At 37.9% G+C, this 72089-nt stretch overlaps 1 non-coding gene and 1 pseudogene across 1 annotated transcript; one reads left to right on the top strand and one right to left on the bottom strand.

The window, feature by feature from the left end:
* The first annotated feature begins 30532 nt into the window (after positions 1-30532).
* Positions 30533-56068, top strand: LOC120246289 (annotated as a pseudogene).
* LOC120246302 lies at positions 45489-45595 on the bottom strand. The gene has a single exon (XR_005532007.1). It is a non-coding gene; the product is annotated as a U6 spliceosomal RNA (small nuclear RNA).
* Positions 56069-72089: the final 16021 nt, after the last annotated feature.

Below are 72089 nucleotides of genomic sequence, written 5' to 3'. Positions count from 1 at the left end.
AAGGGGTTGGGGAATGGGTGAAATATGTGAAGGGAACTAAGAGGTACAAAGTTCTAATTATAAAATACGTAAGTCATGGGCAGGGCACATAAGTAGCTCAGTCATTTGAGCAACCAAGTCTTGATTTTGGCTGAGGTCATGATCTCATGGTTCATGGGTTTGAGCTACACATCAGGCTTTGTGCTGACAGTTCGGAGCCTACAGCCTGCTTCAGATTCTGTCACCCTCTCTCTCTCTGCCCTTTACTCATGCTCTCTCTCTCTCTCAAAAATAAATCAACATTAAAAAACTTTTAAATAAATGAATAAGCCATGGGGATATAATGTATAGCATAGGGAATATAGTCAATAATGCTGTAATAATTTTGTATGGTGACAAGACAGTAACCAGACTTATTCTGAGGATCCTCTCATAATGTATAAAAATACTGCATCAACTATAATCTACAACTGAAAGTAATAGGATATTGGAGGTCAATTATGCTCTAATAAAAAAAATGTGCAGTGTGTAGGGGCGCCTGGGTGGCTTAGTCGGTTAAGCATCCAACTTTCGCTCAGGTCATGATCTCGCGGTTCATGGGTTCGGGCCCCGCGTCGGGCTCTGTGCTGACTGACAGCTCAGAGCCTGGAGTCTGTTTCAGAGTCTGTATCTCCCTCTCTCTCTGACCCTCCCCTGCTCATGCTCTCTCTCTCTCCTAGAAATAAATTTAAAAAAAAAAAATTTTTTAAAATGTGCAGTGTGTACTAAATGTCAGTTATGTCTCAATAATGCTATTAACAGGATTGAGACACAAATTGATGAAAATTTTGAGCATGACAACCACTTAAGCTCAGGTCATGATCTCACAGTTCATGACTTCAAGCCCCACATAGGGCTCTGCGCTGACAGAGCCTGCTCAGAGTCTCTGTCTCCCTCTTGCTCTGCTCTTCCCCCAATTGCACTCTCTCTCAAAAATAAACATTCAAAGAATAAATAAAATAAAATAAATAAAAAGGAGGAAGAGGGAAAGAAACTGAGAGAGAAGCCTCTCATCTGGAGAAGAATGCCATATAAAAAATACAAAATAAGGGGTGCCTGGGTAGCTCCGTCGGTTAAGCGCTGACTTTGGCTCAGGTCATGATCTCATGGTTCGTGGGTTCGAGCCCCGCATCGGGCTCTGTGCTGACAGCCAGCTCAGAGCCTGGAGCCTATTTCAGATTCTGTATCTCCCTCTCTCTCTCTCTGACACTCCCCTGCTCATGCCGTCTCTCTCTCTCTCTCTCTCTCAGAAATGAATAAAACATTTTAAAAAAACTGCAAAATAAGTGTGATAATCAGAAAAATGATCATTTGCAACCCCAATAATATAATCAGGTAAAAATGGTAATTGATTCTAAAACATGGTTTGTACTCTTTTATACATTTTATATATTTCACCTCGTATTAAAACTACTAGCATTCTGGGGCGCCTGGGTGGCTTAGTCGGTTAAGCGTCCGACTTTCGCTTAGGTCATGGTCTCGCGGTTCGTGGGTTCGAGCCCCGCGTCGGGCTCTGTGCTGACTGCCAGCTCAGAGCCTGGAGCCAATTTCAGAGCCTGTATATCCCTCTCTCTCTGACCCTCCCCTGCTCATGCTGTCTCTCTCTCTCTCTCTCCTAGAAATAAATAAAAAAATATTTAAAAAAAAATAAAATAAAATAAAATAAAATAAACTACTAGCATTCTTAGTCTAATTCAGTCCAGTTTCTTTGCAAAACTCAACCTGGTGAACTCTTATAACAGGCAGCAGTTCTGATAAAAGTATGGTGAACTACAAAGTCATGGCCGCATTCTCTAGGGAAGACTTTGATACAACTGAGAAATTCTGGCAATCGTATAGAGGTTATTCACAAGTCGTGATCTAGTCTGGAAAATAGCTTACATCTCTGTTTCAAGTCATTTTCACAAACAATAGAGAAGCATATTTACAAGAATCAATAAAGATGCTTTTTTACAATATTTTCCAAGATTTTTGAGATAATGACAAGAATGCATATAATTTCTATACATTTTATGAGGTGAGACATAAGCAAAGAATCTTTGTTATATGTTTATCTTCCATTCTTCTTGCTATGTGTGAGAGCTGGTATTTCTCTTTACTATAGAAATAAAAATAAAATAGAAAAAGTATTTCAAATGTTACTGATATGTTTTTAGTAAAAAAAAAAAAAAGCATGCAATTTGAACATTTCACCTCTAGCAATTTCAGTATTATTTTATTTCAATTAGCTAGGGAACTACTGCTTTATACAGCTGCAGGTGTAAAAAGTAGTAAAATCCCTCCAGTGATTAAGGCTGCTGCCAGTATCCTAATAGGATTTTTAAGTATACATCTTCTGGATCTCTCCTCTTCCTCCTTCCTTTTAAGCATCAAAATACCTGGGGAAATTAAGCTAATTATGAACTATTCTGTTATACTTAAAATACATCCTTAGTTTAAAAATAATAATAAAGCTTTACACTACTAGAAAGTTGTATTAGTCATTATTAAAAGGCTGAAACAATCAGAGAAACAAAACCACAAAAAACAAAGATCATATTACATATTTCTGAACTTGAAAGCAGTGTGATAACTCTTAAGGAAATGAAATAGACTTCAATGACTTTTAAAAAAAGAAACTATAAAAAAGGAGCAAAATTATTTATATTTCTCTTTTCTTTCTTGTTCCTACTTTTACTAAAAATATATTTCTTAGTTCCTGCTTCCTATACCCAAGGCAACTGAAAATTTCCTCCCATTTTAATCTGGGAAAATTATTTACTCAGTGGTATACTATCTTGTTTCTACCTCAAATGGTCTAACACCAATTGGCTGTATTGCAATTCATTTATGACAACAATTTAGCAATAGGCTTTACAATTTAAGTTTTTCCACAAGCATGCTCTCACTTCAGAGGCCAGCTGCAAGTCTCAGAGGGTCACCCAGGCACCTGTACTTCTGGCTACCAATTTAGGAGGTCCCCATGATCCCCCTCAGGTTTAATAATTCACTAGAACAACTCAGAGAATTCAAGAAAGTGCTATACTTATGATTACCATTTTAATATTTTTAATGTTGGTTTATTCATTTAGAGAGAGAGTAAGAGTTCAAGCAGGGGAGGGGCAGAGAGAGAGGGAAAGAGAAAGAATCCCAACCAAGCTCTACACTGCCAGTGCAGAGCCTGACATGGGGCTCAAACTCACAAACTGTGAGATCATGAACTGAGCCAAAATCAAGAGTTGGACGCTTAACCAACTGAGCCTTTCAGGTGCCCCACCATATTATTATAAAGAATACACACATGAGGACCAGACAAATGAAGAGATTCATGGAGCAAGGTCTAGAAGGACATGCAGAGTTTCCATGCTATCCCTCGTGAGCCAGAGCACATCACCCTCCTGGTACCTCTATGTGTTCACCAACCAAGAAACTCCACTAGGATTCAATGTAGAGAGTTTTTATTGGGGTTTCTTTACACAAGTATGACAGATTAAACACTGGCCACATGACTGAATCTGAGCTTCAGCTATCTTTTCCTACCCTGAAGTCAGGTTAACCCAAAGTTACACCTTCTAATCAACTGGTTAATTTTTCTGGTTACCAGCCTCCATTCTGAAGCTATTTAGGGGGCCCACCATGGGTCACCTCAGTGTAATATAGTCCTATTACTCAGAAGACTCCAAGGATTTTTAGGAGCTCCATGCCAGGAACACAGGACAAAGACCAGACAATTATTTTTAAGGTATCACACGTGTCTAGCTGGTTCTGGTGCCTTTGAGTAGCCACACAAGCTATTCCCACACTTCCTGTTGTCTAGGGTTCAATGCCCTGAACTATCCCATCCTACCTACCTGTTCTGATTTTGAGGCTCACTCTATCTGCCCGACATCTTATGATTCATCAAATAGGCTGGTTCTTCCACCATCTCACCCTTACCTGCACCTCTCAGCTTGGCCTATATCTCCTCTTTTTCCAGATTACATCTTTATCCCTCTTGCCCATGAATTTTCTTCCATTTAGTAAATTAAATAATCTCCTTGGACTAATGAATTAATGCCTTAAGAGAACAAGCTGCCTACAACTAACATCTTAATAGGATCAAGAACTAAGACTGTGCATATGAACATGACTTTACTATTGCAAGAAATTCTTGTGCAGTAAGATAATGTTGCAGAAAATCCTGAAGAAAATCCATTTATCCAAAGAGCCAACTATTCAATTAGTCTTCTCTCAAAACAACAGATTGCTCATCAGAATAAATACCTCCTCCCGTGGTCAACACATAACTCAAAAGGACAAATTACTTGATTATTAAATAACCCTCTATGTATCAAAACTTAATTCAAAACCCTCACCTTGCTATGCTCACTAATCTTAAATTATTATATCATTAGGACTGTTCAAGCCCACTTAGCCAAATCACTGAAAGACCTCCAGACCCCAGATACAAATATCTGCCCTTAATCTCTCCTTTTCTGAGATACTACTAAGATTCTGTCTAGAAGGTGGCCCTCTTACTGGAGGATAGGAAACTTCACTTCAGTTAACCAACATATTACTTCAGTGCTCTTTTCAGAAAGCTGGTCATCAGTAATGGCCACTGAAACTTTTCTTCCTGTAAGATTCAGATAAGGGTAACCCTTCCCATCTAACCAGTTTGACCTAGTCTCAAATGATTCTGATATGGGGTGTTGATGATCCTCTGGCTATTGCTTTTTCTGTGAGTAATAATACTTTGACCCAGCTTCTGACAGCATCCACAAAACTATGATAGACTAACTTCTTATCTTGCAAGGAGGGTAAAATCTTAGGATTGTCACAGTTCTTGACAACCTATTATGTTAGAGAGTAGAAATAAAAGATTTCTAGATAACAACATGTGAATTTAAAAAAAAGAGGTGGCTCTTTTATATGGTAGAACAAAATAGAAGTGAAATTGATAAAAATCCATTAAATTTAACTTTTAGTGGAACTGGAGATTTGATTTTAAGCAGTCAACAGAATGTCAAATAGCTCCATAATTCAGAGTTTTTAAAATGAATTTAAACCATTTTGATATATGGCTATGATATTTAAAATGAACATAAATGATTCTGCTTTTCTAACAGGTATCTAGTATTAGTCAAAATAATATAATTTATTTGTTGTGTAGGTAGAAATGTTATAAATTTTCTTTTGACATAATTCTCAGGTTTTTAATTCCAATGAAAGCTACTGGTAAGAAATGTTACCATTCAAGAATATGAGTTGGCTGAGGGCAAAATTATTTTTATTATCTTTGTGTACCTTACACTACATACCAGTGTCCTACATATGATACATTCTCAATAAAGAAAAAAGAATGGGGGCACCTGGGTGGCTCAGCTGGCTGAGCATCCAACTCTTTATTTTAGCTCAGGTCATGATCCCAGGGTCATGGGATCAAGCCCCGCATTGGGCTCAAGTGCTGAACATGGAGCCTGCTTAAGATTCTCTCACTCTCTGCTCCTCCCGTGCTTGTGCATGCACTTGCATGTGTGCTCTCTCTCTAAAAAAAAAGAAAAAATAGGAAAAAAAGAATGGAAAAAAGAAAAGAAAATATGAAAAAATGAAAAAAAGATGATAAAAATGGAGCATAAATAAAGGTAAGCTTATGAAAAAGGAGAAAAGGGAGGTAGAAAAAGAAGAAAATCATGGAAAAGGGGAAGGTCATGAAGGAGAGGAAAAGAAACAAAATAAAAGAATTCTTTTTGTATCACACAACAGTAAAATGGCAAGAAATTCTCAAGATTTAGTAAAGTTTTGGCAGAAGCTATAGAGATTACAGAATTTGTATTTAAAACGTTAATAAAGTGAAGCAAGTCACATAAAGGGCAAAATCAGCTTTCCTTCATTTTTCTCATCTGTGGGTGATTGTCCTAGAAGTGTAGCCAGTTCACCGGCCACTGCAGGGTCCACAGTTGAGATTGGCGTCTGCATGCCTAACACCAAATGCACAGATGGCCAAGACTCTATCCAGTTACCTGGCACATGGCACTGGATGCAACAGCTCTCACAAAGGTGCTTTTGTCCATGGATGGACACCAAATTGTTTTTGTTGAGGGGAGAACATGATTAGAAACGTCTTATTCAGCCATGTTGCTGACATCCCTCTCAGAAATATACCACTTCTAAGTTGATGGTATATTGATACTGGGTGTTTGTTAAATATTTGTTGAGTGAATTAATTTAGGGTATAGTTCTGTTGAAGTACATTCATGTATTTGAGACTTCAGAATTCAAGACTTTGATAATTTGGCTTTGTTTTTGCACTTAAGCCAGTTCAATTAAAAATTTTCAGTCGTTTAAGCATCCAGCTTTGGCTCAGGTCATGATCTCAGTTTGTGAGTTCAAGTCCCGCATCAGTTTCTGTCCTGACCGCTCAGAGCCAGGAGCCTGCTTCAGATTCTGTGTCTCCCTCTCTCTACTCCCCTGCTCGCTCACTCACTCTCTCTCAAAAATAAATAAACATTAATTTTTTTTTAAATTTTTATATACTTAAGTACTTAAACTCTTACCATCTATCATGAAAAAAAATGCTTTTTGGTGGAATCCCAGCTTTGTCATGTAAATTCAACCAAGTAACTTTTATTTTACACATATAGTTTTGTTCCTCTAAAGTACATCTGTATTTAAAAAAAAAAAAAAAAGTACATCTCTCTTATAGAGCTGCGGTTTTTTTTCTCCATTACTGAACATCTGATTGGGAAATATAGGCATTGACTTTTGTTTTGAACTTATTGCCTTTTAAGTGGTAGATTGAGTCTAAACCTAGAATTTAAGAGAGAGAGAGAGAGAGAGAGATAAATGATCAACTTGGGAATAAAATAGAGAAAAGAATCAACAAATTAACACATCTCCTTCCTCCTTTTCGTGAAAGATGTAGCTGAGCAGATCAAGACAGTAACAAGCAGAGTCATTTAATGAATCAAAATAGTTCTCTTGTTTTGGCTTAGAATCATAATGTGTTAAATCTGACAAGTCATTCATACAGCTGTAAACTCTCAATGTACGAAAAATTAATTGTATGTAGTATGGAAGTCAGAAATAAAGGCTCCAACCTCCACTAAGTTCAGCTTGGCTAAAGCTGCACTAGATTATAATTGCTCAAAAAACTCAGGAAATTTCATTCAATTTTATATATGACACATAAATTTTCCACTGCTCAAAATTTGTCTTTCAAAATTCTTGCAATTTGACATTACAGATGAATAGTAAGATAGTACACAGGCTATTTCCATTGTTTTAACATTACAGAGAAAGTCTAAGGCTAAGTCAGAATTAGTCTGAACACTACAGATCCAAGTCCCAAAGAAAAAGCTCATTGTCACAGGGCCAGACCTGGTGAATGACTAGCTGACAGTGAAGCAGGCAGTCAGGGGTCTAGCAAGGTATTAAAGGCATGAGAGTTGTCACATCTGTTGGCCCTTTCTTAATCTACTGTTTGTACCCATTCATCTATGTGGGACCCAGTAGCAGGGCATCGAGGGGTTCAGAGACAGACATCAGCAATGATTAAAAGTCAGGTGAGCAGTCATTGCCAGATACTGTTCCATGTTAAGCAGGACCAGCCAGCATCCTATAAAAAGAGGTGAGAAAGACTGGCGTGGGGCAGAGACCCAAAAGATCTAAGTAAGTTCCTAGCCAATAGATCTGACATCAATTTAGATAGAGCTCTCACTGTAGAAGAGGCCAGGGGAATTACTGAATTATCTCTAATAGGATGTTTATATTAAAGAGGCTTGCTTATGTCAAGAGAGTCTTCCATTCTAGTAGATAATATTGTGTGCTGCCTAAATCTGACTCAAAGCACCCACCCACTCCCTTAGCTCCCAGAAGTGTTGACTGCAGACAGTTTGCACATGAGTCCCTCTCCAGGAACTGACCTTAGACAAAGGCACTACGTCATGCCCCCTCCTCAGTGGCAGCCTACAACCTATGAATGATGCAGTGGTATAAAGACCCAGACCTTTGACTCAACTAGAAATCCTTACATGTCCAGATCTCCACATAGAAGAGCTGAGATCTCTACTACAAATGCATCCCAGCTCAGCTTCTCCTTCTCCTAATCCTACTTCCTGCGCACCTCCACAGGGTCTTTGAAAGCACTCCTGTGGAATATCAAGTCACTCTGTGAGGAGGTTTACTATAGCACATTCATGTATTTTTCCCTTCCTTCCTACCTTCCTTTCTTTCTTCTAATTAGACAAATCCACAAAGGATTTGAGGCCACTGTAGTGTGTCTTATAGGAAACACAGTCGTTACCCGTGTGCTTCTTCCATCCTTACAACAGTGTTCACTTTAATTACTTATAATTTTATCCTGAGGAAAAATATACAAATTATATTTAGTTGGAATCATTCAAAACATTTTAATCTTTAATTGACATGGTCTACAGCAGCTGGACTCAGAATTTTGCTTTAAAAGTTTCTTGTTAGTTCAATAGCATCAAACTAATTCCTAAGGAAAATATGAATTTTCTTTTGGAATATAACTTCACCTCTATTTTATACGAAGATACACTGAAGTCTCTTATGATTTCAAATTCACTAAACTTTCTGAAGTGAATTTTAAAGAGTAAAATGTGGATCACTGCAACAAATCAACTACTGTTTATAGATAGGTTTATAGAAGAGATGGATGAATGGATAGATAAATTATAGATATAATACATACATGAAAAATAAATGATTGATTCAGAGAGTAAAAGCAACTAAACAAACAGACTCCTAGATTAAAGGTGAATCCTTTATAAAATAACGTAGCTGTTTGTGGTCTAAATAAATTGGATGCTAATAGCACAAAAGAAGCAAAGTGAAAATCATCCTAAGGGGCGCCTGGGTGGCTTAGTCGGTTAAGCGACCGACTTTCACTTAGGTCATGATCTTGCGGTTTGTGGGTTCGAGCCCCGCGTCAGGCTCTGTGCTGACTGCCAGCTCAGAGCCTGGAGCCTGTTTCAGTCTGTGACTCCCTCTCTCTCTGACCCTCCCCTGCTCACGCTGCCTCTCTCTCTCTCTCTCCTAGAAATAAATAAAACATTAAAAAAAAATTAAAAAAAAAAAAATCATCCTAACACCTCTGACCATAACTCTTCTTATTGTAAAAACCATGTAATTGAACACAACTTTTGAACTAGAAATGTCATAGTTTGTCATTCATCTTTCAAAATAAATTACTTAATGGCTGTTTATACGAAGATATGACACAAAAAAGAAATCTATTATCACTGTAGTTATAATTTGCATTTATTATAAAGACTATATAGACAAAATAATGTGTATGGCTGAGTAACTGACTGACTATGACAATAGGTAAAGTATTAGGTTTTTTTTTTAAGATTTCACTTAAACCTCACGCCATTCACTAAAGGCAATTTTACTTAAGTTATCTCAATAATCAGTTTTTCATTTTAAGTTTTCAGTTTTCAGATTAAATTAAGGCAAATACAACAAAGTTCCAAAATCACAATTAAGTTGTACTAGTATTAAAGAAAAAAAATTGTCAACTAGGTGTGTTTAAAGGTATGATCAATCCTCTTCAGTGATTTTGCTAACATTCCTGACTTTTTGATCAGTCCAAGTATTTTTTATCAATAGGTACCAATTGTTGACTCAAACACATGGGGGGGGGGGTTCATTGATCAGAAAACAATCAGCAAAACATGTAACAAAATATGGAGACAAATACAAGTCTATGCCAATGGCAATATATCCTGATAATACCAGAAGAGGGCACAGATTTGCCTTTTTAAAACTTTTCCTTTATTAGAGAGAATATTTAATGCAGTTTATAGCATACAACTGAAGTTGAGACATGGGTTCTATTTTTAAGCACAGCAGCGTAATAGGAGATTTGGACCTGTGTTAAATCCCTGCTGGGTGACTTATCTGCTGTATATTATTAAACAAGCTGTTAAACTGTCTGAGAATCTATTATCTCCTCTGTACAGTGATAAAATTAACATCTACCTTGAAGAGTTGTGAGAATTGGGGAAAATGTGTAGAAAATGCCTAGGACAACACCAGTTGCACAGCATGCACTCTATATTGATTTACTTCCCTCCCCCGGCCCCAGTCCTGTTATTAGTGCACCATGAGGTCTTCCGTAAGTTACTCTTTAGGTCTCAGTTTTAACCTCTGATAAAAGAATAGAGCTGAACTAGTGCAATAACTCACAACCCCAATGTCATGACATACTGTTATATCACAAGCAACTGGGCAATGTGTCACAGGCAGTTCAACCTAGTAATAGTTAAATTACCAAGATTTACAGATAATTTTCTTCTAAAAATGTATAGCTGTTCCAAAGTTGTCTCCATTATAACATCAAAATCAGTCATTGGTATTTCACTTGCTTTTAAGGTGGAGTAAATGAAGTAGTGTTTCAGACAACAAAGACGAAATTGCTCATAACACACAGGCTACTTTTTATCATAGAATAGCCTTTATTTACCCTTAAGAGTTGGAAGATTATGAATTATTATAATTCTCATAAATTATACTTTTCTAACTGAAAATTTCTTAGTGACTTTTTTATGTATGTTTTTATTTTTTTTTAGTGTTTTATTTATTTCTGAGAGAGAGAGAGAAAGACAGCGTGAGCAGGGGAGGGCCAGAGAGAGAGGGAGATATAGAATCTGAAACAGGCTCCAGGCTCTGAGCTGACTGTCATCAGAGAGCCCGAAGTGGGGCTCAAACCCATGAACCATGAGATCATGACCTGAGCCGAAGTCAGACGCTTAACCGACTGAGCCACCCAGGCGCCCCTATGTATATGTTTTTAAAAGAAAAAAAAAAAAAAAGTTAGTTGTGGTTTAAATAGTCTATAGTTCTATGTGCTTTATTTCCTGCAAAACTCTTTGACATTTCTCAAATCAGAATATGTGGATGACAGGGTTCTGAGTACGACATAATCATTCTTGATGTTTGTTCTAGGGGTAAAAATGCTGGGATCATTGGATTACATCATCTCTGTCTTCAATCACAACTCCTTAGTATCTTAAAATTCTTCTAATATGGAAAGAATAGGACTCCTGGTAAAATAAAGCAGTATTTTAATTCCATTCTCAACCTACTTGACACATCAACTCAAAAATATAATAGTATAGAAAACAAACAGATGGCCAACAGACACATACATGAAAAGGTGTTCAACATCACTCATCATCAGGGAAATATAAATCAAAACCACATAGAGACACTACCTCACATGTGCCAGAATGGCTAAAATCAAAAATACAAGAAAACAACAAGTGTTTGCCACAATGTGGAGCAAAAAAGAACCCTTACGCATTTGGTAGGAACGCAAACTAGTGCAGCCATTGTGGAAAACACTACAGAAGTTCCACAATAAATTAAAAATAGAACTACTCTATGATCCAGTAATGGCGCTACTGGGTATTTACCCAAAGAATACAAAACCACTAATTCAAAAGGACATATGCATCTCTATGTTTATTGCAGCATTGTTTACTGCCAAATTATGGAAGCAGCCCAAGTGTATATATCAACAGATGAATGAATAAAGAAAACGTGGTGTGCATATATATATGTGTGTGTGTATATATATACATATATACACAATGGAATATTATTCAGCCATAAAAGAGAGTGAAATTTTGCCATTTGTAACAAATGGAGCTAGAGAGTATTATACTAAGTGAAATGTCAGAAAAAGACAAATACCATATGATGTCACTTATACACAGAACTTAAGAAATAAAACTAATGAACAAAGGGAAAAAAAAAAGAGAAACAAGCCTAGATACAGACTCAACTGCAGAGAAGAAACTTATGGGTAAAATAGGTGATGGGGATTAAAGAGTACACTTAGGATGAGTACTAAGCAATTATAGAATTGTTGAATCATTATATTGCACACCTGAAACTAATACAACACTATATGTTAGCTATGCTGGAATTAAAATTTTTAAACTTTTTTTTTAGGGATGCCTGGGTGGCTCATTCAGTTGAGTGTCTGACTTCAGCTCAGGTCACTGTCTCACAGTTCATGGGTTCAAGGCCTACATCAGGCTCTGTGCTGACAGCTCAGAGCCTGGAACCAGCTAGGGATTCTGTGTCTCCCTCTCTCTCTGCCCCTCCTCCACTCACGCTCTGTGTGTGTCTCTCTCTCTCAGAAATAAATAAAACATTAAAAATAAATAAATAAAAATCTTTTCTTATTTTAAAGAGAAAGCACAAGTAGGGGAGGGGCAGAAAGAGAGAATCCCAAGCGGGCTCCGCACTGTCAGAGGGAGAGCCCAAAGCGGGCCTCAATCCCACAACCCTGAGATCATGACCTGAACCGAAATCAAGAGTCGGACACTCAACCAACTGAGCCACCCAGGTGCCCCAAAATAAAGAGTTCTTTTTAAGTATTTATTTATTAGTTCGTTTTTTGTTGTGTTTTTTTTTTTAGAGAGAGAGTTCATGCACGTGCAATTAGTTGCGGTTTCTTTGGGTTTTTTTTTTTTTGAGAGAGAGAGAGCACATGCATGTGCAAGCTGGGATGGGGCAGAGAGAGGAGAGAAAGAATCCCAAGCAGGCTCCATGCTGTCAGCACAAAGCCCTTTGCAAGGATGCATCTCATGAATCGTGAGATCATGACCAAAATCAAGAGTCAGATGCTTAACCAACTGAGCCACCCAGGCATCCCTTAAAAACTTTAAAAAATAAATAAATAAATAATGTGCATACCTTGAGAGCAAAACATTGTGTACTTTATTGTTTTGGAATATACATTTCTAGGGTTGCATGACAAATACCACAAACTGGCTCTTCTGTTAAGCATTGAGTCCTCAACTGTCACCCACTCCCTCTTTTAGGTTCCCAAGCTCTCTGGAAGCCCACCACATGCTTCTATAATTAGACATTTAGTTTTCCACCTGTTTTCCTAGACCCAGAAAACCTGAGAGCCAAAAACAAATTCTTAGTATCATTATTAGTGTTAGTATTCGTATTCATATTTGGAGGTGCAACATTCTAAAAAAAATTTTTTAATGTTTATTTTTGAGAGACAGAGCATGAGCATGAGCAGGGGAGGTACAGACAGGGAGAAAGACACAGAATCCAAAGTAAGCTCCAGGCTCTGAGCTGTCAGCATAGAGGCTGATGCAGGTCTCAAACCCACAAACCACAAGATCATGAACTGAGCCGAACTCGGACGCACAACCAACTGAGCCACCCAGGCGCCCATAGAGGTGCAACAATCTAAATGGGTGCCTAGGACTCTGCAGCATTCAATAAATGTTTATTAAATGAATAAATGAGCAAGAATGTCAACAGAGCCCTCCATGTTATTAATGTTTTTCTCAACAATTTAGGTCAGCGACAGAATCAGGCCTACAGACAACTTTTAAACTGATTTTTGCCAGAAAAACATTTTTAAGTTAAATTTTCATATCTTTAGATAAAGCATGCACTCCTCTTTCCAGAGTCCTAACATCATTGCAATTCCTCTGATCTGACAGCTTCACACACTATGGTTCCCTGACTGACCCTCACAGTAACTGAGTTTGCTGCTTTACATGAGAAATAATAGTATGTTTACAGGTATAAAGTAAGTTGGACACACATATTGAAATAAGATGTATTTTAACAGAACTTTAAAAAAAAGATTTGTATACTTGGGTGAGGGAAGAAATGAAAAAAACATATTAGAAATTATATCCCATGACAGATTTTAAGAGCAAGCTCTATAATACGAAAGATATGGATTAGGCATTAAAGTCTATAATCATCCCACATCCTTAATACCCATCTAGACCAGAAACAGGATGACAGGGAAAGTGAGGAGGATTCCCAGGATGACCACCAAGATCAGCAGAGGTTAGAAGAGAAAGCCTGATCATGGAGATAATCTCCAAAGAAGACTACAGAATCACATCATGTGGCTGTTTCTAAAGATGGAAATGGATGAGCAGAACCAGTGACACTTTTTATTTAAGTCAGCCAGGGAGAGCTCTGGAAACAGGAGAGGAGGAAAAAAAATTAAGTTTTATTTATCTGTTTCACAAGGGAGAAAGAGACACGAGTGAGCAGGGGAGAGGCAGAAAGAGGGGAAGGGAGAGAATCTCAAGCAGGCTCTGAGCTGTCAGCACAGAGCCCAACACAGGGCTCAATCCCACAAACTCTGATATCATGACCTGAGCTGAGATCAAGAGTTGACCACTTAACCAACTGAGCCACCGAGGCACCCCAGGAAAGGAAAATTTTACAGAAAACAAAAGAGCATCTGGGTGGTTCAGTGGTTGAGCATCAGACTCTTGATTTTGTCTCATGTCATGATCCCAGGGTCATGGAATCAAGGCCCATGTCATGCTCCACACTGAGCATGGAACCTGCTTGATATTCTCTCCTTCTGCCCCTCTCCTCTGCTCGTGCTCTCTCTCACTCCCTCTCTCTAGAAAAGAAAAGAAGAGAAAGAAAAGAAAAGAAAAGAAAAGAAAAGAAAAAAATTTTGTTTGTAAAATAAGACTTGTAAACCGACAAATTCTGCTAAAGAAAAAAAACAAAGAAAAAGCAAATTTTACAGCAACATTCTAAAAACATTCTTCTTTGATTAAATAAGCAATCAGGTTATTCAAGCAAGGATAATCACTGCTAAAAGAGGACCTCCAATAGTCATCAGCCCAATTTAGGGATCACGTTCAACAGGCAAACTGTGTGTATGAGATTTCAGAGAAATAGTACCAATAGGATACATAGAGATACTCATAGAAGATTTAGTACAGCATTTAACTGGGATGGTTATGAAAGTCTAAAAGTTCCATGATCTGCTGTCTGCAAGCTGGAGAAGCAAGAAAGTCAATATAAGTCAGTCCAAGGCCAAAGCCATGCGAGGCAAAAGGGGAGATGCTGGTGCAAGTCCCTTAGTCAAAGGCCTGAGAACTCAGAGCTCCAATGTCAGAGGGCAGAAGAAGGTGGAAGTCCCAGCTCAAGAAGAGAGAGATTTCACCCTTCCACCTCTCTCTGCATTCAAAAGATTGGCTACTCACCAATATTAGTTCATGAGGGCAGATCTTCACTCAGTCTACAGATTCAAATGCTAATCTCTTCCAAAAACACCCTCACAGACACACCTACAAATGTTTCACCAGGTATTTGGGCATCCCTTAGCCAATCAGGTTGACACATAAAATTAACCATCACATTGTGTAAACACTTCCTGACTTCAAGTTTGTTTCCCTAGTACAAAAGATATTAATTAATACTGAAGATTTCCTGTGTGCTAGCTACCATGACTAGTGCTGAGAAAAAGACCTACAAAGCACAAGCTACAGGCCTCACACAGCTATATGATCCGGTGAGGTGGCCTCAGCCTTTTCTTTCTTCCAACATATAACTTACAGAAAAAATAACTGTTCCATCAGTAACATTTCTTTATGGTCAAGGATTTCTGTGAACATTCCCCTACTCCCCTACCCTCCCTTCCTCTCTCTCTCTCTGTCACACTCGTGCACATGTGCGCACGCACACACAGACACAGACACACACACACACACACAATTTTCTCTATACCTCCAGGAAGCCGAGTCAGCTGGGTATGTTCCACTTGCCGGTTCGGATCCATTCTCCACTTGCTCCATGGCCCAAGACACTGGCTGGATTCTATCAAGATATGGGCTGCGTTAACAAGTTCCCCTCTCTCTGGTTTCTTACTGAATTCAGCCAATGAGGAGCATCTAGAAAAGATCACAGGGAGAAAAGGGAGTCAGGATAACTTTACTATCTCCTTCCTTATGGGATTGTCACAGGCTGTCTTCATCTATCAAGGATACCCAACTTCTGCCTGGCCATCCTGCTGCTTCTAACCTGAGTCCTTCATTGTCCCTCGTGGTTTCCTCACACCGTAGTAAATAGTCCCTCTACTAAACTCTTCTGAAATTGCCCAATTTGAGTATGCCATCTCTGGGTCTTCCAAGACCCTGACTGACATGTCAGTCTTATTGTCGTGTCCTGGAACCAAGACCCCGAGGAGGAGTAGATGGGATAGAAACACACCTGGATACACTGTGGGGAGGGAAAGGATAGATTTAAAAATCTTGGAGCTGATTCTTCCCTGGGGAATCACAGTTAAAGAAACACAACAGGGAGAGTAGTGCAATACGCAGCATGGCGTGAGTATTGTAAAACAGTAATCTGTGAGGGACATTCCTAAGCAGGAATACCTGAAGGCAGTCATACCAGGTGACTATGCCTCTGCATGATAGGTGCAGAAAGGATGAGCTATAGAAGAGACCAGGAATTTTGCAAGGGCAACCACACCATTAGAGGCAGTGGTAAAGAAATCACCAAGACAACACACCTCAAAACCATAGTGGGACAATTTATAGCTCAGTGGAGACCAGCTCAGGATAGTTAACATTCCAGGTAGGTGAGCCAGTCTACGTGCGAAAGACACAGACGGGTACCAAAGACCTGCTGGAGTGGGCTGGACATCGTAAGAGTAACTGGAGAAAAGCTATGATCCGGATGCCCCTCCCCCACTGCTCCAAGGTTATAAAAGCTTCCCTCTGCACCCAAATGGCCTCTTGGGAATAAGGAAAGGGAAAAAGAGAATCCTTGAGAGTAGGAGGAAAATTTGAGAGATTGAGAAATTACCAGAAAGAAAAAAAAAAAACTAATACTCAAAACAGACGGATGCGTACATTTTAAAAGCATGAGAACATAATACCCACCCTCAAACCTGAGAACAAACAGAGATACGTACTAGAGAACCCGCACCTCTCCACGGACCAAGCCGGAGTGCTGACGTCACTGAGAGTGGCTCCCAGAAGGCTGAGCGCCGCTGCGGTGGGAGCCGGCCGAACACCAAGCAAGACGCTAAAGTAGTTTGTCCTCTCTGGGTAGCCGTAGGCGTCAAGTGACCCAACCTGGCAAAATCTGCCTGATTCCAGGGGCAACCGGCAGGACCTCCCGCAGCCGGTGCGCAGCTGTCCGGCTTCCAGGAGTTGGGGGGAAAATATCGTGTTTGTGAGCGGAAACTACGTGGACTACACCTTGGAGCTGCAGAGAGCAGTTCAGGGCAGGGCAGGTGCTCTTCCTGAAGCTGTTCACCACCTGTGCCCCCCGAGGGCCCCTGCCTGCCCACATCCGCAGTCTGGACCTCAAACTCGAGGTGGGTGTGGTGATGGACCAAAGTGGCTGCGGCTTCCCAGAGGCCTCAGCCATAGACTGCATGGCCAGCTCTGTGCTCTATGCCTGGATATGTGACCGTCAGCAGTATGCAGGACTTGTGCAAGAAGGAGCTTCCCTGATTCTAGCCAAGAGCTTCATGCTTTTCAGCCCCATCCGCAAGATTGTGCGCAGAGAAGATCCCAGACCCTCACAACCTAAGCTCTGGCTGAAGGTCAATGGCAAACTCAGGCGGGGTGTGACATCCTCCACGATTTTTACCATTTTCTACATCATCAGGATTGTTTCCAAGATAATGACCATGAAATAAGTAGGCATTATCTGCATGATGCCAAAGGGAATTGAACTCGTAAGGAAGGAAGGTAGGGAGGGAGGGGAAAAAAGATCAAATTCAAGCTGATATACATGGGGTTGTTAATATGAGATTTAAAGTGGAAAGGCCAAAATATTGAGTCCATACAAAACACCCTAACTTCTTAAGTTTTTGGAGATAAGAGAGCAAGACAGAAGCAAGCAAAGGTTGCCTAAGGTGACAATCCGCTAATAAGAAACCAATTTTTAACAATGATTTGATTGGATTACTATCTCAACTCAAGGGGTGAGCCTCTAAGGAAAACGTGATCAAGAAGAGCTGGGTTAGAAATGGAAATGAGAAACAGTATCTTCTAGGAAACAATTGGAATAAAGTATTTGTGATGCTTCCAAAGAGGAGAGTTTATCAAACCAAAGGTTCAGAAAACTTACTTTGCTTTCCTAAAGTGGACTGGATAAGGGGCGCCTGGGTGGCTTAGTCGGTTAAGCGTCCGACTTTCGCTTAGGTCATGATCTCGCGGTTCGTGGGTTCGAGCCCCGCGTCGGGCTCTGTGCTGACTGCCAGCTCAGAGCCTGGAGCCTGCTTCAGATTCTGTGTCTCCCTCTCTCTCTGACCCTTCCCTGCTCGCGCTGTCTCTCTCTCTCCTAGAAATAAATAAAACATTAAAAAAAAATTTAAAGTGGACTGGATAAGACTTTCCCATTGGTCATTCAGGGAATAGTAAGTAGTTCAAGACTTAAAATCTAAAGGAAGCTGAAAAGCAGGTTACAAGCCATTTTTCCCACATTTCCTTGATCATGATAATCATCTTGGAATATTTGTAAATATAAAAATTTACAAGTTACTGGCTCATACTGGGCCCTGTTTTAATTAGTGGAATTCATTGCCAGCTCTCCAAATGATTCTTATCACAGAAATGTGGAAAAACATTACCCCACATAATCAGTTAAAATTTATTTAATGAATGAACAATTAATGAAGACCTCACTCATTTACTTAGATTCTGAATTTGGGAGATATTTTTGAAACTGTTGTCTTCTAAATAAATATCTCTTGGGACATAAATGAAATATTATATAAAATAAAGTTGCATTTCTGCCTCCCAGTCTGTGACTATTCAAACTAAACTTCACCATGTGCCTAGTGATTCAGTTTGGGGTAGAAAGTGAGAAGCCTGTGGGACCTCTTTGTAAAGATGGCCCTCTCTGTTTACAGAGAAATTTGGAAGTCATTGATGTACTGGAAGATCATTCTGGAGTACTGGACGAAGATGAAGCAGCAAAGGCAGAAAGTGGAGAATAACACAGAAGGAAAAGGCAGAACCATGGTAACATCCATATTTAAAGGATAGAGGAGGAGAAATTACTAGAAGAAACAAAAAAGAAACAGACAGATTGAAAGGTAATCCAGAGACCAGGGTTGCAGAAAAACTGAGAGAGGGGGAAATTATTTTAAAGAGAGAACAATCAGCACAGCCAAATTCTTCTGAGGAAAACAGATAGGATAAAGACATAAAGGAGGCCACAACAATATGTTCCCTAAAGCCAAAGAGAGAGAAGAGAGGAGAAGAGAAGAAAAAAGTCCTAAATCAACAAGTCTGTTGTGCTGTCAATAACTTGAGACCTTGCCTAAAGCTGGCTAAGTAAAAAAAAAAAAACTGTACTAAACATCCTAGGAAGTTAATATAGAGGCTATTTCTTCTATGTTATGCGTATTTGAATAACATCAAATATATTTTTTCAGCTATTAAAAATTATGAGACAACTAATAGCATTGTATGAACAAAACTATATCTGGGTTTAAATGCATGACTCTTCAGTGTTCATTACTTTCATCAAAAAGTTACAAATAGGGCAGTGCCATTTGTGTTAACAGTTGATGGTACACTAGTCCATGCTCTCCAGTAGCTATTTATACTCAAATGGGACAGCAAGACTGGAGAGAAGAAACTGATGTAGGAAAAAAAATGAAATACTTTGGTACTGAGATTTTATATCAAATAATTACTTGTTTCTAACATTGAAATTACTTATTATCAGCAAAACTTCATCAGAAATTTCAGAACTTTCTGGTTAATATGGCCTCGTGCTCAAAAGAAATTGTACATAAGTTATATAAATGACTAAAGTCTGCACCTAAGAAGATTGCATCTAAGTATATCACAAAATGAGATAATAATATTAATCATACAATAAATGAAATCGTTGGGTCTCATCTTTGACCTAGCCTATGATCTAATTTTTCTTTGAACATAAGGAGTTATTTGTACAGAGTGATACTGTGTTCGCAGGGATACTCTCATGGGCGCAATGTATCTATCTCTATAAATTCACTATGTGTTTAAGTCCTTTATGTACAACTGTTACTGAATGGGATGCCTGGTCTGTAAGACTTCTATTTTCTGGGTGATGACCCCACCATAAATTTTGCACATATGTTTGAATACTTGGTCTCCACTGAGACGTTTTCACCATTTATTTACAGAAATATGTCAGTGACTGCCCACATGCTCAGCATGAACTATGCCAGCCTTCAAGTATTATAATGGGGAAGGGCCTTCAGGTCATGAAAGTGTAAATTTGCAGAAACATAACTTTCCCTGTGATTAGAAGAGAATTTTAGTAATTGTTAGGGAATTTCACCCTTACCATCCAGGTTGAGGAAAGAGGTGGGAGATGCAAAGTCTGGATCTTTACTTTCCAGGTGTTGCCTCCAAAAGGGGTTTCCTGCCCCCTACTTTGAGAACAAGGGCTGAGAATATCGTTCTGGGCACTCTATGTCTTATATAAGTATTTAGCATAGAAGCTGATCATACTATGCCTAGCATCTAACGGAATAGATCTGGTGCATGCCACCCGCAAGCACCCTTCTGGACCAAGGCACTCACATCCCAGCTTCTGGGAGTATAGGCTACTAAAATCTCGTAGCTGAATTCCTCTTCTGAATCTGGGAAGCCACCAGATTAGGTGAGCCACCTAACCCAAAGTCGTGCCTCTCCTTGGGGGCAGTCCACATCCAATGACTGGTTAACTGGGATGGCAGGGGAAGGGAATAAAAGGGCAAGTCCCCCAAGCCTTAATTAGGAACAACTCTAAAAAGCCATATAAACCCAGAGCTGCTTTATTACAACTACAAGACAGTTGTCAATCTCTCCTTCTGCCTAATCCTACTTCTTTCAATGCCTTCAAATCCAATGCAGCAGTATCAAATCCATTCACCAGTAAAATTCCCACATGCAAATCTACATCTCAAAGTCAGTTTCTGGGAATATTGACCTAAAGCAGAAGTCAGGAGTGGTCCTGAGAAGCAGATTCTAGAATGGGACTTTGATGCTGAATCACCTGCTGATGGCTAGCAGTGAGGATTCCATCACTGGTGATAGGTGGAGTGCTAACCGCCCCTGGCAGACTATAGCAATGCAATTGTTAAGACTTTCACCTGGGGTGAACAGAGTGAGAAGAGAAAGCACTAGCTGCAGGCAACATCTCAAGCATTTGAGAGATTTGGGGGAAGTAGTGATTATAGGGACTGCGGAAAGAGTAGCTGTTGCTGAGGGCTATCAATTCGCTGGAGAAAAACAATGAAAAACTAGAGATAATTAATCACCAATTTAAGGTAAAGTGTGAAAGCCAGAGGGATTCCTTGGCAGCACATAAGAATCTCTGCTCTACTGTAGCTGAAAGGCAAAGAAAGCTGAGGTTTTATTTTTTTTTCCCAGAACTGAATCATAAAGTTAGCAGAACTCCACAGAGGGTTAAGTTCTAAAATACGCAATTCTACAACGCCAAGATCAGGACCGGGATTAGTAAACCTGGAATGGGAATATCTAGCTCTTTTCACTCAAAAATCTTGAATATTCAGGTTCTCTTGATCCTTTTGGGCCCATCAGAAGTGCTCCATTCCTCCATCCTAAAAAGAAGCACCCCCTACCCCTTACTTGAAGACAACAGAAAGACCTCTGCCTCTCGAGACAATACATGTCCTTCTCGAGATCTACCCCAAATCCCCTATGGGCCTCCAGCAACTGAAGAAGAGGTCAAGAATCTATGAGAAATCACCATGCAATACCAAGGGAACATTATATGGTAATAATTCAACCAGTTCTTCCTCACAGAAACCTATGTCCATTTTCTCAGGGTAACTGTATACTGGAGAAAGAATTCGTAGGAATTTCAAGGTTGTAGTTATTATTTAAGAATGTGTAGTCATCCAAGATTCCATGTCAGAGTGCACAGGGTAAAAATAAATTCACTAGGTCCAGTTTCCAATGTGTACAACAGGACCCTCAAAGCAACCCTGAAATAATTTCCTCTATTCTGCATGTTATATTGGAATAGACATAGTTGGTATTTAGCAAACTCCTACCCTTACTCCAGGTTGGTGGCTTGACCTTTGAAGGTAAGAGCCAGTGGAAATGACCAAGTGAATGCCTGTGCCCAGATCTGACAGTAAGTAGTTGGGCTGATGCCTGTCCTGAGAAAATATGAATGGTCAGTATCACCCATTAGATAAACCACTTAGACTAGCAAAAGTGTTTAGCCAAAGGTGCAGAGAATATAGAATGGGTAGAAGAGGAGTAGAACAGTAAGTATCAGTCTTTCAAGACCAGCTGCAGCATTTGGCGTTTTTTTATTACATATATTTTTGTTTTATTCTTAAGTTAGTTTACATGCAGTTTAGTCTGGCTTCAAAGGGTTGTTGTTGTTGGTGGTGGTGGTGGTGGTGGTGTTTTTTTTTTGTTTGTTTGTTTGTTTTTTTTAAGTAAGCTCTATGCCCAGCATGAGGCTCAAACTCACGACCCGGAGATCAAGAGTCACACGCTTTACCAACCAAGACAGCCAGAGGCACAGATTACATATTTAAGTAATAATACTTTGCTGTGCCTGGCTCCTGATCTAGAAGTTGTGGCTTCAAACCCCATGTTGGGTATAGAGATTACTTTAAAAAAAAAAATAATACTACTGGGGGCCTGGATGGCTCAGTCATTAAGCATCTGACTTCTGCTCAGGTCATGATCTCATGGTTCGTGAGTTCAAATTCCACATCAGGTGAGCTCGAGCCCCGCTTCGGGTGAGCACAAATCCCACTTCAGCTAAGCATGAGCCCCGCTTCAGGTGAGCTCTGCTTCTCTCTCTCTCTCTCCTTGCCCTTTGTGGGATTCTCTCTCTCTCTCTCTCTCTCTCTCTCTCTGCCCCTCGCTCACTTGCACCTTCTCTCTCTCTTTCTAAAAAAAAAAAAGGTACTACTTTGGATATATATTAAAGAAAATATATCATTAAATTAATTTTAATTTTTCCATATGGCTACTTGAAAATGTAAAATAATCTATGTGACTCATAATTGTGGCTTGCATTATATTTCTATTTGATAGGTTTGCTTTAAATATCTGCATGCAACAAAAATTGCATCTAAAATCTCTAACCACTAACTGAAATATTGGAACTTCATCAAAATAGAAAACTTCCGCACAGTGAAGGAAACAACAAGCAAAACTAAAATGCAACCAATGGAATGGGAGAAGATATTTGCAAATGACATATCAGATAAAGAGTTAGTATCCGAAATTGATAAAGAACTTATCAAACGCAACACCTCAAAAATAAATAATCCAGTGAAGAAATGGGCAAAAGACATGAATAGACACTTCTTCAAAGAAGACATCCAGATGGCTAACAGACACATGAAAAAATGCTCAACATCACTCATCAGCAGGGAAATACAAATCAAAACCACAATGAGATACCAGCTCACACCTGTCAGAATGGCTAACATTAACAACTCAGGCAACAACAGATGTTGGTAAGGATGCGGAGAAAGAGGATCTCTTTTGCACTGCCGGTAGGAATGCAAACTTGGTATCCACTCTGGAAAACAGTATAGAGGTTCCTCAAAAAATAAAAAATAGAACTAGTCTACAGCCCAGCAATTGCACTGCTAGGTATTTATCCAAGGGATACAGGTGTGCTGTTTCAAAGGGGCACATGCACCCCAATGTTTACAGCAGCACTACCAACAATAGCAAAAGTATGGAAAGAGCCCAAATGTCCATCGACTAATGAATGGATAAAGACGATGTGGTGTCTTTATAATGGAGTATGGACATATGTAATGGAGTATTACTCAGCAATCAAAAACAATGAAAACTTACCATTTGCAACTACATGGATGTATCTAGAGGGTATTATGCTAAGCAAAATTATTCAAAGAAAGACAAATATCATATGACTTTATTCATATAAGGAATTTAAGATACAAAACAGATGAACATAAGGGAAGGGTAGCAAAAAGAATATAAAAACAGGAAGGGGGATAAAACATAAGAGACTCTTAAATACAGAGAACACACTGAGGGTTGCTGGAGGGATTGTGGGTGGGGGGATGGGCTAAATGGGTAAGAGGCATTAAGGAAGACATTTGTTGGGATGAGCACTGGATGTTATACATAGGGGATGAATCACTTGAATATACTCCTGAAATCATTATTGCACTATCTGCTAACTAACTTGGATGTAAATTACAAATAAAGTAAAATAAAATAAAAAATAAATAAAATCTCTAACCAATAGAAAGCCATCACTTGCTAAATACATGTGATTTAGCCAATGGAGTAATAGTTACTTAAGCAGCCAAGGTGCTCAGGGGGAAAGTGCAATCTAATGAGAAACTGAAAAAGGAAAATATCTTTCCAGCTGACTCCTTTCTCCCTCTTTATAGGCGTGGCATAAATACCACCCAGGAAGCCAGGACAGAATACTGCAGAGATCTGATTATTTCATAATTTTAAAACATCATGGGAATCTTCCCTAAATGCTATGCCCAAACTCAAAATCTCTATATCCATTCCACTTCAAAAATACCTCTGCAGCAGTTTGACCTGTCTAGATTGTAGAGGATTCTACAGATCGGCATGTTCAGAGGAAATGCATCTTAAAAATGAAAGCTTTAAATAAGCTATAGTCATTGTATTTTACAAACAAAGTTTAAAATAAGCCAGTAACCACAATATCCATCATCCACCATAAAATTATCTGCTGTACTTGCCATACTTCTGGATATGGATAGCTAAATAGCAATATATAAACAAACAACATCAAAGTGCCTTTTTGGCTAACTGCCACCCTGCCGCTTCTGAACTACAGCCAATTATAATGACATCACTCTAGCTTCGTGTCCTTTACTGACCTTCCTACTTATGTTGCCAAAATGTATTAAATTTCTCCTCTACAATCTGTCTTTTTCCTTTTGCCTTTGTTTCTTTAAATAATGACTTGACATCACTTGACCTCAACCTACAATTTTGGCTGATAATATCACGGAGCAATTCACATACATAAATGGCCTTGCATAATCATTGCTTGTGTCACAGAAAAATCTGTGCAAGAAAAGATTGAATTTGTACGACATAAACTGAAGAAAAGTCTTTTAAATATCCTAAAAATTGTACTTCCATTGGGCAGTAAAAATGAGATCTATCAAGCTGTAAAAACAGTTTCCATAGTACTATAGTTATAGAATATATGTTTAGTAAACCCACCTGCATATATTTATTTTAGTAAAATAAATTCTTTAAATAAAGTAATTCTTTAAGTAAAAGTCATTCTGACCACTAAACTGAAAATGAAAATAATTTAATAATAATTGAAAATTAAAGTGGCATCCCTTTGGCTGAGTGAGACCTTCAAACATGACTAAAGCCTTGAATGTGATTGAAAATCCACAAATACTAGGAAAGAAAACTAAATTGTTTATCTCTTTGAAAGAAAATTAATCTCAGGTGCCTGGGTAGCTCACTTGGTTAAGCATCCGACTTCAGCTCAGGTCATGATCTCGCAGTTTGTGAGTTTAAGTCCCATATCAGGCTCCATGCTGACAGCTTGGAGCCTGGAGCTTACCTTGGATTCTGTTTCTCCCTCTCTCTCTTCCCCTGCCTTGCTGATGCTCTGTCTCTGTCTCTGTCTCTCTCTCTCTCTCTCAAAAATAAATAAACATTTAAAAAATTTTTAATAAAAAAATGTTAAAAAAAAAAGAAAAACTCTTTGGAGTAAAGACAAAGTTATTTTCTGAAAAAAATATATATATGGCCCAGTTAATAAAGAATGTTTACTAATAGGATAATTATGTTAAAAAGTGTGTGCTAGTCTGTATTATGTTGACTCATTATCTATTACTTTACACATATTGATTAAGGGCCATTATAATTGTTTAAGCATGAGGGTATTTTTCTTTTATTTTAAAGAAAAATAATTTTTCACTTGAGCCGATATTTTAAAAGCTATGACTGGGGTGCCTGGGTGCCTCAGTTGGTTAGGTGTCCAACTTTTGGGATTTGGCTCAGGTCATGATCTCATGGTTCATAAGTTCGAGCCCTGCATTGGGCTCTGCACTGATGGTGCACAGCCTGCTTGGGATTCTTCTCGCTCTCTTTCTCTGTTCCTCCCCCGCTCATGTTCTCTCTCTCTCTCTCTCTTTCTCTCTCTCTCTCAAAATAAATAAACTTTAAAAATAACATTGTTTTTAATAACTTTAAAAATTAGTTAATTAAATAAAAAGCTATGATGGAGGTGCCTGGCTGGCTCAGTTGGTTGAGTGTCTGATGCCTGATTTGGGCTCAGGTCGTGATGTCAGGCTCATGGGATCAAGCCCTGCATTAGGCTCCATGCTGAACGTGGAGCCTGCTTAATATTCTCTCTCTCTCTCTCTCTCTCTCTCTCTGCTCCTCTCCTCCACTGGCTCTCTCTCTCTCTCTTCCTCTCTAAAAATAAAATTTTTAAACTAATAAATAAATAAGTAGCTATGGCTGCCCCTGCCCTTTTTTTTTTTTTTTGTGGTAGTTTTTTCTGAATTTTTTTTTTTACAAATAGTTTATTGTCAAATTAGTTTCCACATAACACTCAGTGCTCATCCCCACAAGTGCCCTCCTCCATGCCCATCCCCCCTCCCCCCCACATCCATCAGTCCTCAGTTTTTGTCAGCATTCAAGAGTCTCTCATGGTTTGCCTCTCTCCCTTTCCCCCACCATTTCCGCCCTTCTTCTCCCCCTTGTTCCTCCGTCAAGTTCCTCCTAATCCTCCTATACGTGCAAACATATGATATTTGTCCTTCTCTGCCTGACTTATTTCGCTCAGCATAACACCCTCAAGGTCCATCCATGTTGCTACACATGGCCAGATTTCATTGTTTCTCATTGCCATGTAGTATTCCATGGTGTAGATAAACCACATCTTCTTGATCCATTCATCTGTTGATGGACACTTAGGCTCTTTCCATGTTTTAGCTATTGTGGAGAGTGCTGCTATGAACATTGGAGTACATGTGCTCCTATGCCTCAGCATTTCTGTATCTCTTGGGTAAATTCCTAGTAGTGCTATTGCTGTGACCCTGCCTTTTCTTTATTGTACCCTCTGTGTTTAGCACAATCCCTGGAATATATTTTGTATTAATACATGTACTTTGAATATTTTAATAATGTCAACTTTACAGAGAACTCACAGAACATAGTGGTTAAAAGCAGGAACTTTACGGTCAAATTATCTGAGCTTCAGTCCTGGCTCTGTCATTTATTGGATGTGTGACCTTGGACAAGTTATTTAATCTCTCCTCCATTTATTCATCTGAAGTAATAACCCTGGCCTCATAAGAGTGTCATGAGGAATAAGTCGATACATGTGCAACTTTTAGAACAGTGTCGGCAGCCTAGTTAAGAGCTCAGTCAACTATAGTTTTTATTTAATAGTAGCACTTAAGTGCTCTTGAGAGTTCACAAGTTCTTTTCACATGTTACATTCAGAATCTTACAAAGTTTTGTGACCTAGGGAAGATAAGTACCTATTATTAGCCTGGTTTACAATTGGAGCAACAACTCACATTATGAGAAAGGAACAAACCAAAACTTGAATCTAAGGCCTCTCTGATTCTGAATTCCAAATGTATTTCACTATATATAGATGGAAGATATTCTTTTGATTCTCTCCCTAATAGTATCTGAGACCTGAGTATAGATATTAAATAACTGTGGTAGAGCTGTTGGGATTCACTACCCAACAAATTGGGTGTAGAAATTGCAGTAGACCATTTTGTAGTGACCAAACTGTAGTAGAAAAATGAACATAATGAATGATCAGTTTCTTTTTTCAGTGGTTTGCTCGTGTGATCATGGGTAATTCTTAAGCACCAGTCTTGCTGAGCACTGTAACATAGGTTGACAGACTCTACCTGCCCTCAGAGTTCATCATCTAAAAGAAGAAACAGAATATATGCACATGCATATATAACATGGAGAGGTGGTGCAGATAAATATCAGACAAAAGAACATAAAGCACAGAGAACAGAAATGCTGAGAAACATTGGGGCATATAATAGTTTACCAGAACTTGGAGATGCCTAGGGCTCCTTCCTAGGAAATAAACATGTTATTTTGAACTAAAGTATGTAAGATCAGTGGGTCTTGTTTTCAGCGTATGTGAAACTGAATTGTGGATCTCTAAACACTGTCCAGTTGGGGCACCTGGATGGCTCAGTCGGTTAAGCGTCCGACTTCTGCTCAGGTCATGATCACACGGTTTGTGGGTTTGAGCCCCACATCGTGTTCTGTGCTGACAGCTCAGAGTCTGAAGGCTGTTTCAGATTCTGTCTCCCTCTCTCTCTACCCCTCCCCTACTCGTGCTCTGTGTCTCTGTCTCAAAAATAAATTTTTTAAAAAGTAAAAATAAATAAATAAATAAATACTGTCCAGCTTTACATTATTATAATACCCTCTCACACATCATATGAGGAGTATAAATTAGTAAAAATCTCTTGGAGAAAGTTAAAAAATTGAAAAACCCCATACACTTGACCCATTAGTTTCACTGGATCTACTTCTTTCCATCTGTACTATTAGCACTGATCAAAGTTGCCATCTTCTCTTGTCCAAACTCTTCCAGTAATTTTACTGATCCCCTACTTCCATGCTGGCCCCACTACAACCCATTCTTCATGCAGCAACTGGAGTAATCATTCTAAAATACACATCAGATTGCCCCTCTGCCTTCCTTAAAAATCTCCCAGTGGTTTTTCATCGTACTTGGCTAATTCCTTCCACAATTTAGAAAGTCCCAGTGGTCTGCTGTACTTCTGATCTCAATCATACCACTTTTTTGCACACCACATTTTGACCTCTTTGGTCTTCTTTCTGTTCCTAAGATACAAGTTGTTTGCCAAAGTTGTTACTCTTTTTCTACTCATCCATTTAGATTCCTACTTAAACATCACCTTCAAATAGGTACACCCAACAACCCAGGCTAAAGTGGCTGCCAAAGCAACCTCTAGCACATCACTGTTTTACTTCTCTGCACAGCACTCTCATGATATAACACTTTCTTATTTCTTATTCAATTCTTTTTACATACATCTATTTTTCAATGTATTCATGCAGGTAGGTCATATTTAGTATTTTTTGCTTTTTTTCCCCATCCCTCCACTTACTCCAGAGAATTTAAGTTTATAAGATCAGAGAGCTTGCCTATTTTATTCAACAGTGTATCTCCAGCTCTAATAACAATACCTGGCAGGTAATAGTTATTTACTCAGTGAATACTTAATTCTAGTAATATAATATATGAGCATTTTTCTATGCACTGTGTTTCCAAATATGCACATAGAGTACATTTCCAGTTTAATTCACTCATTGATTAAGTAACTACTAGTTCTGCTGTTTGAAGAATTAGGAATAAAATGCATGTGGGATGAGTATCAGAGGACCTAAAAGAAAGTTTGAGTTCACATCCAAGAACACAAAAGGTAAAAAAGATAACAAAAAGACATTTAATAAGAAAAACAATTTAGGCACACCTAGCTGGCTCAGTTGGTGGAGCATGCAATGCTTGATCTTGGAGTCATGAGTTCAATCCCCATGTTGGGTATAGAGATTCTTTGAAAGAAAAGAAAGAAAGAAAGAAAGAAAGAAAGAAAGAAAGAAAGAAAGAAAGAAAGAAAGGGAGGGAGGGAGGGAAAGAAAATTTATATATTAATAATTAAATATTATTGTCATTGCTATTTTAAGGTCAGAAACTCTTAACCCCATCTAAATATAGATGCGAAGGATCAGCTAGAGAGGGAAGAGTGAGCCAATGCCTTATAATAAATCCCCTTTTATGTATATATTGTTTCTCTGGAGAACTCTACTACAAAAGGTTAGAAGGAATATGATTAGAAACCAAGAGGTGGAGGCCTGGACCTGTGTCAGAGACCGGCTCCGGCTGGGCTCCAGGGGTCCCTGAAGGATGCACTGTTTCTGTGAGGGAAGGGTGAGAGAGGCCACGAGAGTCTTTCTGGTCACCAGGCAGGCGTCTCTGCTCTGACTGGGGCTCAACTTTATTTTATAATTAAGTGTTTGGGGGACAGCACAGAAGTGGCATTTGCCGTAGACAATGATTTCTGATAACAAACTTCTTTGATATGCAAGAATTTCCCAGAACACAGATTTGTAGAAGATTCCTGCATAACCTTTATCAATAGTGATTGAGATGCTTATCCTATGGGGAAGAAAGTATCTTTAGTATATCAGACAATGTTTTTAGCATAAACAGCCACAGACAGGGTGAAGTTACTTCTCTGTGAGCAGGAGTCAAACAGGTCTTTCAGGAAACACCTCTGCGCCCATAATCACAAAATTTAACTCTAAATTAGGCTCTTTGTCTCAGGGCCAGACTCAATTGTAACTCCTGTTCTTAGCCCCCTTTATTATGTAAGTGTTGGATCTGCAAGGCCCATAGGAAGAGCCTTTTAACAGTCATCCACAATGTTTTCATCTGAAATCTCTTTTGAAAAGGCAGGAATATGCTTTTCCTTATGAGCAATCTGTGTGGGAAATATCGGTCTGATCTGGAATATTGTGAGGCCTGGTCAATACCAGCAGCCTCATTTCCAACATGAGCCAGTAGTAGCAGAAGGAGATAGCAGTTCTCATTTCTCCTGGAAGGAGCTGTGCAAACTCTACCATTTCCCCGCTGTGACTGTCATCCAGCGAGGCCATTGCAGCTGCCAGCAACCCGAGCTAGGAAGGACAATTCATCCTCCGTAGACGAGACCATGAATAGAGGAAGAAAACAGAAACATCAATGTGTGGAGAAGTGCATAAATTTAATGATGAAAGGTGAGGAAATCCATCTACTAATTTCTGTATACTCTGTAAAGAAATGTAACAAAGTTGCATCCGGAAGTTTAAGGAGAGTAGAAAAGTTTTGAAATCATTTCTGTACTGAGTGGAAGAGTTGGCCAGTAAAATAATTTAGAGTCCAAGTAAGGAACTAATGAATTTATGCAGGAAGCAATCTGCTGGGTTCATGATATTCTTTAGTAGTGCTCATTTGCTTGTGTGCATGCTTAGGAAAGCCAACACTTGGGTTGATGCAGAGCAGGTGTTTTGCCAGAAAGACGTGATGGCAAAGCAATTCTGCAATTTTCAGAGACGTATTAAAATTGGTGTAGGTATGTTATCTGTGAAAAATAATAGAACATTCTATTTTTTTCTAATCAAATTTGATTCTACTCTCCATCTTCATTTAGCCCAGAGGCAGAAAGAAATATTTTAACTAATTATTAATACATGGAATCTAAGCTGGATAGGAAGAAAAATGAAGACTGGAAAGGGATAATGATCCGGAAAAGAACACAAGACAGACTGGGCTTCAGGAATTCCCACCTATGGATGATTACAAGCTATCAATGCTCAGCCAGCCTGGTCTAGAATTGGCTCTGTCACTGGATAACGCTGGATCTGAAAGTGTTGGAACTCTCTGACTTTAGAGGATCAATACTGGGGAAGACGGGCTGACAGTAAACTGCTGCCAGATGTGAAAGCTGACCAGAATATTAAGAAGCCCATGTCTTGGCAATTTGAAAACTCAAAGCCATTCCATCCATTTTTTTCCATCCCAGTTTGTCATATGATTTTTATTTAGGTGGAGAATAAAGGTATTTGATCATTGTACTAGTTTTACTGGCTCCTTTAAAGCTAATGCCATTTCCAATTCTTGCTTAGAAGAAAAGCGAAATTATTTTTGACTGCCTAAAAGCAAGGTGCTATTCAGTAGTCTCAATCCCTCTCTTATATTTAAAATTATTCTCTGTCTCTAGCATTAGTTATACAACTATCTACCCTTTGCATTTTAAGTGAATTGGAGCCACAAAAGCTTACTCAGCTGGGTTGTTTCTTAATCCTATCAATTCAAGTCAGAATCATCCTTTTCCACCCACATACACTTAGCTTTCAAGTCTAAAATCCAAAGAACCATTTAAATTATTAAAGTCAATCTTGCGAAACAGGATTTGTCACACTGTAGGCAAGTAATTTAAAGAAATTCCAATGTAAATTTGAACTTACATTGACTAACCAAGGTTCTCTCCCAAATCAAACCAGTAAATTCATATTTGTTTTGTTTTTGATGCTTTGTTTTCATGACCAACTTTGGGCATTGTTTTCATGGTTTTTTTGTTATTAATTCTATAATATGGAGTTCATAATAATAAAATAATTAAACAAATATACTAGGCCTAAGACACTATCCTATTGTGCCTCAGACTTAAAAAGCAGGAAGTTGTAATTCTTCCTATATAGTGTGAAAATTATTAATTGAGAAACCCCACTAAAATGGAGCCAAGAAATTTCAGCAGGAGGAGCTCTCCACCTTACCACTTGTTATCAATTGCAGACCCAACATGAAGAGACACACTTGACCTTACACGGACTTGACTTTGCATATGGATATTACTTTACTACACCAGCCAGAAGAAAAAACACTTTCTCTTCCCCTCACCTACAAATAGCTCAGCCAATGAAAAGCCATCATACTTTGGACTCCCAGTTTACTACAATGGACTTTTAGATCAAAACTGCCTTCCCAATTTACCCCTTAAAAAAAAAAAAAAAGTGTACCTCCCATTTGTTCCCTGGACTTGCCTATGATTTTTGATGTGGTTTAGAGCGTTGGGGTCAGAAACACTGGCCAAGAAAGAATTCTTGAGACATCTTCAGTGCAAGAAAGAGCAGCAATGGGGTGACAAGAAACTGATTATATACTTTCAGGTTGGGACGGGGTTAGGGAGAAATGTAAGCTTCTAAGGTATTTCAGAAACAAGGTTTCCAGGACCTTGAGAAGCTAGCTACTGTTAAGAAATGGTCATTTAGGGGCGTCTGGGTGGCTCAGCCGGTTAAGCGTCTGACTTCAGCTCAGGTCATGATCTCATGGTTCGTGCGTCCGAGCCCCACGTCGGGCTCTGTGCTGACTGTAGCTCCGAGTCTCAAGATTCTGTGTCTCCCTCTCTCTCTGACCCTCCCCTGTTCACCCTGTCTCTCTCTCTCTCTCTCTCTCTCTTTCAGAAATAAAAAAAAATTTTTTTTAAAGAAATGGTCATTTATTACTGTATAGTAAACACTTAATCATGAGACCCTTCAGTTGTATATCGGGGGCCATAAGCTTGGAGTATAGTTGCCAACATATATCTTGGGGGAAGGGTAGCGGTGGTAGAATAAAAGAAGTTTCCAAAGAAATTTTTATATGTTAAAGTAGACTTAAAGGATCCTGATGGGTCAGGACAATGTTAAGCTAAGATTCCCTTTTGCCCTTTAGCATAAAGTGTCATCATTGAGGCATCAGAGCTCCCACAGGAAGGTCACTCTACCTGTGTCAAGGACTTGTCATTGGGCTATAAGTTGTAATGAAATTTAGTTTTTCATTTGCCTTTGTTTCCCACATCAGTTTTGCCAACACATAATTGTCCCAGATTGCAATTCTCTTTTATTCCAGAATAAATCCATGTTTTATTGGCAAAATAACTGGTCATTTTACTTTTAAGGTTAACAATAGGTTCTAAATTTCCTGATGTGGGTAAATTGAGGGTACAAGTAGACCTTAAAATAACACCTAAACTCAAGCGGGGAGGGAATATGAAGCTGTGAACTAAAGCAGTGATAGACAGTGTAAAGGAGAAAAAATATATTTTCCACTCTTCATCATTGTCCTCAGCTGAGACTTTTTGTAATAAAAGATTTACAGGAAAAATAACAAACAGAAGTTTAGTAACATGTATGCCTCTTGTATACATGGGAAATGCTCAGGAGAACTGAGTAAAACTCAGAATGGCTCAAGCCACAACCTTAAATACCATCTTCAGCTAAAGACAAAAGAACGATGTTGAGGTGGTGGAAGCCTGCTACATGAAATTACCAGGGAAAGCACAATAACAAAGGTAACAAGGTTAGTTGTTATGCAGATTTAAGCCAGTGCCTCTTCACTGATAAAGACTTTTTGTGATCTGGAGTCATTCTTCTCTTTCTGGTACTGAGAGGGAGATAGCCTTACAAATGGAGATTTCTCTTATAAATGTAAATTTCCCTTACAAAAGGATAAATTGTTTGTAGAACTTCTTGTGTGTCTGGTTTTTCTCAAAAATAATCAACTCAAAATAAGCCTTACATTAAAGAGTCATATTTTGGAGTGGCACATTCTGCTACAATTCAGCAGAATTTAAAAAATGGGAAGGAAGGGGATGTCTGCTAGACAGCGACGAAGGACTCCAAGAAAACTCCATATTTATCAGGCTTAGTCGATGGGAGAAAAGTATTATAATTGGCAGAAATTGGAAATTTAGGAACAATGAGTTGTTTTGTGGAGAAAGGTGATAAATCTGGTTTGAGAAATTTTTAGTTGACGGAAACTGTAGAACATGCAAATAATGTCTAGCAGGCAGCTGGAAATGTGTAGCTAGAGTTTTGTAGCAAAGTCAGGGAGCAGGGCGTAGAACTGGGACTGATTTACAAGAGCAATAAAAAGCTGCTACACTCTCGAATGGTGAGAATTGGATACAAACAAATTGTGTATGGGGGGATGGTGTGAGGAAAGAAATTTGGTGTTGTAAGAAGAAGGCACAGCAAAGACAGACAGCAAAGCAGTAAACACAAAATTAATATTCAGAGATAGAGAGCCAAGATAATATAAAAAAAATCAGATGAGAAAAAGTTCTCATTATGAATAGTGTGATCAACTCTGTCAAATGCCACAGAGATTTTGGAAATGATTTATTTCCAAAATCACTCAGTATTGTTAATCTTGGGAATATAGACCATGCTACACCTAATAAGAGCTACCAACATTAATTAATTTTCAAGCTAATAATTATATTTTAATTCTCTTTTCAAGTTTAAGATAGAAACATACCCAAAAGAATGATGTGTCTGAACTTGTCTGAAATGAGTTTCTCCTTTATTAGGCAAGGATTTGCAGATATTTCCAGAGGTGATGCCTCCTTTTGCCATCAGAATTACACACCTTTCTCTATCATTTCCAAACAGATGTCACTGGTCTTAGAGCAAGAAGACCACTTCTTTGTTCATTGTCTTAAATTAAGACATTGTCCGCTAGAACTCTGCCCTGTTCTTCACTCAATGCCCCAAAACAGTTGGAGAAAGAGCTGGGAGCCAGAGCTATGGGTCAGAGCTGCCAATTATCTGACCAGCATTTGCACTGAACATTCCAATTAGCAGGAAAACAAAATAAGAATCAAAGGGAATAAGTTTCAAAAGATCATGACATGGGGCGCCTGGGTAGCTCAGTCGGTTAAGTGTCTGACTTCAGCTCAGGTCATGATCTCATGGTTCACGGGTTCGAGCCCCACGTCAGACTCTGTGCTGACAGCTCAAAGCCTGGAGCCTGCTTCAGATTCTGTGTCTCCTTCTCTCTCTGACCCTCCACTGCTGTCTCTCACTCGCTCTCTCTCTGTCAGAAATAAATGAAACATTAAAATTTTTTTTTTAAAAAAAGATCATGACATTAGATTGAGGGATATATGGAAAAGCACCTGTTAAAATAACATCATGTAGGCAACCTCTCTAATTTAACTTATCCTGAAACTGACATTTTAAGTGGACAAGTTTGACTGAGATTATTCTAGGAATTTTTTAAAGCTATACCATGATGCTATTACTCCAGTCCCAGAATCACCTCTCTCAAGAGGGCATCAAAGATTTAGAAAGTTGGAGGAGTAGCTTCTCCAGGTTTTTCCCTTTACAATTTAAAGAGCTTTTTATTTGAGACACACAAGGAAATTTCTGTTGCCAGTTTTCTAGTGGTGTACTTTCATTGAAAGTGGCAGTCAAAAAGAAATCTTTCTATCATCCATACAGCCAGCTCACTTACATTTGCTTTTGTATAAGCATTATATTTTCTTCTTTGAAAGCACTTGACCATCTTGTCCCTTCCCAAATGCTGTTTCTTTTTTCTCTAGAATATGAAGATAGATGTTATTTAAATGAGGAAAATTCAAAGATGTATTTTTAAATATTAGTTAAATTAACTAGGGCCTGGGAAAGAAGACAAGGCACTCAGGGACATAGGAAGGAGGTCAGGACTCAAAAGATGACCACTGAATAATGGAGAGAAAGGAGGTATTTCAGAATATTTTTTTTAAAAACTAGTGTGGTCAGACAGGTTCCTACTACCTGAATTTCCACCCTGAGCCAAGTTTCCCTTTAAAAAATTACTTCTCTTGAGGTGACCGTGTGGGCTCAGTCAGTTGAGCATGGGACTCTTGATTTCAGTACAGGTCACAACCTCATGGTTTGTGGGATTGAACCCCACTTCAGGCTCTGCACTGACAAAACAGAGCCTGGTTGGTATTCTCTCTCTCCCACTCTCTCTGCCCCTCCACCACTTGTTCTCTCTCTCAAAATAAATAAACACTTTTCAAAAATTATTAAAAAAATAAAAATGACTTCTCTTGTATAGAATTGCTGAAACACTAAATTGTACACATGAAAGTAATACAAGACTATTCTAGAATTAAAAATGAAAACTAGGGGCACCTGGGTGTCTCAGTCGGTTGAGTGTCTGACTTCAGCTCAGGTGATGATCACACGGTTCATGGGTTCGAGCCCCGCATCGGGCTCTGTGCTGACGGCCAGCTCAGAGCTTGGAGCCTGCTTCAGATTCTGTGTCTCCCTCTCTCTCTGACCCTCCCCTGTTCACGCTGTCTCTCTCTCTCTCTCTCTCAGAAATAAATAAAACACTAAAAAAATTTTTTTTTTTTTAATGAAAAATAGGGGCACCCAGGCAGCTCAGTTGGTTGATCATCTTGACTTCAGTTCAGGTCACTACCTCATGGTTCATAGTTTGATTCTTACATGGGGCTCACTGTTGTCAGTGCAGAGCCTGCTTCATATCCTCTCTCTGTGTCTCTTTTCCCCTCCTCTGCTCATGCTTTCTCACTCAAAAAGGGATAAGCATTTATTTAAAAAAGAAAGAAAAGAAAATTTAAAATAAATAGATAAATAATCAATCAATAAATAAAAATCATTTATTTTAAATCTAAATTCTTTTCACTGGAGCACCTAGGTGGCTCAGTCAGTTGACCGTCTGACTTCTGCTCATGTCATGATCTCCTGGTTGGTGAGTTCTGAAGAGCCTAAAATTAAGTCCTCCATTAAGAGCAACCTTGGGCTGCACGTAGCCCCAGTTCCAGGAAAAGCCTCAGATTGTTCAAGGCTAAAGCCATCCTCGGACCGCCCTCAGATCAGCTAATCAAAAAAACATTCCTATGGTCTGAGTCAGGGCTGGGAACTACAGACAGTTATTTTATACAAACTAGCCAATTTCTCACCGCTTGCCTGAACCCCACGTGGGCCCTTTGAACTCACCTTATAATTGCTCATTTTCAAAGGATTCTCAAAAGTCATGATTGAGTCCCACCAAAAGTAATGAACACCTCACAGATACTGACTGGTCAAAGCTGTTACCAGGGGTGCTGTACAATTGTAATTGGTGCTTATGTGATGATGCTATAGGTACAACGTGTGCACTGTAACACCCCATCCCTTACCCCATAAAAACCCTACTCGCTATTGTTCGGGGCTTCACCCAGCTGCCACGACACTGGTAGGTGGGTGAGCCCCTGCTCGAGCTTGTAATAAAGACCCTTTTGTATTGGCATCAGTGCTGGCTCCTTGGAAGTCTCTGGGACTCGCGATTCGGGCACAACAGTTCGAGCCCTGTATCAAGCGCTGCGCTGACAACTCAGAGCCTGGAGCCTGCTTTGGATTCTGTGTCTCCCTCTGTCTCTCTGCCTCTCCACGCCCTATCTCTCTCAAAATAAATAAATACTAAAAAATTTGTTTTTTATTAAAACACAAGAAAATCTCATCTTATGTGCTTCTCTAGTTGTCAGGTTAATTAAACCCACTAAAGATGGCATATCCATAGTCCATGACTCAGCTCTGGTGAATTAGAAAAGGGAAAAAGCACGTGGTGTTAGTTTCCATTACTGATGAACTTGCCTTCCCAAATGCTTTTTTCCCTTCCATCCTCTTTACCCTGAAAATGTACTGCACAAAAAGTCAGCCAAAAAATTTGTCCTCAGAAGCTCTTGAGTTAAATAACTCAGAAATTTCTTATAAACATAAATTGAATGTATAGAGATGTATGGATACAGTATAGAGTTGGTATGGAAAGGAAGAACAATTTATTTTTAGTTATGTGAAGCATGAACATACATCCTCCTTGATATTATAATTTCAGATAATTTGTGCCATTTTCATGTGTTCACCACTTTTTTGTTTAGTCACTGAAGTTTGCAAATACTGTGCATATAATAAATCTTATGTAAAGCATAAAAGTACTTAACACTCTTGTTTAAGACAAATTTAAGAAATAAAAACAGGAAAGGTAGAGAAATGTGGTATCTAATGGGTTAAGTACTTCCTTTGTGCTTTGTAAATTAATCAATCAGGGAAGATTAAATGAAATAAAGGTCTTGGAGAACAACTTTCAGCTTGAAAAATAACTAGTCCCTCAAGTAGGCCACGCAAAGAGAATATATATTGTTCCTTAGGTAAGTGAATTTAAAGAAAATAAGTATATGTGTGGCCACCCTTCAGAACTTTGGAAACAGAGTCGCTGAGACAGCATTGTCACTTGAAAATACAGTTTTAATATTTTACCACCCAAATTGTTTCTGTTCATCTGCTGTCTGCAAGCTCAACCTAGTGGTTTTTAAACCCAAATACAATTAATTGCTTTCTATTAATAATATCCAGACCTAAATTTCTTTTTTTTCCCCAAGGAAAGCACCCCACCCTTGATTTATAAAATCACAAAATATAAAGCTGGAAGTAATTCTTCTATTCCTACAGTAAGTGTCTTGGCATATCTGCTTGAGGCTTGGCCTTTCATTGTACACCCTCATTTCACAGATGAGAAAACTAAACCCAGAGATTTAAAATGCCTCAACCAAGTTCACAAATCAGGACAAATTTGTTTTAAAAGACAGAAGTAGGCTGGGTCTATGAACACTAATTCCACTTAAATCCAGTTATTAATACACTTGGTTTCCTTCTGCTGAGGCTTTGAGGAAATATTAATGTCGGAAAAAATCTGCCAAAGCAGTCATGCAGTGTGTCTCTTGTTGCAATAAAGACCCTCATATGGCCATCAGATCACCCCAAGAACCACTGCACTCAGGAGGATGTTTCAGAGCCTTAAAACTCAAGGTATGGTCCTTGGATTTGGCAGCACCTGAGAGCATGTTAGAAATGCAGGACGTCGGGCCCCATCACAAACCACTGAAACACTTCTGCATTTTAACAAGATCCCCAGGTGATCTGCACATGGCACTAAAGTGTGAAAAACACTATGTTAGATGATCTTGGAAATAACTTCCAATCTTAAAAATGTATGAGTTAAAATGTGTATGTTTAAATGACATCAGGGGTATCTTATTATTCAAAGTAATTCTGTTGTGAATATTTTTCATACAGTGAAGAATCTCTTTTAAAAATAAGTCATCTCCAATTTATCTTAGGTGTCAATAGGGAATTTTTATATATGGATTTCATATTATATAAGATGAGGCCAATCTAGAAATCACAGAGATAGAGGTATGAAGAAACAAAATGCTCTCAAAAGAAAATGTTACACAAGCAATACATAAGTTGCTCTTATTTGAAAATGCACTTGCTCTACAGTTCACTAGTTCAAAACTGATTTACATAGAATTTATTTTAATTCAGTCAGAAGTTGGGTGAAATTACTTTTGCACTATTTATAGACAAGGAAGTCTCATGAGTTAATTCCAAAGAAAATAATTTTCTTCTTAAAGAAAAACATTATTCTTCAAATTTACAAGTCTCTATTTTCGGGCGAGTAATTGCTATATAAGCAAGAGCATGCATTGTTGTCTGTATACTCAACTAATTACAAATGATTCTTAGTTAGTAATTAAAGTAACTTTAAAAAGGCAACATTTGGTTTATTTGGTTTGCCTGGCTGTGCACATAAAAATAATAACTTCAAAGCCAGTAGACTATCCATGAATTTAAATAAATCCAAATTAGGCAGCATTGCTGAATCTTAATTGATTACTCACTTAATATCTGAACCTTTTCTTCACCTAAGATCCTTCAAAAGTGGTTAAGGACAATCTTATCACTTTTTATTTTATGAGCTTCTAAATAGCTAAACTAAATATGACATTTCTTTCAAAACTAAATCAATCTCTTTCGTGGAAGTGACACCAATGTCTTAACCTATAGTTTCAATGTTTTGTGTCGTAAAGCAAAAATGTTTATAGTTTTAAACATACAGTCTTAGTGCTTTTAAGTACATGTTGCCGTGTAGGTGGCTTTCAACAACAACCCATTTTTAGTGGCTGCTATCTGCAAGCATGAGCTTTGGTGACTATTCTGAAGAATTTGCATAACCCAAAATGTTGCACATACAATAAATAATGAAAATGATTTCATAGAATTATTTATATAATAATAAATAATAATTCTGTACTAGTTTCAGTGATATGATATGGATCATTTCTGAGCATAAGAAAAGTGCTGTGTTACATGCCTTGATTTCCACTTATTTCCACTATTTTCCTTTAAGAAGACATTCATTTAGAAAATGCATGTATTTTTATGACTGCTGCTGGTGGCTCGCCATAAAAACTGCATTTTACTGATTTTCTATTGGCCTGTGTCATCTTATCATTTTAAAAATCTATAACCACCTTAGCAAATATCATTTCACCTGACTTTTTATATTGCCTCTGAACTTAAAGGTTTTCAAACAGTGTGACACACAGCTTTTGTGGGGCATACAGCATATGCTTTTCTGGCATTTCAGCTTTTGGAAATTTTAGTTATTTCGTGTACTTAAACTCTTTCACTAAATAGCCCTTAGGTCATTAATAACAAAGATTCTAGCCATTTTCTTCCAACTCTCAAATAGGTGATAAAGAGTAGAACACCATTTATTTGGTGGCCTTACGTAACATCAACTTCCTAAGTTCCTGAAAGAAAGTAATGATCAGAATGACATACTAAGAAGAGTTAAAGAATGAATTACTTCCATAAATATGGTGTTTATAATAATCTAAGTGAAAATAGAGCAAAATGTTTTCTGATCTTCTCTGGAGTACAAGCAGTATTAAGGAGTGAGTTAATAAGGAAGAAAGCTGAAAGTAAATAACACTTATATATGGCTTAATAGTTGTGTCTTAGCACACTATTTTATGACGATCCTACGGAAAAGAAATTTTTTTCAGACTGCTTGTGCTGAGTAAATATTACCTCAGATAAAGGCCACATTTTGACTAAATAAGTCTGCATAAATATAAAACTGTTTTATGTTGGTTTTCTTAGTTTCTCTGCACTAATTCAAAATTCAAACTATGATTCCCCCTAAAACACTCTATAAAATAGTATTCATGACCTCATACAGTGAGGATGATATTTTCCTTTATAAATGCCACATAAAATCTGTGGTAAATTTTTAAATAGAAAAATTGTGAAAATCCCAACATAACAACAGATTGCCCTCCATCCCCTGTCCAATAAATTCTAACTTCAGGTTTTTACTCTCTGACAGAAATCCTTTACAGTCTTGAGGGAAAAAAGCAACCTTTTGTTTCTTGTGCATTTGTCTGTGTGACTTTCTCTTTTCCAGTTGAGAATGAATTGAGGATAAACATTATAATGCATATCTGCATAGGGAAAACTTGAGGAGTATATTTTCTTCATAAATACTCATAAATACTCAGAAAACTTTAAAGAGTATTTTACCATTCAGGAAGAGAAAAAAATTTTTTTTATATAAACATGTAGTTACCAAAAATATACTGGAGCCTAAAACAACTAATCTCCTACTGAAAAAAAATAATAAATGATGTCTATTTTAAATTGGAAGTTATAATCATAAATGAGAATTTATTAAACCTATTAGGTTAAAGTTTGACTTACATACATTTTTACGTAGAATATTAGTTTAAGTTTTTTCGGTCAATTATTAATATTAGCAGTTGCTACCAAATGTAGGAATTTATTTAAATTAGCTACAAAAATATTACATTTAATTTCATATTAAAGTATAGAAATATCATAGCAGTGGAAATATTCTGCCTAAACAATGATAAAGAGAACAGATAGCTAATATAGTGTTATCTATTCTAAGTAAATACAGTCAGTAACTCCTTTGGCTGACTGACTTACATACTGAAATACATTCATCTGAGAGGGACCAGTCTCTCTGATGCATATAAAATGAAATTTTACTTTCTTCCTTATTAACTAGAGTGAATATCATATAGGCACCCCATGATGTCATTTCTCTTCGTGTAGTAGGCTTCTAGATCTTTCCATTCCATGTACTTGGTGCTCTCTCTCTCTCTCCTTTTCTTATTTTTGCAATTATTTTGGGTAAAGATTTTTAGATTTTCATTTTATGCACATGCAGTATTTCCTATCAAAATTTGAGAGATTGAGTCTGTGGTTTTCCAGTTCTCAAGATGAGAGCTGGAAAAATTAACACAAATTAAATCATTGTCCTGTCCAGTAGACTATTAGAAGCTCCTTCTTACTGCTGTGTCGTAGATAAAACATCTCATACTCCAGACTGTGAGGACAGAAAATACAGGAAAGCAAAATTCACTATTGTGTTCAATAGTCGAAGAGAAGATTTGTCACCCGGTAAGTACTTCCCCATTGACTAAGTAAAATAAGAAACCCCATCTTCTCTTCTTTAACTGATGGATGGTCACAACAAAGGGTTTTTGAGCAGAGGATAAAATAGAGATAAACTGATGAGCATCTTCAAGGCTTCTCAGGGACATTAAATGCCCCCCTAACAAAGACCAGATGTCAGAAACACACTGATATGCTTCATGTACTTTTGGAGTATTTGGGCATCTTAGGAAGGAACAAGCAATTTTGTCCTTTGAGATACAGTAAAAGCTATATTTTCAATAATTTCAAACTCACTTCAGGAAAGAAAAAAGTATACAAAATTCACAGTCGATTAAAGCTGTCGTTTCCCTTCTTTTATATATATATCACATGACTCCAATGTTAAAAATTAATTATAAAAGCAATACTTACAGCTAAAAATGAAGATGGATTATATTTTGGTTCATGGTTTTAACGTTTTCAGAGTTCATTATCTCTCAGACTCACCCTTTAATTTGCTATTGAGTTGTGGAGTTTATCTGGCTTTTTAAATGCAATTTATTCTTTCTTTATTTGCACATTAATTATTAAAAAACAAAAGAAAACCAACACACATGAAGAAATATTCTGAGATACAATACTTTCTTGCCCTAATGATTAAAATATTAATAAAGTGGGCAAGAAACGTTTTCAAGAATATGAGACAATAAATACGAAGAAAGATAATTTTAAAAAATAGAGTAATGTGAGATGGCAATGTCAAATACTGAGTACTCATTATCAAAACCAAAGATTATTCACTGCAGGTGTGTTATAGCACATACCTCAAATAAACACCAATTACTCCCTTACTCTGAGTCAGCTTAAGGACAAATTGGAAGCTGCTTTGTGAACACTTCTCTTAGAAAATGGTTTCCCTAAATCACTTAATAGTGAACATGATCTGGTTAGAAAATATGTTCTCAAACATTATCCACAATATTTGCTCCTTAAAAAAAAAAGTGAGGGTTTATTGACAACATGGATCATATGGATTAAGCCAGCAACCATAAAGATGTTGCAGTATGCCTAATATCTAAAATTGTAACTTACTTATCACTTAGTAACTTCATTAAACAGTTTTCTATATAGGTAATTGTATATTCTATTTCTTTTCCAACAGAGGTAAATATGGCCTCAGAGAATTGGAATGAATAAGTCTTGGGAAGGGAAATCTAAATTTTGCACCATTCTTTACTTATTCCATGAATCACCCTTACCAAAACTAAGCCCATCCTCCCCCCACAGGACTTAAGACAATTATTTGTAATTTGCAGGCATTAGTGATTTTATATCGCATATATTCTTCTTGGGTGTTTGCATTTTAAAAGGACAAAAAACTTGATGCAAAGTAGTAAACTGTTAATAATAAAATCCTGTATTCTTTTAGAACACAACAAGAGAAAATTATTTGCTTCTTCTGAGAAACTGGCATAATTTCTCTGTGGATAATGAAAATTATTTGCTTTGAGTACCAAGATATATAAAGCCAAATTTACAGGCCACCTTTATTAATCTTTTCAGCTTCTAGTCCTATGTATTTCCCATTACTGATTTTTCATTACAATTTATCTTTTCTCTGGTCCTAAATTTTTACAAGCTACCTGGCTCTCCAGGGAATAACACTACTTGCATAATACCAGCACCGCTGTGTCTTCCAAGATTGGTCCCCATCATCACCATTACCCAAGCCCACAAACCTGTGCAGGGTGTGGAATTTTCCTTATGTCAGCTCTCCATTTTCCATACTTAATCCTCCATGTGTGCAATACTGCTCTCCTACTTGAAGCTAATTAATTCAGAGTGACCCATAAAATTGTGAAGGAAGATCAGTCTGCTCTTTGCCTCTCTCCTCCTTAGAGTCTTCCTTGTGTCAGGGTTCTAGGACCACTCCCACGCCCACCAGGCCATAAAGACCTTGAGCCTCAGAGTATCTGTGTGGCTTAGTCAGTTAGGCATCCCACTCTGGATTTTGGCTCAGGTCATGACCTCCCAGGTCCCGCTTTGTGCTGGCAGGGTGAAGCCTGCTTAGGATTCTCTCTCTCTTCCTCTCTGCCCCTCCCTTGCTCTCTCTCTCAAAATAAACAAACTTAAAAAAAAAAAGACCTCAAGCCTCTACTCAGCCTCTGCCTCCCTCAACTCCACTGCCTCCATTTCACCCAACTTCTCCATTCTTGCTCCCAAACTTGTTTAGAATTGTTCATTTCAATAATAAAATAGCTTTGCAGAAAAGCCTGAAGGGGCTTTATGTAGTTAGTGTTGGTCTCTCAGTATGACCTTCACACTGAACCAGGTCAAATTTCCCCTCAAATGTAGATGGCTAGTGTTTTCTAATTTACATGGGGTTTCTACCCTTATCTCATTTATTCAAATGAAATATACACACACAAACACACATATGTAGATATGTTTATATACTATATTTACGCTAACACATGCACGTGTTTATCAAAAAGCATCATGTATAGAATTCACACTAGTTGTGTTTATTTCAGGGAAAGCATGCTGAGGGAACATTCTAGTCTCATTTTTTGTCAAATATGAAATACGGTGGTTTTAAAAACATTTTTTATATTAAATGTAGGGCATTTATTGGTCTAAATATTCCTGGCAGTGTTTCTGCACCTCTAATTAAATTCCAAACAGGCCTCACTTCTCAGAAAACACACGTATTAATGCCCTAAACTAAAGCAGATGAAATGCTGCATTCTAATGAGTCAAGCACCATTGACATGCCTTCCTAGATTTTGAGTCAATCCACCCTCAGGCTGCACAGTGCTTTCCATTCAGCAGAGGTGCTGCTATTCTACATGCTGGAGATTTTCATTTTGCCCTTTATATCATTTCAAGAAGTAATTAGTGTGTTCAGTTACCTTTCTGCATGATCCTAATTTTCTCTCATTAGCTTTTGGCTCTGTTGAATTCAAAGTTCATTCCTCTTTGTTTTTAGAAAGTATTTTTATTTTATTTTATTTTATTTTTTTTACAAATAGTTTATTGTCAAATTAGTTTCCACATAACACTCAGAAAAATATGGAACGCTTCACGAATTTGCGTGTCATCCTTGCACAGGGGCCATGCTAATCTTCTCTGTATTGTTCCAATTTTAGTATATGTGCTGCCGAAGCGAGCACTAGAAAGTATTTTTAAACAACTTGAAGTTAATGTCAGACATAAAGTGTTCTATTTGTTTCATATTTGTTACGTTGAAGAATAATTTCTCTGGGCTTCTATATTGAGAAACATCCTATCCCTTTTTACCTCTAGATATATTCAAAATGGGCTTCAATAAATCCTATTCCTTATTTAAGACTTTAGGAAATAGTAATTAATCACCATGATTTAGCAGTTAATAATTATAGAGACAATTATTTCAATAAATCAGCTCAAAAGATCTCACGAATGAAAGAGTTTTCTGGGTTAACATTGTAAAAACTTTATAGTCCTGAATTGTTTCCTGATTATTCTACTATTAATTATTTAAACAATGTATTTCAGCTTAAGTACAGATGTTATTTTACATTTGTCCAACTCATTAACTTACTCACCAGACGAGAAAGCAATAGAATGACAAAACATGTCATTTTCCCCAACACTCAAATGAAATTTTTCAGAAACTCCTTTATATACATAAAAATTCACTTACTCGATTATACATCCTACCATTATTTTGAAAATCTGTCAAAACAAAAAGAGACTTGCCATAGCCGAAAACATTTTTTTAATCCTATGAAATTTGGTCTGGGTATAGAAGGCATATTTTATAATAATATGAAGTATGGAACTGTAATCATAATTTTTATCTATGAAGAAATATTTTGGTGCAAAGCTTTCAGTTCAGTCCAAAAAAGTAGTTATTTTTGAAACTATGCAGTTAGTTATCAGCTGATTTCCAGCTAATTGACTGAATATAAAGTACCTTGTGCCTACACAAATAAACCATGCCAACAATTTAAGATTAATTGCTATAATATGTGAAATTTTCTTTAAGGTTATGTTCAGAGCTGAAGTTGAAAATTATTATTAAAATGGCCATTGATCACAGTGACCAACCAATATAATCTAAATTATAAAACTAAGTTATATAAGTAGATAAGCTGCTGAAGCTAACAACAGCAGTGGTCTGGAGGTGCGAAAGTACAAATCGCCTCTTTAACTGAAAACACTGTAAGATAAAGAGCTCCAAAGCCTATTCTAACCAGAATTACATGACCAAACGGAGTTCTTTGCATATATAAAAGTGCCCCCAGATGAAGGTGTATGTGTAGAACCTTCTACATAGAAGCCATAATTGGTTTGTGGGAAATTTTGGCATATTCTCCTGACAAAACCACAGAGCCTACCATTAAATTAACAGCTATATGGAAGGCTTTTAACAAGATAGTTAAATTTCTGATAAGCAACTTTAAGACTTGGAAAAAATTAAGCACAGTACTCCAAATGAAAGGAATTATTTTTTCTACCCGAAAAAAGTTTTTACTATGCTTCTAAATCTGTGCCATTTCTTGCCTAAAATACTTGTTTAGAGCTGCTCTTTTGTGTTAATTCTTTTTCAAATTTCATTAGATGATCTCAGAAACCAATAGGGATTTAAATCATCATGAATAATGATAGAGTCAAATGAATAGGCTGTAAAAGCAAAAATAACTTAAATTTGTAACACTAGTTATAAATAATAATAGGACATTAAAGAGTTTTATTAGAAGAAAAATTGCCCGAAAAACTGCCTTCTGTCAGTTTAACCTTCGAGAATTTCTCAGACAAATCGTTCTACAAAATCAAAACCAATATCCAAGTCTCTATGTAAAAATCACCAATTCAAAATGCAACTATTTGTCCTCATTTAAAATTTAAAAATGGTCTCTTGCTCTCTTTGTGTTTTAGCTGAATCTGTGCACAGTACATTGTTGTTCCAGCTCAAAAACCTCCTGTGTGGCCGCGGTCTTGGCAACCCAGAGAAAGGCGGTGAACACAGTTGAATTCAGTGCAGTGCACTTGGTTACACAGGGAGAGCGTGAATAATATTTGGAGATCTAGCACACCTTAGTGGAAACAATTATAATTACAACTGCATTGAAGATATTTAAATTTTAAATTCCATTGTTTTAGTTCCATTTCACCTAAATGGATGGGCTTTGTTCTGACATTTTTTTCTTAAAATGATGTGTTTTTTCCCCAATTTCCTCACAGATAAAAAGAATTTACTTTTGACAATAAATTTCTAAAAATAGAAGTCATGATTTCTTTTCAGAATATCCAAAAGCATCCCTAGAAGCCGTCAAATTAGGGGCAATGCCATCCTGGTTAAATGTAAAGTGTCAGATTTTTTCTTGTTAAATGATTGCTGTGCTTTTGACCTGTAAAAGCTGTCAGGTCAGCTCTTAGGATACTTCAAAGACTTGGTTTCAAATAGGTTGTACATGTTCTACTATTAATGGCTGACCCTCCCTTTACTTCACACTACTAAAATGTCATCAAGAAAAGAGAGTAAAAAACACATCATAAATATCCATTCTAGACCATTTCAAAAGCTTTCGATTTTACCTTCTGTTCTGTCATCCTCCATCTTAAAGGTGAGATAGGTAAAGCATCAAAAATAGATGGAAAATATTCATTCCAAAACATGCTGAAAATTAGCCCTCCATTGACACATGTATTTCTAAAAATCAAGATATAATATTTATGAAGTTGTAGGTAAAATACACTTGCTTATTGTCTAGGCATCTCAACTATCTGCTATCTGACTGAAAACTGGAAAGAAAGCAAATAATGATTATTAACAATTAAATATTTAAGAGCAAGTGACTTCCAAAATGGCAGAATAAGAGGCTTAGGACATGTTCCCCCATTCTCACCCCAAAACAGTGATACAACTCCAGAAAATTGTAAAAACAAACAAACCAAATCAAACCAAAACAAAACAACTATTTTAGGACTCTGGAAATTAGCCAAAGGCATTCAACAAATTGAGATGCATTTATTCAAGTAAAACCTCCGGAAAGAACAGTGAGTGCCTATATCACTTTTGTCTGAGCTGCTGCCTTCCTCAATGTCCACCAGCTTTGTTGTCATGGTAGATACACAAGGGCATGCAAGCTGTGAAAAACAGCTGCTTCGCTGTTGGAGGGGCTTACTTGGTTTAGAGTAGAGCACTGAGCAATTCCATGCCTATGGGAATTGCCCAAAATAGTAGCGGTCTCTGAAGCAAACAAACAGGGAAGTCCAATGACAAAGGTGTGTCCTTAGATTGTAGACCAGGTCATAGCAAGCAACAAAATGGCAAACTAGCTTTAAAAAAATAACAAGAAGATTGGGGAATGAGACAACATAACCTCAGTCTCATTCAAATGAGATTGAGAGCGCTGCTATGAACATTGGGGTACATGTGCCCCTATGCATCAGCACTCCTATATCCCTTGGTTAAATTCCTAGCAGTGTTATTGCTGGGTCATAGGGGAGTTAATTTTTTGAGGAACCTCCACACTGTTTTCCAGAGGGGCTGCACTAGTTTACATTCCCACCAACAGTGTAAGAGGGTCCATCAACGGATGAATGGATCAAGAAGATGTGGTTTATCTATACGATGGAATACTACATGGCAACGAGAAAAAATGAAATCTGGCCATGCGCAGCAACATGGATGGACCTTGAGGGTGTTATGCTGAGCGAAATAAGTCAGGCAGAGAAGGACAAATACCGTATGTTTGCACATATAGGAGGATTAGGAGGAACTTAATGGAGGACGTGGGGGAGAAGAAGGGGGGAATAGTGGGGCAGAGGGAGAGAGGCAAACCATGAGAGACTCTTGAATGCTGAGAACAAACTGAGGACTGATGGGTGTGGGGGGGAGGGAGGAGATGAGCATAGAGGAGGGCACTTGTGGGGATGAGCACCGGGTGTTATATGGAAACCAACCTGACAGTAAACTNAAAAAAAAAAAAAAAAAAAAAAAAAAAAACCAACAATGAGATTGAGAAATTCTCACAAGTCTCTGGAAATTTGGAAGCCTGCACAGGCTGCATATATACAGGTGAGACCAGAAAGGGCATGACACATTCACTCATTCCTGGCTGAACATGAGGCCTTGTGTATTCACACAAGAGAATAAAAGGGCCTGGAAGAAAGCAAAAGCTTGGACAGACTTGTAAACTGCCTGAATTTTGAGTGTGTCCCCAAACACACAGATCAATATGAGGAAAGTAGGAGCCTTACTAGGTCATAATTTCTCAACAATCACCTGCTAACCACTAAGCTGTGTTGTCACAGAGCCTCCTAGGGAAGAGGCCATGATTAAAAATATGAACAAGAATTTTTTTACTTGTACATAAATATTAGAGGATGCATACTGTGGAAGAAAACAGATTCTTTGTGTCTAGTCCAAGCAAGTTGCTAAACACACACACACCACGACCACCACCAACAACACTAACAACAATCCATAGGGGAAAAACTCAGATTTCAGAATTGCTACAATATATTATGTAAAATGATTAGTTATCAGTAACAACAAAAACATCAAGACATGTAAAGAAACAAGAAAAGGTGACCCACACAGAGGGAGGGAGGGGAGTTGGTTCGAGGGTTGTGGGTTATCATTAAGCTGATTAACATTAACAAAGGGAGGGAGGGAAGCAGTCAGTAGAAAAATGGCTCTCAGGGTACCCAGATATTAGACTTAGCAGACAAAGAATTCAAAGCAACTGTGGTAGGGTCCCCGCCCTAAGAGGGGGAAACCTCAAGGCAACCTGGCTATACGCATAGGTGACAACATCGCTCACGACCTTGTAACATGAGACCTTTTAATCAGACTACATACATGTTTGTGTGTTACCATATACGGGAGACAAAGAAGTAGAAAATATATGAAAAACTACACCACGTGGCATTTGGGATCCAGTTCTTTGGGTATGAGCCCAGCTGAGCTGGCACCGGCACAAATAAAGTTGCTTCCTGGAAAGAAAAACCTCGGTGTCATGACTCTGTGTGAGAATCCTGCTACACAACCATTATAAATATGTTCACAGGAAAAAAGAAGAACTGTAGGAAAACATGGTAACAATGTATTATCTAAAATAGAGTCTCACCTTAAAAACTGAAATTATAAAAACACACCACATAGAAATCATGGAGTTGAAAAGTACAATAACCAAAGTGAGAAACTCACTAAAGTGATTCAACCATAGATTTGAGATGACAGCAAAAATAATTAGAAAACTTGAAAACAGATCAATAGAAATGATCTAATCCAAAGAACTGAGGGGAAAAAAGATAAAGAAAATGAGCTGAGAGCCTCAGAGACCCGTGGGATACCATCAAGAATATAAACATACGCATGATTAGAGTCCCAGAAGGAGAAGAGAAAAAGGGTCAGAAAAATATTTGAAGAAATAGTGGCCAAAAAATTCATGATTTTAATAAAAAACATTAATATCCAGATAAAAGTTCAGCGAACCTCAAGTAAATACAAAGTGATCCATGGTTAGGCACATCATAGTCAAATTGTTGAATGCCAGAAGACAAAAAGGAAATTTTGAAATCAGCAAGACAAATTCAACTAATCGTGCACAAAGGAAAAACAAAATTCATAGCTGACTTCTCACAAGAAACAGAAAAAGCCAAGAGACAGTGGGATGCTATATTTAAAGTACTAAAAGAAAAAAAAACCCAAAAAACTAACAAAGATGGAGCCTTTATCCAGAAAAATAATCCTTCAAAAATAAATTTGTAACAGACACTCCCAGACTTTAAGAAAAAAAATGTTTTAAGCAAGTGTGCTACTAGCAGACCTGACACATAACAAATAAGAAAGTCCTTCAAGCTAAAATTCAGTATTATTCAGTAACTTGAATCCACATAACAAAATAAAGAGTACCAAAAAAGATACATGTGTGGAAGTTATAAGAGGATGTATAAATATATTTTCCTCATTTCTTCTTTCAAATGATCTAAAAAAATAAGATTGCATAAAACAATCTTTATAAAATCGCCTTTCTTAGAATTCTGGGAAGATTGTGGAGTTAGGAAGCACCAGGAATCGATCTTGCCACCCACACAACACTAGGAGTGTACTGGCAGAGTCTGTCTGATAAAACTGTTTTTGGAGTTCTGGAGAGTACTGAAGACTTGTAACTTCCAGGGGAAGACTTGGAGGGTAACCACAGTTGATTTCAGTGAATTTCAGCTCTTAGCACAATAGCAGCTACCCTCTAGCCACATGGGAGTTTGGAGCACCTTCCAAGCAGCTTGAGAGAACCAGGAAGGGCAATGAGGATTTTGTCCTGCAAGTATCAGGCATTGGTGCTTTGATCATTGGTTGCTGCTTCTAATCATAAGACTGCAGACCCAGACGTGGACAGACATCACTTCACACCCTACCTACTGTTCCAAGTCCCTCACCCTCCTGTGGAAGCAATTTCTAGAAGAAAATGGCAGAAGCCAGGCCCTCTTTTCAATAATCGCCCTAAATATAAGTGGATTAAACTCTCCAGTCAAAAGAAAAAAATCGGAAGAGCAGATGAAAACACATGACCCAACCATATGCTGTCCAGAAAGCACTCACGTTAGATAAAAAGGTAAAAATAGATTTAAAATTAAAAAGATGGGAAAAGACTGTCCATGCAAATAGACCACCAAATAGACCACCAAAAGAGAGCAGGGCTGGCATAGAAATATCAGACAAAATAGATTTTAAATCAAAAAAGTTTACAAAAACCAAAGGAGCACATTACATATTAATAAAACATTCAAAATAGCAAGATACAACAAGTATACACATTTACACATATAATAACAGATCGTCAAAATGTATGAAGCAAACATTGGCAGAAATTCATAAAAAGACCGTTGTACAATGACAGTTGGAAACTTTAATGGATAGAACAGCCAGACAAAAGATTAGTAAGAAAACGGAGGACTTGAAGAACACAATAAACCAACCAGACCTAAGAGACATGTGCAGAACACTCTACCCAATAACAACAGAGTACCCATTCTTCTCAAGTGCACTTGGAGTGTTGGGAGCCATTCTGAGCCCACTAGTCGAGAAAACTCCTGGTGAGGTTAAAGCAAGTTTGCACGGTCTCTTGCCAGTCAGATGACGACTGATATCCACCCCCACTCAATTATTTCTGCTTGAGCACTGACCCCTAGGGTACTTTGTTGATCAATATCGGGAGTGACTTCTCCCCTTATTCCAGCCCTGGTATGATGACTGCACCTTGTGAAGGAACTTATTGTGAGAACTTCTTCTTTTGATTATGGGAACAGACATCGTGTCTCCAGCAGCTCCTGTTTCCCTCCACACTTTCCCTTGAGCTATGAACAGGCTAATGACCCCTAGTCATAAAAGATTGACCTTTACATGTACAATTCTGTTTCTACCGTTGCATTAGTCCAAGATGTTCATACAGCTCAACATGTAAGTCAACTAACCAAAAATGTCTCTCATGCCCTAGCTATTCAAGAAATCATAAAAGTAGACACAAAGGTAAATGCACTCAAAGAGGCTATTCTATGTATTGGAAATAAGCTAAACTCTTTAAAGGTATGGTTGGCTCTCTGGTTCAATAAAGCATATAACTGGAAAATCAAGTCTTGCCCGGAGACAAAGAGCCTAACTTAGAGAGAAGGAACAGATAAGGGCAGAAGATAAGTTAGTACATACACCTTTGCTAACTGATGGTGTAGAGCAGCCCCTTCCCTAAGGCCTACTTTCCACAAACACCTTCCCTTCCCCTGGCAGCTGTGATGAGGATGGATAAGAGTATCTACAAACCTATGACTTAATCTTAGCGTTATTAAAATGTGAACACCTTGTTATTTTCTTAGTTACTCAACCTCACTATAATTGGGGCTGTTCTGCAAGAAGACTTCTATAAAACCTGTTTCTGTACATTTTCCAAAAACATCTTATCACAAAGAGCTATCCATTGTAAAAATTCCATTTTCTGATGCCATGCTAACTTTTGACCTATAAATAAAGACACCATAACTTACAGGACTGAGATGTCTGCCTGGTGATCTGAAAGGATCTCGGGGCTCTCTCACTCTCTTTCGCCGACACCGTCCATCCTTCAGGGACCCCTGGACCTGTCGGAGCCGGCGCGGCCTCCAACATTGGAGCACTCTTCAGGATAGACCAAATGTTAGGTCACAAATTAGGTCTCAAAAGGGGCGCCTGGGTGGCTTAGTCAGTTAGGCGTCCGACTTTCGCTTAGGTCATGATCTCGCGGTTCGTGGGTTCAGGCCCGCGTCGGGCTCTGTGCTGACTGCCAGCTCAGAGCCTGGAGCCTGTTTCAGTCTGTGACTCCCTCTCTCTCTGACCCTCCCCTGCTCACGCTGTCTCTCTCTCTCTCTCTCTCCTAGAAATAAATAAAAACATTTAAAAAATTAAAAAAAAAAAACAACAAATTAGGTCTCAAAAGATTAAAAAAGAAACTTATCCTACAAAGCATCTTCTCTTATCACAACAGGTGAAGTTAGAATACAAAATAAACCTTACATTTATGGTCAATTGATTTTCTTTATAGATACCATGGCAATTCCATGGGTTAAGGTTAGTCCTTTCAAGAAATGATACTTGGAGTGCCTGGGTGCCTCACTTGGTTAAGCGATCAGCTTCAGCTCAGGTCATGATCTCATAGCTCATAGGTTCAAGCCCCACATCGGGCTCTGTGCTGACAGCTCAGAGCCTGGAGCCTGCTTCAGATTCTGTGTCTCCCACTCTCCCTCTGCCCCTCCTTTGCTTATGCTCTGTCTCTCTCTGTCTCCCAAAAATAAATAAACATTAAAAAAAATAAATAAAACCAAAATGAGATACTACTTTACATCCACTAGGATGGCTATAATAAAAGACAGACAAAAACAAATTTTGGTAAGGATGTAGAGATATTGGCAACTTCATTTATTGCTAGTAGGAGTATAAAAAGGTACATCCACTTTGAAAAGGTTTTAGCAATTTCTTTAAGAATTTAAATGTAAACAAAAGAAAAAAAAGAAAAATATTTTTGAATGTAAACCTATTCTACAACTCAACAATTTCACTTCTAGAAAACTACCCAAGAAAGAGGAAATATGCCCAAACAAAGACTTATATGTGAATATTCATAGCAGCTTAGTTGTAGTAACCCAAATCAAGAAACAGCCTAAACAGCTGTTTACTGGTGACTAAATAATATGGAATACTATTTGGCAATAGAAGGAATAAACTATTAAAATATGCTATAATAAGAATAAGCTTCAAAAGTGTTATGCTAAATGAAAGAAACCAGGGACAAAAGACTAGAGGATGCTGTGTGGTCCCGTTTGTTTAAAATGCCCAGAAAAGGGGGCGCCTGGGTGGCTTAGTCGGTTAAGCATCCGACTTTCGCTTAGGTCATGATCTCGCGGTTCGTGGGTTCGAGCCCCGCGTCAGGCTCTGTGCTGACTGCCAGCTCAGAGCCTGGAGCCTGTTTCAGTCTGTGACTCCCTCTCTCTCTGATCCTCCCCTGCTCACGCTGTCTCTCTCTCTCTCCTAGAAATAAATAAAAAACATTAAAATAAATAAATAAATAAAATGCCCAGAAAAGGCAAATCGATAGAACAGAAGCAGCACAGTGGTTGCCTGGGGTTGAGAGTGAAAGTGAACTGGACTCCAAAGGAACACAAGGACTTTATTGAAGTAACACAAATGGTGTAAACCTGGATTGTGAATATTGAGGGAAATCTCTACAGATTTACTAAAAATCATTGAAGTTTACATTTACAATTGGCGAATTTTAGATTAGGTAAACTTCAGTAAAGTCAAAACACTCAACAGTGGAAAATCCAGTGGATTCTTGCATAAAAATTCGCTCTTTTTTCCCCCTCCAAAATTCTAACAAATCTTAATTCCCAGCCATTTCTCGATTAAGAAAAAAATGGAGACAGACACGAAGGAGTAAATACCATGGCAAAGGGTGGAGATAACAGCAGAGGAAAGAAATCCCAGAAAAACCTGAGGAGGCCTCATCCTCAGAGGATGGAGTGACAGAAAGCAAGGTCCAACCCCCCAGAAGCAATTGCCTTTCCCCCATACCTTCTCATTTTGGAAATGAGGAACCCACAACGGGAGACACCTAATGTTCATGCAGTGGAAATAGTAGTGGCATAAGGAAATGTTGGCAAATAAGAAAAAATTTAAGAAAGAGAGGTTCTTGGTGATAAGGCTCCACGAAAGCCTACACCAAAGACCACAGACAACCAGAGGGTTGATCCTATAGGTGGTCCTAACGATGAGGAGATTGCTTATGAGGAAGCTACAGATGAATTTACTTCTTACCTCAACAAATTTCTCCCAAGATTCTCATCACATCAGAGAGATATCATGAGAGAACAGTAGGACTCCATGAACAGCATTCCACAGTTACACCAAACTCCCATGTTTATAACAGAAGAGGACTGGCTCTGAAAAAAAAATTATTCCACAGTGTATATCAAGAGATTTCACATATTTGATCGTTATTAATGAAGATCATAAAACACCAAATGGATGAATTCTAAGTCACTTGCCAAATGGCCCAACTGCTCCTTTGAAGTTTATCGTTTTTTGTTGTTTTGTTTTGAGGCAGAGTAAGCACAAGGGGATGTAGGGGCAGAGAGAGAGGGAGAGAGAGAGAGTCTCAAGTAGGCTCTGCACTGTTGGAGCTTGATCTCATGAACAGTGAGATCATGACCTGAGCTGAAATCAAGAGTTGGACATTCAAACAACTGAGCCACCCAGGTGCCGCTCACCACATTCTTGCACCTAGACTATTGCATGCAGCATTCCTGTCACTTGAACACTTCCTCCCTTCCATTCTCTAGCTGATGCTTATTCATCTTTTAGGACTCAGCTTTGAATTCACTCTTCCCCAGCTTCTTCCAGTAATCCTACCACTCCAAATCATATGTCCACCAAAGTACTTCCATATCCCCTAGTACCTCTTCACACATGAATAAGGGATTATTTACTTCTCTTTACCACCATTAAAATGTAAACCAAGAAAGTTGGGACTTTGTTCATCACTAAATCTCCAGGGCTTACAGAGAATCTGTCACATAGTCAAAACTAAATATATATTTGGTGATTGAATGAAAGGATGTTATTGTGCTATCATTTGAAAAATTTATGCCAAGCTCAAATTTAATTTGGATCAATTAGAGGCTATAAAATGTTTTCAATATATTTATTTTCCTGTCTATTCTTTCATTTCAGAAAGATTTCAGAAAGTACTTTATATTTGTGAAAACTCTCTAGGCTATTACTATCCTATCCAGGATTTTCGAATTATGACAGCATAGTAGGCCAAGCAAAACAAAATAAAACATCTCTTACTCCCACTTAGCTACCCACACATTTTATCATGGGTCAAAGCCAGGTTGGGGAAAATGTTTATTCTAACCAAATCTTCAAAACCTGCCATGGAGAAGAAAAGGGCAGAATCTAACATTTCTGGACTTAATTTTTGATAACTGAGCTCCTGGTCTACATTCCAATATAAAATATTTTAGATATGCTTTTCTGCTACCTAAGACATATTTGAGAGGTGACTGGGTGGCTCAGTTGGTTGAGGGTCCAACTTTGACTCAGGTCATGATCTCATGGTTCATGGGTTCGAGACCTGCATCGGGCTCTATGCTGACAGCTTGGAGTGAAGCCTGCTTCGGATTATGTCTCTCTCTCTCTCTCTCTCTCTCAAATATAAATAAACATTTAAAAAAGAAACATGTTTGAGTTTTTCCCTTATTAGCTCTCAATTCTTAAAATGAAATTAGATAGATCATTGTTTGTAACCCATTGCAGTCCTCTTGTCCAATAACTAGTTGACCATTTTATTTGGGACCAATTACTAAAAAATGATCAAAAATGAAGCATCTGTTGTTATCCCACAGCTAGTTACAAGTCGGGAACTAGTCAACCTTTAAAATTTTATAAGACATCCATGATATCTATAATTTCTAAGATCATTTGTAGAAGTTCTTTTTTCTTATTAAAGTATAATTAATATTTCAGGTGTGCAATATAATGACTCCACAATTTTATACATAGTGCTCATTAAGATACGTGCGTGTACTCTTGATCCCCTTTATCCATTACCCACTGACCCACCTCCCCTTCCCTCTGGCAACTACCAATTTGTTCCCTGTATTTAAGAATCTGGTTGTGTGTGTGTGTGTGTGTGTGTGTGCGCGCGCGCACGCGCGTGCGCATGTTTCCCTTTGTTCATTTGTTTTGTTTCTTAAATTCCACATGACTGAAATCATGGTATTTATCTTTCTCTGATTAGCTTATTTCACTTGCATTATACTCTCTAGGTCCATCCAACCATAACAAGGTCTCATTCTTTTCTGTGGCTGAGTAATATTCCATTGTGTACACATACCAATTCTATTTTATACATTCACCTCTCAGTGGATACTTGAGTTCCTTCCATATCTTGGGTATTGTAAATAATGCTGCAGTAAAGATAGGGGTACATATATCTTTTGAAAGTAATGTTTTCATTTTCTTTGGGTAAATACCCAGTAGTGGAATTACTGGATCATATGGTAATTCTATTTTAATTTTTTGAGGAACCTCCATATTGTTTTCCACAGTGGCTGAACCGGTTTGTATTCCCACCAACAGAGCCTAAGGATTCCTTTTTCTCCACATCCTTGCCACCACTTGTTATTTCTTGTGTGTTTTATTTTGGCCATTCTTAACAGGTAAAGGTGATATCTCACTGTGTAGTTCTGATTTGCATTTCCCTAATAATGAATGATATTCGGCATCTTTTCATGTGTCTGTTGGCCACCTGGATGCCTTCTTTGGAAAAATATCTATTCAGGTCCTCTGCCCATGTTTTAATCAGATTATTTGCTTTTTTGTGCTGAATTGTAGAAGTTCTTTATATTCATTAGATATTAACCCCTTATCAGACATATCATTTACATATAAATATACAAAAATATTGCTAGTGGATCTCTATGGTTTACAGTGTAGGATCTGCCCCCATTTCTACCCTTTGATTCCCAGAACTTTGAATCCTGGCTATGGGAGCAATAATACCATGTATTGGTCTGTTTTAGAACATATGCTGTATCCTAGAGAAAATTATCACGGACTTGCAAGGTATTGCCACCTTGCTGGTACCATAACAGAAATTGAAAAGCCATTCCATTATTCTGTCAGGCCAATTGTTTCAGGATAAGGGGAATTTGGTAATAGTAAACCTCATGAGCACAAGCCCATCACTAAACTTCATTTCCTATAAAACAAGTTTAAAATGATCACTATATACACATAGTATAGTCATACCAAAATTAAGAAAATTAAGAAAAAATTAAGTAGGGGAACCTGGGTGGCTCAGTTGGTTAGGCGTCCAACTTCAGCTCAGGTCATTATCTTGCGGTCGATAGGTTCAAGCCCTGCCTCAGGCTCTGTGCTGAAAGCTCAGAGCCTGCAGCCTGCTCCAGATCTTCTGTCTCTCTTTCTCTGCCCCTCCCCCAACTCATGCTCTGTCTCTCTCTCTCTCAAAAACAAATAAACTTAATAAAAAAGAAGAAATTAACAGTATAATCTTAACCGTAATGTCAGAAGAAATGTTGTATGGAATGCTGTGACTATTAACAAGATATTCAATAAATTCCAAATGGTAGCTTTGGCAAAAGTATTTCTGAAAAAGCAATAAATTGATGTCCATTATAAAGGTCTATTCCAGTGAGAACAAGGCTACCTCTTCCATGACACAAATGGTTCTATGTAATCCACCCTGCCACCAAGTAACATGTTTTTCTCTGCTATTGGCAAGTTGGATACTCAATGGTGTCTGAAGCCAGATGGGCCTTGGTGAGTGGAAATCAATGTTACTGAGCCCATGAATAATCTACTCATGTCACCATAGTTACTTTGTTCATGAGCTTGACAAATAAGAACAGAAGTGTTTGTTTAAGAGGCTGATTTATGTCCAGAGAACAGGTCATTTTGACCACCTATTATTACACTTTTCCTCCACAGCAATTATTCTTTGGTGATCACTCACATGGGACACAGATATAAACATTCTGTGCCCATTCTGAGAGATCTATTGATGTACTTTTTCCCCTATTCTTTGTGTCACTGATTTTCCAATCATATGCTTACCAAGCCTCTAATCCCATCAAGCCAAGTTACTAGCTTTCCATGAAATATGGATCTGTACCTACAATCATCTCTCTAGGCACAATAAATGAAGTCCACAGAACTGCTTGAAGTTCTGCCAACTGGGAATATTTTCCTACTCTACTGACATTCAGAACCACCCCATAGTGGGTTATGGTGCTGTAGCCATCCATATTTTGGTGGTATCAGCATAACAGGAAAAACTGTCCTCCTCAGCTAACTGGTCATGGGAAAATTCCCATTGGATCATCTGTACAGATTGAGAAGGAGGCAGTGTAGGAGTCTGGGCCTTGGCCATCTGAGCCATTTGCATATGCAGCTTACACTGGACTTCAGTACCTGCCTAAGCCTAATTTCAATATACACAACTTCTGTGACAGTGATTATCACACTAAATCAGGTGGTGATTTCAGTTGCCACTACTGTTCCAAATATAGTCTATTTCTGAAACAAATCAATTCATATCCTGGTACCTAGCCTGCAAATGGCAAATGATTGTTTCTCTACACCTGTTATTAAGGACCATCAGAACCCGTTTGCTTTTAGCTGACAGAGTAGCAATACGCCTTCACTGTCTTTTTTCAGGGCTATTTAAGTTCTCCAGCTTTATGTCATAATCTAGTCTGCAGGGACCTTGATCATGTCTCCATTCCATAGGGCAGCACACTGAATCATTACTTTGATGATACTGTGCTGACTGGATAAAGTGATAAAGAAATGACTACAGACACCTTGTTAGGACACATACATGCCAGAGGGTGGGATAAAAGTCCCACAAAATTTAGTGAACTGAATACTCAAATTTCTCTAGGGGTCTAGAGTGAGATACCTCCAGATAACTTTTCTTATGAAAGGAGAAGTTTCTGCAAGTTTCCTCTTCCACCATGAAGGAAAAGGTACAAAGCCTAATAAGCCTCTTTAGGACTTTGGAAGTAACATATACTGTATTCGGGTGTGTTATGCTGACACAATTACCAAGTGACTTGAAAAACTCCCAGTATTGAAAGATGCCAAGAATAAAACAAAGCCCTACAACAAGTCCAGATTTCTCTACAAGCTTACCACTAGGGTAAATCCAGGATATGTGATGTTACTAGAAGAGTCAGTGGTGGAGAGGTTGCTGTAATGAGGGACTCTGGCAAATCCTATAGGCAATCATAGCACGGTGACCTTTAGGATATTGGAACAAAACTATGCTATCCTCTGTACATAATTGTTTCATTAAAAATTGGGGATCACTGGGGCGCCTGGGTGGCACAGTCGGTTAAGTGTCCGACTTAAGCTCAGGTCATGATCTCATGGTTAGTGGATTCAAGCCCAACGATGGACTCTGTGCTGACAGCTCAGAGCCTGGAGCGTGTTTCATATTCTGTGTCTCCCTCTCTCTCTGCCCCTTCCCCACTCATGTTCTGTCTCTCTCTGTCTCAAAAATAAATAAACTATAAAAAAGTTTTTTAATAAAAGTAAAAATTAGGGATCATTATGTTGTGCACCTGAGACTAAGATAACACCATATGTTAACTATAGTGGAATTAAAATTTAAAACCTTAATAAAGAAATAAGGGGTTCTTGGCTGGCTCTTGTTCTCAGGGTCATGAACTCGAGAACTGCATTGGGCATAGAGCCTACTTAAAAAAATAAAAATAAATAATAATAAAATAAAATTGGGGAGATTTTAATAAAGATCCAGATATCTTGTCCATCTTGTAAAATCTGGAAGTGGTGGGCATGCAGTTCCCTAGCATATGCATATGGTTGGTGACATATGAATAGGCAGGAATTGTAGGTGCCTACAAGAACCAAATTAGGAATATGGTTTTGTCCTGAGGAAACATAGAAGACATACAGCAACATGAATATGAATAACACACAATAAAGCAGGCATACAGAAGTTGCAAAGAGCAGAAAAAGTGTGCTTTCCCTGACAAATGGAGCTACGCAAGGGGTCTGCTTTGCTGCCTGACCTCTCTCCAGTTTCAAGGTTCCACTCATCTGTCTCCCTTGATGTCCACAGGACAACTCAATATCCTCCCAATACGTGCCTCTTTCTGGTTTGTAGCCGAGATGTCATATGAAGCTTCCCTGCCACTCCAGATGTGGATAAACTTTGGATCCATCTCTACGTATGGAGATCTAAACACCTATTTCGAAATTACTATGAACACTCAGATTACTATGAATATTATACATCTTGATAAGGATGAATCAGTAAAGCATTACAAGTCTGAGGAGAAATTGGAGTTATGTGTATGCTGCTTATCTGATTATAGCTAGGGAAATGCATGTCCATATTGCCAGATTTTACAAGATGGACAAGATATATAGATCCCTATTAAAATCTCCCCAACTTTAAATGATGTTGTATATTAAAATATTTTAATGTTCTCTGTAGGCTAATCATTTCTGTGGTCAGATATGGCCTTGTGGCTCTAATTTCGACACCTGTCACATTCCTGAGGATACCTCTGCCCCTCCAGTCTCCTGAGCTTTCTTCAGAATGCTCTGACCTGACCATCCTGTCCCTCATGTGAAATTCACCCCTTTCACTGATTTCCACAGCACAAAACAATCTCAGTAAGAATTACTCACAGGGGCACCTGGGTGGCTCAGGTGGTTAAGCATCTGACTTTGGCTCAGGTCATGATATCACAGCTCATGGGTTCGAGCCCTGCATCAAGCTCTGTGCTGACAGCTCAGAGCCTGGAGCCTGCTTCAGATTCTGTGTGTCCCTCCCCTTCTTGCTCTTTCTCTTTCTCTCTCTCTCTCAAAAATAAACATTAAAAATTTAAATAAGCATTACTCACAAAAGAACAAATACTGTATGACTCCACTTATTTGAGGTACATGAGTAATCAGATTCATAGAGACAGAAAATAGAATGGTGGTTGCCAGGGACTGGGGAGAAGAAGGGAATGAAGATTAGTGTTTAATGAGTAATGACTTTCAGTTTGGGATGATGAAAACATTCTAAAGATGGATGGTAGTGATCATTGCTCAACAGTGAATATTCTTAATGCCACCGAACTGTACACTTTAAAATGGTAAAATGGAGGGGCCCCTGGGTGGCTCAGTTGTTTAAGTGAACAACGTCCAACTCTTGATTTCAGCACAGGTCATGATCTCATGGGCTCGTGAGTTAAAACTCCGTGTCTGCTATCAGTGCAGAGCCTGCTTGAGATTCCCTCTCTCCCTCTCTCTTCTTCTCCAGTTGAACATGCATGCTTTCTCTCTCTCTGAAAACAAATAAACTTTTAAAATGGCTACAATGGTAAATTTTATGTTATGTATATTTTACTGCAATTTTTTAATTAAAGTTAAATTTTTTTTTAATTTTTTTATTGTTTTTTTTTTAATTTATTTCTAAGAGAGAGAGACACAGCATAAGCAGGGTAGGGTCAGAGCAAGAGGGAAACACAGAATCTGAAGCAGGCTCCAGGCTCTGAGCTGGCTGTCAACACAAAGCCCTACGCGGGGCTCGAACCCACAAACCGTGAGATCATGACCTGAGCTGAAGCTGGACGCTTAACCCACTGAGCCACCCAGGCGCCCCTAAAATTTTTTAATTTAGTGACTTCATTAACAGTTTGGGGAAGTTCTAAGGAAGATTCGCCTTATACAAATGTGGTCTTGTACCCTCTGCTTCTCCGCCCATTGCCCTGGGCATACCAAATTCCGCCAACTCTATTACAAAGATAGTCATTCTAAATAAAGACACTTCTTTTTTTTTTTTTTTTAATGTTTTATTTATTTCTAGGAGAGAGAGAGACAGCGTGAGCAGGGGAGGGTCAGAGAGAGAGGGAGTCACAGACTGAAATAGGCTCCAGGCTGTGAGCTGGCAGTCAGCACAAAGCCCGACGCGGGGCTCGAACCCACGAACAGCGAGATTATGACCTAAGCGAAAGTCGGACGCTCAACTGACTAAGCCACCCAGGCGCCCCTAAATAAAGACACTTCTATGCAACACTTATCCTGGTGACTGCTGTTTGAAAGATAAAATTGTCTCATTAAACCTAAGTTAGACCGATTTTCTGATTTTGGGGACAAACATGATCTCAGACTAAAGCATAAGTACTTATATACATATTTTCTAGAAAGCATGAGATAATCTTTCTTAAGATAATCTTTAATTGATGCATGTGTCATATTCTCCCAAGAAAGTTGTAGCACAGTGAATGAGGCCTATCATATATTAATATTTCCATACCTCTGAACCATGTTACAGCAGAGATAGAAAAGATGAGGTGTGTTGGAAAACTATTAAAATAGAACTTTCATCCTCCAGCTTCTAAATTAGCAGTATATTAGAAAGCCGTGCCTGAATATCTGAAAACAGCAAAAGGAGAGCTGCTGCCTCTCTAATTTAATGCCAAACTCCCAGGAGTAGTTTGCTGTCAGAATTTTATCATGTATTATGGTGACAAGTATTGGCAGGCTTCCATGAGATGCATATAAGCTTTTATCTCTTCCCTAGATCAGGTCATGTGACTGATAGCTGGGTCCTTACATAGGCTTTTACCATCCTTTTAGTAATACACTTGGTGATGGAGTGGAGTCCCATAAATCTAGTCCAGAGTTACAACCCTATGGGGGTTGATCCCGTTGATCCCCAACCATCTACCACACGTGTGCATTAACATTTCATAAAAGCTCTACTTACGGGTCTCCTAAAAGCTTTCTCATATAGAGACTAGAGTCTTCAAAGCTTTTTCTGATTCTCAATAACTGAAAACAGTTGTTATTCTTTAATAATAATTCAAAAACAGAAGACGCCTAACTTCTATTCTGCACTAAAATTCCGCAATATTGTTATTCAGGCAGCAACAGAATACTGTTATTAGTAGGTAGCCTTGATTTACTATTCTTAATTCTTATCTAGTCTTATAGAATAAAAAAATACCAGTAATTGAAGACTGTTTAAATGTCAGCTAATCCAGGAGTTACAAATTACTCATCTACAGAGTGTATCTAGCTTACAAAGATGTGCTATTCAGCAACACAATCTTTTTAGACCTTTGGAATTATTTGCCACATTTTTTAAGGTAAAGATTGCAGGGTTGCCTGGGTGGCTCAGTTAGTTAAGTATCTGACCCTTGATCTCAGCTCAGGTCTTGATCTCAGCGTCATGAGTTCAGGACCTACATTGGGGTCTGCACTGGGTGTGAAACTTACTTTAAAAAAAGTGGGGGTGGGTGGGTGTAGAGATTGCACATCAGTATTAAAGATCTGGCAACACTAGCCTACTGTTCCCATGTAATAATAATAAGCTGAAACCTGGAAGCCACTGATGTCTGTAGACAGGACCTGCGTCCCCCACCTTGCCATGGGGTGTTGTCTGCCAACAACATGCTTTATTAGTTAAGTGTGCTGCCTGCATTTTGTAGGCATTTGAAATTTTGACTCATGTCATTTTAGAAATTATAAAATATCAGATTAAACAGTGCTGAAATGACTCTCTTAAAAGTGAACAGGGGCGCCTGTGTGGCTCAGTCAGTTAAGCATCTGACTTCAGCTCAGATCATGATCTTGCAGCTTGTAGGTTCGAGCCCCACGTGGGGCTCTGTGCTGACAGCTCAGAGCCTGGATCCTGCCTTGGATTCTATATCTCCTTCTCTCTCTCTCTCTCTCTGCCCCTCCCCTGCTTCTCTCTCTCTCTCTCTCTCTCACACACACACACACAAATAAATAAATATTTAAAAAAATTTTTTTAAGTGAACAGACAAAATATGATAAATGTACCTGATGCCAGATTTTGTGTCTATACAAATTTCTTTTGAACCCCAGATTGTATTCCTTATGAAATGCTACAGTGTTCTAAGGGACACAGTTTGAGAAAATCAGCACTACACTATTTCTTCTTTTAAAGTTTAAAAAAAAATAGTGGGGTATCTGGGTGGCTTATTCGGTTGAGTGTCTGACTTGATTTCAGCTCAGGTCATGATCTTGCAGTTTGTGACATTGAGCCTTGTGTCAGGCTCTGTGCTGATAGCTCAGAGCCTGCTTGAGATTCTCTCTCTCTCTCTCTCTCTCTCTGACCCTCCCCCACTCAAAATAAATAAACTTATTTTATTTTTTTAATGTTTTATTTATTTCTAGAAGAGAGAGAGAGAGACAGCGTGAGCAGGGGAGGGTCAGAAAGAGAGGGAGTCACAGACTGAAACAGGCTCCAGGCTTTGAGCTGGCAGTCAGCACAGAGCCCGACACGGGGCTCGAACCCACGAACCGCGAGATCATGACCTAAGCGAAAGTCGGACGCTTAACCGACTAAGCCACCCAGGCGCCCCTAAACTTTTTTTAAAAATAGTAATTTTTCATCTCTATTTCTAACACAAGATTTAATTTAAGCAATAAATGATCAGAAAATAATTAGCTCTATCAGAAATAAAGATTGTCTAAATCTTTCTTTTAAAGTTTATATATTTATTTTGAGAGAGAGGGACAGAGCATGAATGGGGAAGGGGCAGAGACAGAGGATGAGAGAGAATCCCCGAGCATGGAGCCAGACACAAGGCTTGATGTCACAAATGGTGAGATCATAACCTGAGCTGAAATCGAAGGTCAACCACTTAACGAACTGAGACACCCAGGTGCCCCAGATTGTCTAATTCTTATTCAATATTATATTCCAACAGTCTTATAGGCTGTATTTGTGGTTTCTAACTTCTAAATGACAAACTTGGCTAGAATTTTTTAGTCTAACAAACTTGACCGTAAAAAAGAAAACATTAATGAACAGATAAATGCACTTTCTTTCCTGTATCTTGAGCCATTTCAAATAATGATTGTGTTTTTGTAATATGAAATGTGTGTTTATTTGTTCCCTTGTATTGGAAACAAGCTTACCTCTTAGATGAAAGAAAGAAAGAAAGAAAGAAAGAAAGAAAGAAAGAAAGAAAGAAAGAAAGAAAGAAAGAAAAGAAAGGAAAGAAAAGAGAGAGAGAAAGGGAGGGAGCAAAAAGGAGAAGGAAGAGAAAAAAGAAAGGGAGAAAGGGAAAAGAAAAAGACTAAATGTTGAGGGACCTAAGGATTGCTCTGTATGAAAATCCTCCATTTTCCTCTGTAGATCTATTCCCCACTCCTCTCTCTGTCCCAAGGATCTGATCTATTTCAAGATCTCCATGGCTTCTCTCTTTTAACTGGCTTTTACCAATGGAAATCCCTGGTAGGAAAGTTTATGGAAGCAAGAGAGTAAAACCTAGTATATTCATTCCTCTAAATCTCTTCTTGCAATGTCACCTTCAGCTGGCTGTAGCCTCCATCCAAAAGTCAATGCCCCATTTATGGTAATACTCCATACAACCTTTTCTTTCCAAGGTCTAAAAACCATGGTCTCTCCTTGTTGCTTTAGACCTAGTAGGTTGCTCCTAAGATGCAGATCAATGAACCATTCCTTATGGTTTGCCTTCCTACACCTTTGTAAATAAACCCTCCTTGCATTTCCCATTGAATATACTTTTCTTACTGAGACCCAGATTGATAACAAGAGCACATTATATTTGTATATTTTTAAAATTAAAATAAATGAAGTGAAATACTAGATGAACGTAAATAGTATGCACAATTACTAGAAGAAGCCAAAAGGAACTTCAGCTGTAAGCAATTTATCAAAAGAGTTTTCTAAATAAACACTGTTTCCTCTCTCAGATGAATTATAGTAAGATCTATCAATATAATTCTTTCACCTCCACCAAACATATTTTGGCTATTTCATCATCCCTTTAAAGATGTTTCCCCTTTATTAATTTAATATATACACTGTTCCATCTTTTCCAATCTATAAGTCCCATTTCCTAGAAACATTTATTCTTCCCTTATGTCATTTTTGCTTTTTACTCCCATGTCTTTTAATAATACACTTCTCATCCTATTTCCTGATTTATAAATTTTAGATATAATCTATTGTAATAAATGAGGGATGAGCTGGCTTACCACCAATCTGCCTCCAACTAGTTGTTATATTTCTATTTTGTGTTCCTCATGTATCTTTCATAAAATACTAATATCTCCATTCCTTATTTCACCAGCTGTGAACAGTATATTTTAGAGCACTAAACCAAATGCATACCTTGGCCAAATACCAAGGCAAAGCCAAATATGCTGCATCCATAATTTTTCTTCCCGGTTTTAAAATGATATTAATGACCATAATTTTCATTTCAGCATTATGCTGTTCTTTTCCCCTACAACTACTATCATCTGCACGATAACTTCTGCAATGTTAAGATTAATAGTATTTATATATGATTAATTCTTCCATGCTTTATCTGTAAGTTGATATAAAAAATGTAAGTCAATAAGAATATTAAGAATATAAATATGATTCTATACAGATCCAAGCAGTGTCGATTGGTTGTTGTGATTTGTTTTTCAACACAAGCTTTGTCTTTAATTTTCTAATTGTAGTGAGTTTTTCTTGCCTGTATCTTAGTACCAATGTGTGTAAGATTACAAATGTTCTATTGCACCACTATTTCTCCTGATGCCTTGGTTTGGACTGGCTGAATGCCAGGTCTGCCACCTAACTGAAGTTCTGGGCTTTCCCTTCACTGCTCTTCTAGAGGCAAATAGGCTCCACTATTTCAAAGGATGCCAAGATGTTTTCGGTCTTGATTTTCTTCCTTGTTTGGATACAGTCCAAACTCAAATAGCTTTCCTTTCAGGCATAGGAAATATCTTATATATCTTGTGACATTACTCATTTGAACATTAAAGTAGTTCTTCACTGTCTTGTAACATTCATTCAATATTGTTGATGGAAAACATGACACCAGATTTGTCATTTTTCTGTGGGTCAATTTTTTTTCCTCAAGAAACCTTTTAGAGTCTTCTCTTTAACCTTAGTAATTTGATTTTCATAATAATGTGTCTAGGGATGTTTTCATTCATGTGCTGAGAACTCAGGGCAATCTATTTATTTTAAGATTTTATTTAAATTCCAGTTAGGAGGGTACTAGGTGGCTCAGATGAGCATCCAACTCTTGACTTCAGCTCAGGTTATGATTTCATAGTTCATGAGATCAAGCCCCACATCAGGCTATGTGATGACAGCATGCAGCCTGCTTGGGACTCTCTCTCTCTCTCTCTCTCCTTCTCTCTCTCTCTCTGCCCCTCTCCCACTCATGCAAGCACTTTCTCTCTCTCTCTCTCTCTTTCAAAATAAATAAACATTAAAAAATAACTATTTTTTAATAAAATTAAACATTAAAAAATATATTCTAGTTAGTTAACATAGAGTGTAATAGTCATTTTAGGTGTACAATATAGTAAATTAACACTTTTATACAACACTTGGTGTTCATCACAAGTGCATTCCTTAATCTTCATCACCTACTTAACCCATCCCCCACCCACTGCCCTTCTAGTAACCATCAGTTTGTTCTCTATAGTTAAGAGTCTGTTTCTTAGTTTGCTTCTCTCTCTCTCTCTCTTTCTCCTTTGCTCATTTGTTTTGTTTCTTAAATTCCACATATGCGTGAAATCATATGGTGTTTGTCTTTCTCTGACTGACTTATTTGCTTAGCATAATATTCTCTAGCTCCATCCATGTCATTGCAAATGGTAAAGTTTCATTCTTTATTATGCTGAATAATATTTTTGTGTGTGTATGTGTGTGTGTATCACATCTTTTTTATCCATTCATCAGTCAATGGGTGCTTGGGCTGTTTTCATAACTTGGTCATTGTAGATAATGCTGCTATAAACATCAAGGTGCATGTATCCCTTTCAGTTAGTATTTTTGTATCCTTTGAGTAAATACTTAGTAGTGCAATAGCTGGATCATAGGGTAGTTCTATTTTTAACTTTTTGAGGAAGCTCCATACTATTTTCCAGAGTGACTGCACCAGTTGGCATTACTACCAACAGTGCAAGAAGGTTCCTTTTTCTGTTGATTCTTATGTTGTTGATTTTAGCCATCCTGACAGGTGTAAGGTAATATCTCATTATAGTTTTGATTTGCAATTCCCAGATGATAAGTGATATTTTCATTTGTCTGTTGGCCATCTGGGTGTCTTCTTTGGAAAAATGTCTGTTCATGTCTTTTGCCCATTTTTTACTTGAATTATTTGTTTTTGAGTGTTGAGTTTTTTAACTTCTTTATATATTTTGGATATTTTGTCAGATATGTCATTTGCAAATATCTTCTCCCATTCCATAGGTTGCCTTTTTATTTTGCTGATTGTTTTCTTTTCTGTGCAGAAGGTTTTTATGTTCATGCAGTCTCAATAGTTTTGTTTTTGCTCTTCTTTCCCTTTTCTCAGGAAACATATCAAAGAAGTCTCTATGGCCAGTGTCAAAGATAGGTATTACTATTCTTTAAATGTTTGATAGAATTTGCCTATCAAGCCATCTGGTCCTGGACTTTGGGTTTTTGGGAGATTTTTGATTACTTATTTAATTTTTTTGCTGTTTATCAGTCTGTTCAAGTTTTCTATTTCTTCCTGTTTCAGTTTCAATAACTTATATTTCTAGGAATTTATCCATTTCTTCTGAATTGTCCAATTTTGAGTGTATAGATTTTCATAATATTCTCTTACAATTGTATTTCTGTGATATTGGTTGCTATTTCTCTTCTCTCATTTGTGATTTTATTTATTCGGGGCCTTTCTCTTTTCTTCTTGGTAAGTCTGGCTAGAGGCTTATCAATTTTATTCATTTTTTCAAACCAGCTCTTGGTTTCATTGATCTGTTCTAGTATTTTGGTTTTTTTCATTTTTATATCATTTAATTTCTGCTCTAATCTCTATTATTTACTTCATTCTGCTGCCTTTAAACTTTGTTTTTCTTTTTATAGATCCTTTAGATGTAAGGTTAGTTGTTTATTTGAGATTTTTCTTGCTTCTTGAGGTAAGACCTGTATTGCTGTATACGTCCCTCTTAGATCAACTTTTGCTGCATCCCAAAGGTTTTGGAACTTTGTGTTCTCATATTCATTGTTTCCATGTACTTTTTATTTCCTCTTTGATTTCCTAGTTGACCCATTTATTGTTTAGTAGCATGTTGTTTAATTTCGATGTGTTTGTGGTCTTACCTAATTTTTTCTTGTGGCTGACTTCTAGTTTCATAACATTGTGGTCAGAAAAGTTGCAGGATACAACTTCATCTTTTGTATTTGTTGAGACTGGTTTTGTGACCCAATATGTGATCTATTCTGGAAAATATTCCATGTGCATTTGAAAAGAATGTGTATCCTACTGTTTCAGGACACAATATTCTGAATATATCTGTAAAGTTCATCTAGTCCAGTGTGTCATTCAAAGCCATGGTTTCCTTGTTGGTTTTCTGTTGATTCAAAGCCATGGTTTCCTTATTGATTTTATGCTTAGATGGTCTGTCTATTGATATAAGTGGTGTGTCAAAATCATCTACTATTATTGTTATTATCAATTAGTTCCTTTATGTTTGTTATAAATTGCTTTACATATTTAGGTGTTTCCATGTTGCATGCATAAATATTTATAATTGTTATATCTTCTTATTGAACTGTCCCCTTTGTTATTATATAGTACTCTTCTTTGTCTCTTGTTATAGTCTTTGTTTTGAAATCTGGTTTGATAACAAAGTATTGCTATTCTGCCTTTCTTTTGACATCAATTTGCATTATAAATGTTTCTCCACCCTCTCACTTTCAGGCTTCAGATGCTTTTAGGTCTAAAATGAGTCTCTTCTAGGTAGCATATAGATAGATAGTTCTTATGGGTTTTTTTATTATTTCGTTTTTTTATCCATTCGGACATCCTATGTCTTTTGATTGGAGCATTTAGTTCATTTACATTCAAAGTAATTATTGGTAGATATGTATTTACTGCCATTTTATTACTTGTTTGTGGTTGTTTCTGGAGATTTTTTTCTAATCTTGTCTTTCATGTTTTGCTGATTTTCTTTAGTGATATATCTGAATTTCTTTCTCTTTATTCTTTGCATGTTTATTAATGGTTTTTGAAATATGGTTACCAAGAAGTTTGTATATAACCTCTCTGCAAATAGCAATCTATATTAAGTTGATGGTTGTTCAAGTTTAAATGCATTCTTTTCTCCATGCCTCCCTACATCGGTCTTGTTATTGTATTTTTTGTATGAGTGCCTAGATTGATTTTTATAAAAATATTCATTTTTACTACTTTTGTGTTTCCTGCCATTATACTGTCACTTTTCATCTCTCCTTTCCCCTTTAGTCCTTCTTGCAGGGTTGGTTTAGTGGTCACACTTCCTTTAGTTTTAGCCTGTCTGAGAAACTTTTTATCTCTCCTATTCTGAATGATAGCCTTGCCAGATAGAGTATTCTTGGCTGCAGATTTTTCCCATTCAGCACTTTGCATATATCATGTCACTCCCTCCTGGCCTGCCATGTTTCTGTTCAAAAATCTCTAGGTGGTCTTATGGGTTTTCTTTTGTAGGTTAATGACTTCTTTTGTCTTGCTGCTTTTAAGATGTTTCTTTATCACTATATTTTGCAAATTTAATTACTGTATCTCTTGGTGTTGGCCTGCTTT

This window comes from Hyaena hyaena, unplaced genomic scaffold (assembly GCF_003009895.1).
Source record: "Hyaena hyaena isolate Hyena2069 unplaced genomic scaffold, ASM300989v1 scaffold_461, whole genome shotgun sequence".
Classification (NCBI taxonomy): Eukaryota; Metazoa; Chordata; class Mammalia; order Carnivora; family Hyaenidae; genus Hyaena; species Hyaena hyaena.
This window is presented reverse-complemented; position numbering and strand designations above follow the sequence as displayed.